We start from the raw sequence: 72,089 nt of genomic DNA, 5'->3' as shown, positions 1-72,089 counted from the left end.
CCCGTTCATGCTCTGTCTCTCTCTGTCCCAAAAATAAATAAACGTTGAAAAAAAAATTAAAAAAAAAAATAAAATTAAATTACCGATTCCTTTTTTGCCTACATCTCATGGCATGTAAAACGTAAAGCACATTCCTATAGATAAAAGTGAGTCAATAAGGCAGTGATTCTCATCCTACCAGGGGGCCACATAGGAATTCGGGGATGGATAATCCTGTGTAGCTACTAAGAGGCCACCAAGTGATTCTGCCCCCATAGCCTCGATCAGACGGGCACCGAGGCTTGCAGCCTTTCCTCTCACTGTTAAGTTTGAGTTTCATGGTCTGGAGGCTGACTGTTTAAAAATGCATGAGGGTAACTTTCCCAAGTTTTCTGCACGACATTTGGAACCAGTAAGTTATCCGTCTCTGTGATGTATGCTTTATGAATAGAACTGCTAAGATCATCATTTATTTATTCAGAAGCTGCTAAGTTTTGACCCATACTAAATCCTGGAAGGAGATTCAAGGATCGCTGGGACCCAGTCTAGGACTGTTCTCCCGACACCAGGACTGAGTCCTTGCCCTGTCACTCCCTGTTGGAGTTGATACTGTGGTAACTTTTAGGTGGCCTCCTCTGACTGAGAAACATCACATGGAAGGGAGTTTTACGCCAGGGCAGGAGATTAAGTTTTTACAGATTCACAAAGGCCTTTGGACATTTTATTCCCTTCTCTGACAGATGCAAGGAAGAAATAAAAGTATTTCCTACATAGAAAACAACCTGCCAAACTCCATCCAAGTTCCTTGTGCAAAGCTCCATGTTTTAAGTTCCTTAGAGATATGATGTTAAAGTTAGATTCTGGGTAGAAGTTTGGTTTGCAAAGAAAGTCCATTCATTCAGAAAAACTCCAGACATCTAGTGATAGAACTAAATTTTCTAACGTGATCTGAATTACTCCCCACCCTGTGTACTGTGACAATGTTTACCTCAAAACTTCTCCTTTCTATCTCAATTCATTTTGTTGGATGTAAAGTGACAACATCTGTTACTTGAGGTAAACTCCGTATATGTGATGAATATAGAATAAAAGAAGTACAGATTTCTGATTAGGCGATATTATTTCTCTTATTGCCCAAATATCAGTCATGGTACAGAATATGTAAAGAATTCCAGAATATGTAAACAGAGGTATTTGCCCTTACAGTAGAGTTGTATTTTACACATTTTAGTGTTTGTTTCGTAACACAGAAAGTCTTCTGTATCCTACTTAATATTTGACAATGTACAGTTCAAAAGTTTCTGCAGATTAAAAAAAAAAAAGCAAACTCGGGGCACCTGGACGGCTCAGTCGGTTGACAATCTGACTTTGGCTCAGGTCATGATCTCAGGTTTCGTGGGTTCGAGCCCCATGTTAGGCTATGCGCTGTCAGTGCAGAGCCTGCTTCGGATTCTCTGTTTCCCTCTCTCTCTGCCCCTCCCCTGCTCACTCCCTCTCTCTCTCTTTAAATAAACACAAAGAAATAAAAAATAAATTAAAAAAAAAAACTTAAAACATGTGTCTCCTAAAATGTGCCTGAAACTAGAAACACATTTTGACGGATAGATAAACAAAATGTGGTACATTTGTATAATGGAATACTACTCAGTAATAAAAAGCTAGAAACCACTGACACTTGAAACAACATGATGAATCTCAAAAACATTATGCTAAGTGAAAGAAGCCAGGCATAAAAGATCACATACTGTATGATACCATTTACATGAAATATTTAAAAAGACAAATTTGGTGTGATTGCATTAAACTGCCCACAAATGTATTGATACTCTTTTCCCCCCCAAGAAACAGAGCCCAATTCCTCTTACCTTGAGTGTGGGTTAGACTTAGGGACTCTCTTTTAACACATAGAATAAAGAAGAGAGACAGTGTGCAGATATGTAATTAGAGAAGAAGAGAGAGAGCAGGAGGAGGAGGAGGAGGGGGGGGAGGAGGAAAGGAAGGACAATCAGAAGAATTAGAAAGAACATAGTATGGGAGACCCTGACTTTGGTTCAGGACTGGATATACAATTCCCTGCTCTTCTGGCCATTTCCCAGACCTCTTTCTGACCACCCCCACCTCCCAGCTCTGCCACAAATTTTGGCCTGCTTTGAGGCTCTGTAAGTAATCTGATCCAGATTCCAGGCAGAGTTATGAAATTTTCTTGACATTCTATGCCCCCTCTTTCTTTCACACAGACAGTGCAGTTGGCTGGGTAGCACCAGGAAAAGGAGTGCATGGGGCAGTCATCATCCCACCAGTGAGAATTTCTAAATGGCCAATAATTATAAAGCCTTATGATTGCATTTAACTAGCCTCAGTGTTTTCTGTCAAGATGTTAAATGTACAATCAGGAGAGGTAAAAACCAATAAAGATTTGCTTTGGAAAGGTACCAGAACCTATTTCTAAAAATTAAACACCTTGAGGCTGAATTCCAGAATACTTTATTTATTGGACATTATATATATATATATATATATATATATATATATATATATATACACATATCTATCTATCTATCTATCTATCTATCTATCTATCTATCTATCATCTACATATCTTGTTCCTTTGACTTTAAATTGCAGGAATAGAAATTTATCCACTGATATACATTAATATCTTATTAGTAGAGGAACCTATCACCAATCCCAATCAGAGTGGGAACAAATGTAGGGCTGGTTTTTCAGGCTGTAAGGGGATAAATACATGCAGTGACACTGATTTTGGTTCTCAATGCACGTGCTCTCTGTTTTCCAGAATGACACTGACTGTTGTATCTTGGCCTTCATTCTTTTGCATAAGCCATTCCTTCTCCTTGGAGTGAGTGCCCTTTCCATCATCATCTCTCTATATGGAGCTCTTATTCATCCTTCACGACCCAAATCAAAGTCATTTTTGTCCTTGAAGTCTTAGCTTTAGGTCATTATCTTTACAACCAGATGTCTGCTCTCTTCTATCTGGCCCACAGAACTTTACTTTCATTTTTCTGGAAGTCTTTATAAAGTCTCCCATGGGGTACAGTTATTTACTAACATGCCTTCTCTTTTCCATCAGGATTAAGTTCCTTGAGAGTAGATTTTATGTCTTATATATCCATGTAACTCTTACTGAACCTATAGAAAGTTTACTAGTATTTGTAACCTGGTATTCATAATGGGTTTTGTTTCTTCACAGGATATGTTATTGTACAGGTACAACCTTTGGAAGATGTAGCTGATATCTGAAACATGGAGTATAAAGAAAAGAGGATGTTTATAGTTTGCAACATTATAAACTAATCAAAAAGAGTAGTGGGCTGATTTCAGGAAAGTAGTAATACTCAATGCTTATATAACCCTTGCCATGTGGTAGGCTCTGTTCTAAGTGCTTTACTGGTATTTTCAACCCTCACAGTTTAAAAAGAAATTGAGACATGGGAAAGATACAGAACTGGTTGGAGATCACAAAGCTGGTAGGTTGCAGAGATGTGCTCTGGGTCCATGTGGCTCTGGAATTCTTGCCTTTTTTTTTTTTTTTTAATTTACTTTTTTTAATTTGAGAGAGAGAGAGAGAGAGAGAGAGAGAGAGAGAGAGAGAGAGAGAGAGAATCTTAAGCAGGCTCCAAGCTCAGAGCAGAGCCTGACATGGGGCTCGAACCCATGACCTTGGGATCATGACCTGAACTGAAATCAAGAATTGGACGCTCAACCAACTAAGCCACCCAGGCAACCCTGGAATCCTTGCTCTTAAACCTCACATTGTATACCAAAATGAGGATAGCCCTGTCATTTGCAAATGTCTTCCCCCATTCTGTCAGTTGCCTTTTAGTTTTGCTGATTGTTTCCTTCGCTGTGCAGAAGCTTTTTATTTTGATGAGGTCCCAGTAGTTCATTTTTGCTTTTGTTTCCCTTGGCTCCGGATATGTGTTGAGTAAGAAGTTGCTGTGGCCAAGATCAAAGAGGTTTTTGCCTGCTTTCTCTTAGAGGATTTTGATGGCTTCCTGTCTTACATTGAGGTCTTTCATCCATTTTGAGTTTAATTTTGTGTATGGTGTAAGAAAGTGGTCCAGGTTCATTCTTCTGCATGTCGCTGTCCAGTTTTCCCAGCACCACTTGCTGAAGAGACTGTCTTTATTCCATTGGATGTTCTTTCCTGCCTTGTCAAAGATTAGTTGGCCATACGTTTGTAGGTCCATTTCTGGGTTCTCTATTCTATTCCATTGATCTGAGTGTCTGTTCTTGTGCCAATACCATACTGTCTTGATGATTACAGCTTTGTAGTATAGCTTGAAGTCTGGAATTGTGATGCCTCTGCTTTGGTTTTCTTTTTCAAGATCGTTTTGGCAATCCAGGGTCTTTTCTGGTTCCATCTAAATTGTAGGATTATTTGTTCTAGCTCTGTGAAGAATGCTGGTGTTATTTTGATAGGGATTGCACTGAATATGCAGATTGCTTTGGGTAGCACTGACATTTTAACTTTGTTCTTCCTATCCAGGTGCATGGAATACTGTTTCCATTTATTTGTGTGTCTTCTTCAATTTTCTTCATAAGCTTTCCATAGGTTTCAGTGTATAGATTTTTCACCTCTTTGGATAGATTTATTCCTAGGTTTTGGTGCATTTGTAAAGGGATCGATTCCTTGATTTCTCTTTCTGTTGCTACATTGTTGGTGTATAGGAATGCAACCGAGTTCTGTGCGTTGATTTTATATCTGCAAGTTTGCTGAATTCATGAATCAATTCTGGAATTGATTCCAATTCTGGAATCTTTTGGGTTTTTCTTATAGAGTATCATGTCATCTGCGAAGAGTGAAAGTTTGACCTCCTCCTGGCCGATTTGGAGGCCTTTTATTTCTTTGTGATGTCTGATTGCAGAGGCTAAGACTTCCAATACTGTGTTGAATAACAGTGGTGAGACTGGACATCCCTCTCTTGTTCCTGACCTTAGGGGGAAAAGTCTCAGTTTGTTTCCATTGAGGATGATATTAACATTGGGTCATTCATATATGGCTTTTATGATCTCGAGGTATGCTCCTTCTATCCCTTCTTTTTTTGAGGGTTTTTTTTAATCAAGAAAGGATGCTCTATTTTGTCAAATGCTTTCTCTGCATCTATTGAGAGGATCATATGGTTCTTGTCCTTTCTTTTATTGATGTGATGAATCATGTTAATTGTTTTGCGGATATTGAACCAGCCCTGCATCCCAGGTATAAATCCCACTTGGTCGTGGTGAGTAATTTTTTTAATGTATTGTTGGAGCCAGTTGGCTAATATCTTGTGGAGGTTTTTGGCATCCATGTTCATCAGGGAAATTGGTCTATAGTTCTCCTTTTTAGTGGGGTCTCTGTCTGGTTTTGGAATCAAGGTAATGCTGTCTTCATAGAAAGAGTTTGGAAGTTTTCCTTCCATTTCTATTTTTTGGAACAGCTTCAAGAGAATAGGTGTTAACTCTTCCTTAAATGTTTGGTAGAATTGCCCTGGAAAGCCATCTGGCCCTGGACTATTGTTTTTGGCAGATTTTTGATTACTAATTCGATTTCTTTACTGGTTATGGGTCTGTTCAAATTTTCTATTTCTTCCTGTTTCAGTTTTGGTAGTGTATATGTTTCTAGGAATTTGTCCATTTCTTCCAGATTGCTCATAATATTCTCTTATTATTGTTTTTCTTTCTGCTCTGGTGGTTGTGATCTCTCCTCTTTCATTCTTGATTTTATTTACTCGGGTCCTTTCCTTTTTCTTTTTGATCAAACTGGCTAGTGGTTTATCAATTTTGTTAATTCTTTCAAAGAACTAGCTTCGGGTTTCATTGATCTGTTCTACTGTTTTTTTGGTTTTGATAGCATTAATTTCTGCTCTAATCTTTATTATTTCCTGTCTTCTGCTTGTTTTGGGTTTTATTTGCTGTTCTTTTTCCAGCTCCTTAAGGCATACGGGTAGGTTGTGTATCTGACATCTTTCTTCTTTCTTTAGGAAGGCCTGGATTGCTATATACTTTACCCTTATGACTACCTGTGCTTATCCCAGAGTTTTGGGTTGTGGTGTTATCATTTTCATTGACTTGCATCTACTTTTTAATTTCCTCTTTAACTTCTTGGTTAGCCCATTCATTCTTTAGTAGGATGTTCTTCAGTCTCCAAGTATTTGTTACCTTTCCAAATTTTTTCTTGTGGTTGATTTCAAGTTTTATAGCATTGTGGTCTGAAAATATGCATGGTATGATCTCGATCTTTTTGTACTTACTTAGGGCTGAATTGTGTCCCAGTATATGGTCTATTCTGGAGAATGTTCCATGTGCACTGGAGAAGAATGTATATTCTGCTGCTTTAGGATGAAATGTTCTGAATATATCTGTTAAGTCCATCTGGTCCAGTGTGTCATTCAAAGCCATTGTTTCCTTGTGGATTTTTTGATTAGATGATCTGTCCATTGCTGAGTGGGGTGTTGAGTCTCCTATTATTATGGTATTACTATCGACAAGTTTCTTTATGTTTGTGATTGATTTATATATTTGGGTACCCCCACATTTGGTGCATAAATGTTTATAATTGTTAGGTCTTCTTGGTGGATAGACCCCTTGATTATGATATAATGCCCTTCTGCATCTCTTGATACAGTCTTTATTTTAAAGTCTAATTGTCTGATATAAGTATGGCCATTCCGGCTTTCTTTTGTTGACCATTAGCATGATAGATGGTTCTCCATCCCCTTATTTTCAGTCTGAAGGTGTCTCTGGGTCTAAAGTAGGTCTCTTGTAAACAGCATATAGATGGATCTGGTTTTCTTATCCATTCTGTTACCCTCTGTCCTTTGATTGGAGCATTGAGTGCATTGACATTTAGAGTGAGTACTGAACGATATGAATTTATTGCCATTATGATGCTTGTCCAGTTAGAGTTTCTGGTGGTGTTCTCTCATCCTTTCTAATCTTTGTTGCTTTTGGTATTTCTCTCTCTCTCTCTCTCTCTCTCTCTCTCTCTCTCTCTCTCTCTGGATAGGTCTGCTGCAAAACTGATCTGTTTTCCCATGTAGGTTAGGGACTTTTTCCCCCTTGCAGCTTTTATGATTCTCTCCTTGCCTGAGTATTTTGTGAATTTGACTATGATGTGCCTTCTTGATTGTTGATTTTTGTTGAATCTAATGGGGGTCCTCTGTGCTTCCTGGATTTTGATGTCTGTGTCTTTCCCCAGGTTAGGAAGGTTTTCTGCTATGATTTGCTCACATAACCCTTCTGCCCCTATTTCTGTCTCTTCCTCTTCTGGGGCCCTTATGATTCTGATGTTCCTTTTTAATGAGTCACTGATTTCTCTAATTCTTAAATCGTTCTCTTTTGCCTTAATCTCCCTCTTTTTTTTCTGCTTCATTATTCTCCATAAGTTTGTCCTCTATATCTCCGATTCTATGTTCTGCCTCATCCATCCTTGCCGCCGCTGCATCCATCCATGATTGCAGCTTAGTTTTGGCATTTTTAATTTCATTCTGGCTATTTTTTACTTCTTTTATCTCTGCAGACACGGATTCTAACCTTTTCTCGACTCTAGCTAGTATTATTATTATTATTTTGATTCTAAATTCTGGTTCAGACATCTTGCTTGTATCTGTGTTGGTTAAATCCCTGGCTGTCGTTTCTTCATGGGGTAAATTCCTTTGTTTTGGGGTAAATTCCTTCATTTTGTCATTTTGAAGGGAGAAAAGGAATTAATGAGGTAGAAAAATTAAAATTAAAAAAATATTAAAATTAAAAAATTAAAATCACATACACACACATCTATTAAATGATGCTAGATCCTAGGTGTGTTTTGGTCTGGATGTTGAAAGTGGTTTGACAGATTAGAGAAAAAAAAAGGGGGAAATGAAAAAAAGGAAGTCGTTTGGGAATTTGAAAAAATGAATACGCTAAAGTAGACTAAAATGGGATGATGGGAGTAAAATAGAATTTGAAAAAATTTACACAAAAGTAAAGAATATAGTAGAAAAAAATATTTTTTTTTTAAATTTTTTTTTCAACGTTTTTTATTTATTTTTGGGACAGAGAGAGACAGAGCATGAACGGGGGAGGGGCAGAGAGAGAGGGAGACACAGAATCGGAAACAGGCTCCAGGCTCTGAGCCATCAGCCCAGAGCCCAACGCGGGGCTCAAACTCATGGACCGCGAGATTGTGACCTGGCTGAAGTCGGATGCTTAACCGACTGTGCCACCCAGGCGCCCCCCAAAAAATATTTTTAATAAAATTAAAATAAAAATGATTTTTTTTCTCTCTCTGTATTCAAGAAAAAGAAAAGAAACATTAAAGAGAAAAAAGAGAAAAAAAGAAATTGTGTGAAAATTTGAAAAAGTGAATATACTGTAGTAGACTATAATAAAATGATGGAAGTAAAATAGAATTTGAAAAAATTTACTTAAAACCAAAAATATAGTAAAAAATTAAAGAAAAATATTTTTAATAGAAATTGAAAGTAAAAATGAAGTTTTTCTCTTTAAGCATTCAAGAAAAAGAAAATAAATGAAAAAGGGAAAAAAGTAAAAGAAATAAGATAAAAAGGAAATCACTTGAAAATTTGAAAAGGTGAATGCACTAAAGTAGACTAAAATAAAAGGATGGAAGTAAGAATTTGAAAACAATTTCACAAAAGTAAAAAATATAGTAAAAAATTAAATAAAAATATTTTTAATAAAAATTAAAAATAAAAATGAATTTTTTCTCTTTTTATATTCAGAAAAAGAAAAGAATTATAAAAGAGGAAAAGAAAAAAGAAAAAAAAGAAAGAAAATTGAATAGATGAACCTGCTAACGGATTGAAGTAGGACTGAAATTGCTTCATTTTCCCCTAGAAGTCAGACTATGAAGCACTTTATAGTCCATAAAGTAAGCAGGCGGTGAGAGGTGTCTTCTTGAAGAGCAAGGTTGGCCCAGTTGGGCGGGGCTCAGTGTAATGGCTCCACGCTCCACTAGATGGCGCTGTTAGCCTACTGGGGCGGAGTGTTGCGGCGCTAGTAGGTGCGTATGCACATGCGCGGGAACGGTTAAAATGGCGTCACCCAGCCACCCAGGCTGTTCTCCTGGGTCAGCAATCACGCACCTGTCCTCTGTCTTCAGCTTTCGTCCACTCCCCGCTCTTTCACTCTCCGTGACCAGGTCTCAGGCAGTACCTCTCTACTGAGTTTCGTCTCAGATGCGGCTGTTTTCCCAGGCCCCTTACTTCTGAAGGACTGTGGCTTCGACCCATTCCACCCTCTGCGGGAGGGTCTCACCCAGCAGTGGCCGAATGAGCAAGGGCCGAATGCCCGCTGCACCCGGGAACGCTTGCTGGACCCTGCTGCTGTCGGTGCCCTGAGACTGTGGCCAGGTGCCACCGGCCCCAGAAAAAGTTCAAGAGACAGTGTAGCAGCAGGGATTATGGAAAATCACAACACACCTCTGGTGCCAGGCTTCACCCTTAATGACCTTGTTCCAGCACCAGCGAATGTGGCCGCCTTCTGGGGTCTGCCGGGACCAGGTGGCTTCAACAGTCTCTACCAAATGTCCTTCCAGCAGTGGAACCGCTTTTCCCCACGTGGCCTGAGAACCTCCCGGACCCCACTCTGCTCCTGGGGATTCGCCCTTCCCACCAGAGCACCGCCAGGTATGGAGCTGCAGAGTTGCAGCCTTTTCGCTCCCCTGGTTTACAGTCTTAATAGAATTAAACCCTCTCCTTTCTCCCTTTTTAGTTTAGTCCCTGCGGCTCTTTCCAATTTTCCACTTTCTCTCCAGCTGCTTTGGGGGATGGGTGCTTTCCCCCGTATTCTTCCCCCCCACCTCCGGCTCCGTCCTTTCTCCGCCCTTAAAAGCACCTCCCTTCCCGCGGCGTCTCGCTCCCCAAGTTCACCTCTCCATGCCGCCTACCTGCTGGATTCTGTGGTTCAGGTTGTGCAGATTGTTGTGTTAATCCTCCAACCAGTTTTCTAGGTGTGCAGGATGGTTTAGTGTTGGTCTGGCTGTATTCCATGGACGCGAGACACACAAAGAACTTCCATGCTCTTCCGCCATCTTGGCTCCTCCCCCCTAGTCTTCTGTATTTAATGCACACTTAACTCTGACAACTACTGCTGTAGTCTACTGGTTCTTTTACTTGGCCACACTGGGATTGCCTGGGGTTTTCAAGACACTGGTGCCTGTGTTTCTCCTCCAGAAATTTGTATTTAATTCGTAGGGTGTGGTCTTGGCATTGACAATTTTAAAAGCTCCCTAGGTGACCCAAATGTTCCATCCCAATGAGAACCAAGACTCTGTCCTAATATTTAGGGTTTCTGGTTGATAGGAGGCACTCAGTACAAATTTTATTATTAAGGTGGGAGGCTCTTATTGGTGACCATAACCTTACAGGGTCTAGGAGAGTGCCTGGTATTTAGAAGGACCTCAATAAATATCTATGAATGAGTGAATGTTACATAGGTATGTCATGCTTCATAAAGTATATAAAATAAAACATTATAGTATTAAAGCATTTTACCTTCTCCAAAGAGTATTAAAAAACTGTGTTCCAGATGAACCCAGACTGTCCCAGATATGCTCTTCCTTTTTGAGCCTTTGCAAATCAATTGCTTCTGCCTATAATGACTTCTACTTCTTCCCTTCCAAACATTTCCTGGCTACCTTTTACTCTTTATTCAAGTCTCAACTTCTCAGCCTCCTCCTCTGGGAAATGAGTCTTGACTGAGAAAAGCCACTTAGGACATGTCCTCTCTGATCTCTCATTGTTCACCTCCAGTACGTTTTTTTTCATTACATGAATTGAAATTGCCCACTTAGTAGGCTGTTTATCCTCGTTTCTTCATGGAAAGCACCGCCTTGTCATCACCTGGTACCTCCAGCCACAGAGTCAGTGCTTGGTGCCTGAAAGTTGCCCAATAAATGTTGTTCAAAGGTATCAATCATTTCTTCCTGTCGGATTATCCCACATTAGACAGGCTCCTGGCTACCAAATCAGGCCTCCTTTGATTGCATAAATAAAATAATCTCTGTCACATCAATGGTGCATTGGAGAGAGGTGTTGTACGATTTTTAGCTGTTGGTCATTCTCATGACCAATATCTAAGCCCCAGAAAATGGGTTGGCTGGTGTTTTGGTTCTCTCTGATTCTGCTCTTGTACAGATGAGCTATTTGGAAGCTTCAATCTCAATACCAACTTGTTAAACCTGACCATCTGTTGGGGAGGATTTTATTTTAGATGAGAGCATCTGGGTCCCCATTTACATTTGCTGAGGTTAATAGACCTGACAACCTTCCTCTGTTCTCAGCAGGGAGCACCGCCTGGAACTGCTGGGGAGGAGGCAACTGAGCTCTTCACTGGCTGTTCTCAAATACACTCTCCCCACCCGCAGGCATTTCTATATTCCAACTTAAGACTCTGATCTCTTAGAGTCATAGCTTTCTAGTCCATAGATGGCACACAGCTGAAAAGCTATCTTCACTGGTATCAGGTCGTCATGGGTGGCTAGGTGGCAGGATGATGGGAAGTCACAGAGACCTCAGGCTCAATCCCATCACCGCCACTTAGCTGGGTGAACTGAGACACAATTGTGACCTCTCTGGGTTTCAGTCTTCTCACCTGAAAATCAAGGAGAAAATATCTATCTTGTAACTTTTGTGAAAATTAGATAATATTTATTAAAGTGCACAACACGGTGCTCAGTGGCCATCATCATGTTTACCTTTCAGTAGGCCGCCACGTCAAAGATTCTACAGGAATTTCGCATCCACTTCATGTGGATTCTCATCACAATCCTACTGCAGGTTGTATTTCTTGGGAAGCAGACTTGGAGATGGTTTAGTGGGTAGGATATTATGAAATATTCTTGGGATCAACACTGAGGGGAGGGTGGGGAGGATGCAGGATGGGGCAGAGGAAGAAGGTGAGCTATGATGCTGGCCCAGGGATAGCCTTGGTTGATTCCATGGGAGCTCTGGAGCTGGAAAATATACTGAAGAATTTTCCTGAGTTGGGCCAAGAGGCCCAGATCTTTATACTCCCACATCTGCCAGTCACTGAGTAAGGGTACCCGGTATCTGCTGGACAAGGGCTCTCTCTGCAGTGAGGCATCACTGAAGGAGATGCAGCTGAGGCCTTCCAACAACAGCACCTAAATAGTCTCCCTCAACTTCCCAGGGAGATGAGTAAGTCAACTGAGGGTCTTCTTTCTCCTTGTTAAAAAACCATTAGGGAATCAGATGAACCCAAGGAAGAGCAGGAAGGTGTCTAAGTAAGGATTTGTTGGAAAAAGTTAAACAGGAGACTTTATGCAAGACTATTGCACTAGGGGAGAGACCATAACTTCTACAGGAGAGGGGAGCATTGCAGGTGTCAAAAATGAGTTCATAGACATTTCTCACTGGAAGGTTTTTTGAGAACTGGGATGGGGAAAATTGTTGCCACCTCTGTTTGCTAATTGGTTTTACCCAAAGGGAAAGTAAATTTCCTCCTGTCTTCATGACAATGGTTTTACAACTGGAAGCAAGGTATCCTGTGAGGGTAGGCTCCTTCCCACCCACTAAGACTGGAAGATAGTGAGCTATCTCCTGCTATCCACTATCTCCATTTTGAGGAGAGATGATTTCTATGTCCTTGAGAAAGATACTGTTTGGGTCCTAACACGGGTGAGAGACTTCTTAGGAAACTTATACATATGTTTCAAAGGGAGCAGAGAAAGAATTTGCAAACACTAATTCTCTAAGTTGTCTAAGAAAAAGGAAGTAAGGGGCAAATAATCAGCAACAATCTTCCCTAAAGTTTAGTCACGCTGAGAAGAATGTTAGAGCCATCTTGGTCGGAGAGTTTCAAAAGAGCTCAAGAATCAGGGCATGACTAACTGGTTTTGACGAGGCAGACCAATTCAATCGGCTCACAGAAAGAGGTACTCTGGAACATGGGTCCTTGCTGCACTGCTTGGAGATGGATAATCAGATACTGGCTATTCAGAAAAGGTCTTTGTGAGTCAGAGTCCAACCAGGAAAACAGAAAACAGCAAGTAAGCTGAATAGAATGGATTATAGTACCTTATTTTTAAAAACCTTCTTAAATAATACAAGTAACGTATACTCATTGCAGAAATTTCAGAAAGTATGATATGATAATCACTGCTGACACGCTAATGCATATGTTTTTAGTTGTCTTATATACGTGAGTAATCTGAATTTTCTGAAGTATCATCAGTCTAGAAGAAATGCAAGGTCCTATTTATGGTAATAACTGAAGTTTCACTGACTTCACCTCCTTGCGTACTGGGGCACTTTTGGCACCCCCTTTTCCCGACTCCTGCCTAATCTCATCCAGAGATTTCTGGAATCTCCCCTAGGAGGGAGGTGTTGCAGGTGTCGAAGAGGAGTTCACAAACAATTCTCACATATATTGCCACTTCGGGCCTATAACTGCTTCTCATCCTGGAGTGGGATTCCCCCGGGCTTGTGAGGTAGTGTGACACTGAAATTTGCATTTGTGAAGCTCAAGTCTGGTAGGTGAGGTGTGAGGTACATTATGATGAAACAGTTCTCCTTTTAAGGCCTTTTGCTGATTTGGACTTGTTTGCCCTTAACTCCATCACTTGCCCTTCTTATGTTCAAACCCTACCATGTTTCCCAGAGACTGAAGGATGGGAAGGGGGGGGGAAAGTCAGGGCAATTCTCTAACTTTCTTTCTGCTTTAGGTTTAGCTCCTCCATGGCTCCAGCTCAGGCTGGAGAGGCTTGTCTCGGCCCCAGTTTTCCTTGGATGACCTAGTCCTTGTGTTGGTGGTGTTCCTACCATCTCCAGGAAGCATGTGGCTTCCTGATTTTCTTAATCTCTGGTTTCCTCATCATCTCCTATTTTCACCCAGCTGTTCCATCACCAATTCCATGAATTAAGTTCTCTCTATGTAAAACATCTAGCCATTTCTATTTTTCCTTATTGGACCCTCACTGGCACAGACCTTTCTGGATAGACAAAATGAAATGTAATACAACCTTTATCCTTCAGGCTAGCTCTTATTTTTTCTGGAGACTCCCACAGGGGAAAAATTCTTTAGTTTCAGGATCCCTTAGCTGGGAATAATAAAGGAAATAACGCTGTGTTAGCTAAATTCATATTCTCCCCTGGTTATGTTTGCAGTGGAGACTAGAAGAAAAATCATGAAGTTGTCTGTAAGACCTCAGAGCTTTCCTTTTCTTTGCCGAGTGGAAAAAGGAAGACAGAAATTTGGTGGGTTATAGTAAGGTCTTTAAGAATCACAGCCAGCACCACACTGCTTAAAGGAATATAGGAAGAAACACTTCTCATTACTTATAATATCAAAACATTCATTGTTTCATCTGTCACAAATACTTAAGGCACCTGGAAGATATGTTAAGTGAATAAATAGCTTAAATTTTGTGTTTGTGAGCATACTCTTTTTAGTTGCTTCTTTTTGATTAATTCTTCAAGGCAATCCCATGTTCACTTTACCTCCATAACATAATGAATACCTTAAATAGAGTTTAGTTATTAGAAACTATAAGTAATTATTAATGCAAAAGGGTTCTCATTATTTATGGTGAACTGAGAGAAAATTGTATCACAAAGTTTATAGAAAGTGTTTAGCGTAATAGGCTCTTGGTAAACACCAATTTCCTCACCACTTCAACTAAAAATACATTTTCCTTATTTTTGTCTTGCTGAAACCAATTTTAACATCATGCATGTGTCTTCCCAACACCCATCTCTTTTTTGCATATCCCCTTAGCCTTTCTCAAGCCATCATCTTGGTGAAGAGCATAGATGACATGATCAGTGACTACCTCTCTGACTCTCGTTTTCCTAAGCTTTCCTAGAGCATTCTGACCTGCTCTCCAGGGTTCTGTTTTTCATATTCATCACTTGGCAATATGCTTTTCTCCATTTGGTTATGAGAAAAACCTACAGCCCTTAAGTATAAAACAGGCTAATGCAAATTAGTTACAATGCAATAGCTAAGGTTTAGACAAATGATATTTGAAATATAAGGGTGTGACTCTTTTAGGAAGGCATTTTAGAATTAATGCATGCTCTATACCTGGATACTTGAGTCCTGTAATACCTGACCATTCACCATAAGAGAGAGGAGTAGTAAGTTGAATGTCTAATGACCATCTCTCTGGGGATTTCTGATGTTACTGGGACCAGGAAGAGACTTTCAGGCAGAATTACTCCTCATTTTTGATAAGTTTCTTAAGAACACATGACACATTTTACAGTTACTTTGTGTCAGATCCCTTAGAGATGGGTCTTGTGCTGTTTGTACAGTGGAAATTTAATGAATGGGTATTGCCTTTGTGAGCTTGTTGACATGGGCACTGGAGTTTGTTCCAGGTAAAGACAAGAGACATCATCTCTGGCACAAACCACGTTTGCTAGTGCTCTCCTGGACATATCATCAAACTAGCAAAACCTCAAATTGTTTCCTAGATTCAGAGTTTTACCGACTGTAATCTTGGACAGATCATTTCACCTTTTTGAGTTTTAGTGCCATTATTAATAAAATGGGAATAATAATATAATTAATATTTTACTAAATGTTTTAAGGATCAAATTCAGTAATTATATTTGAAAGAGTCATGTAAATTCTAGAGTACAAAATAAGTATAGCTGGTATAATTAATTTGCAGAGAAGTATTTCTGAGACAAAGAGTTGGAGAAAGAATATCTTGGCCAATATGTCCTTAAATATTTACAAATTCTTCAGATTCACTGCCTTGTATTTTAAAGTAGTCTGTATCTTGTTTTTACCCTGAGTTGAATTCATTGTCATTAAGCACCTCAATATGTATCTATTTCCACTCTGTTTTATGGCCCCAAACTACAATTTACATATAAACATGAGGGAGTCCAAAGAAAGGAGAAAGTAAAACACAAAGTTCCATCTCTATTCATGGAAAATGTTAATGTCAATGACCATCTATTCAAAGTCTATAGACCTAATTATTTCTCTCTTGAGCTCCAAAGATAAGTACACTTTAAACTAAGATGAAAAATGATCATGAAGAAAATGTTTTAAAAACCACAAAGAAAGGAAAAAATTAATACAAATAAAATAATAACACATCGTGAAGAAAAAGTAAATGAAAAAAATCTCATTTTGTTACATAAAAGCATCTAACATATTCATATTTTCCTTCTATAATTGACAAGCTTTGAACTACCTTGGGGTTCATATATTGGAGAAAATGGCCTAAATTTTTATGGTAAAAAAATGTGCACACAACCTAGGAATCATGACTATTGTATACGTGGGAGAACTTCTTATGATTTATCACACAAATCCAGACATGTAGATGTGTTTGTAGATGTATTATCTATTTGTTATTCATAATAATTACATATTCTCTGATGTATATCAGGCATTACTCGTGTATATAATACCACAATAACAGATTGCATAAAGAAACAATCTGTCAGTTATTGCATGCCTCTACACCTTGCCAATTCACTGGACAAATTGTTTGGGAAATATTACATGAATAGAATGAATTTTGACTGAATTTTTCTTAGAGCACAGCCATAACTGGACAAGTTCGTGAAAATATTGAAGTATAACCTCATACGAATCACTCACCCTTTTAGAATTTTCATTTTACCTGATAAATGAGAGTTAATAATAGTCAATTTGCATATTGATACATTTAGTTCATTGGATACTCAGGCATTCATGGTACAGGATCATGATGAGAGTTGTCAAGAATTAAGTGAGATTCTATTTCAAATGTATTAGCACCATGGCACCATATAATGGCTGTATGTTATACGTTAATTCTATTTTCTGCCATGAAACTCACCCAGCTGACTATTCCTTTCCCTTCAAAATAACCATTAACAGTCACTGGGCTTCAATTAGGTGGAACCATGTTGCTTTGATGAGAAATGGGCCAGGCCTCTAACAATATAGATAAACTATATTCTGGGTAAATACACAGCTAGCGCTCTGACTTCGAATGCTGGACCAGGACCTATGGAGGTAACCACTACCTCCAATTAGGGAGCACATGCAAAAAAGAATACTCTAGGAATGCCTGGGTGACTCACTTGGTTGAGCGTCTGACTTCAGCTCAGGTCATGATCTTACGGTTCGTAGGTTCAAGCCCCACATGGAGCTCTGTGCTGACCAGCTCAGAGACTGGAGTCTGCTTCAGATTCTGTTTCCCTCTGTCTCTGCCTCTCCCCACGGCTCCTGCGCGCGCTCTCTCTCTCTATCAAAAATAAATATTTTAAAAATTAAAAAAAATACTCTAGGAAAATTTTATTTATAGCTTCAGCCCTAAATCTTCATCTAATCATATCTGAGCTTGACTATGGTAAAACTCAAAAGTGTCTGTTTGGTACTAGAAGTTCTGTGTTCCTTTTTTGAAACGTTCTTGTTCTTAAGTTAAGTTTTGGCCTATGGGGATCAGGAGGTGTGCAGGCACATCTACCACTGGTGGCTTCCCTCCAACCAGCTTCATAGGAGAGGTGGAAAGAGGTAGAAATCAAAAAGTTCCATGAAAGGGGATTGTGGTTCCATCCTGTTCTATTTAGAGTCTCTTTCTTGCATACATACGAAACAAATGACACCAACATTTTCCAACAGCATATTCTTCTTTATGATGATCCCATTTGTGACCTTGAGCCTACATTTTGCCCTTATCTCAGAATTCCCTCTCCTTGGGGTAAAGTATGTCCATGCTAGGGAAGAGATAAAGAGTAGAGGGCTTTAATGCCTAATGGAGGACACAGGCTTTTTATTCGGAAAATGGAGCCCCAAATATGTGGCAATATGATTGAAATGAACAAAATAGAACTGAAATTTCGTTTTGGTTTTGACATCGTTTATGCAGATTTTGTGGTTACCAATGTTCTAGGGAATGAGTGGGAAAGTATACAAATAATTATGCTTACAAAAATGAGAGTCCAAGCTGTGGGCAGGTGGGTAAATGAAATTCTCTGTGCCTGGAAGCATATGACACATTGTGTATGGCAGGAGGGAAGGGGGCTGGTGGGAGGGGGCTCGCTCGCAGGCCAAGCTGCGTGGGCAGACACATTTTGAGGAAACTCCCATAACATTTACCAGCTGCAGAACATTCTGTGTATTCATGAAGGGCCAAATGTACACTCTGTTAAAATAAACTTAACAGAATCAACATGAGATGGTTTTCCCATGAAGCCCCCTCCCATATCTACAATTCATAAATCAAAACCAATCTAAGCGCAGAGAAAGGGGGAAAATGTGGTAGTTGGTAATGACCAGATAAATCAGGCCTGGAAATCATAGTAGCCAGTGCATTAAACGAGAAAGATTTATAAGTGACCAGAAAACACACTTAGTTTTGGTTCCCACTCTTCTTTTAAATTTTTTTCAGTGGGAAAGATCCTTCTCTTGCTCGTGTATGGAAGTGTAAGCTAAACTTAGGAAAAAAAAAGTCTAGGATTTTTTCAGTCACTCATAGATGATAAAAGTCTCATGGTTTCTGTAAATTGCAATTGTCATCTCATGTTAGCAATTGAAAATGGTCTTGTTCGAATAATAATGACAGCACAGAACTTGTTGTTAGGTGATCTCCCTTCCTCCTAGTGATTTCTCCTTTATCAGTTACCTTGGTTCCTTGTTTCCTCTTGTTCACCACCTGAGTTTGGGATGGTGGCCATTGGGGTTTATACAGCTCTTGTTGGAAGGCTTTGGATGAGACCTAGGCTTTTAAAAAATTATCTTGAGAATTAAGAGGTAAATGCTAAGTAGGAAGATAGGAAAGTAGACACCAGAAGGAAACACAGAGTTCCCAAGATCAGGATCCTTTTTACTACAGCTACAACTGTATGCTCTTTTTCTTTTTTTTTTTTTTTTTAAACCATTTTGTTTTAATGTTTATTCACTTTCTGAGAGAGAGAGAGACAGAGCATGAACAGAGGAGGGGCAGAGAGAGACAAGAGACACAGAATATGAAGCAGGCTTCAGGCTCTGAGCTGTCAACACAGACCCCAACACGGGGTTTGAACCCATGAGCTGTGAGATCATGACCTGAGCCGAAGTCAGACGTTCAACTGACTGAGCCACCCAGGTGCCCCATAACAACTGTATATTCTTTCATGGAGTACCATATCTGATCTCCGGGTATCAGAAACACTTCATCTGTGGACAGATGGATCTATGGTTAGTTGTCAGATACAGTCCTCAAATCAGCTGATATCCTCACCTCCTCAGGTTTAGTTCCCTCTGTTCCCCAACTGCAAGGACACGTACTAAACTCTCCCAGTATCACACTAATGCCCTCTCACTAGGCATAGGGTTTAGAGACTCCATACCTTCTTTTATTAGGATGTGGGTATAAGATTCAGACCAACTCTGTCTTTAAATAACAATAAATACTCCTTATAAATCTCTCTCCTTGTATATCTTCCTTGAGGGTCAGTTACCTAGCTGGTCTTCACTCAAGGCAAGTATCACCCATTAATTGCCCTCATGCCTTCCCTGATCTGAGTTACATTATCTAAGTGCTAATATAATATTTCCCAGTCCCTATATGTGCCTTGGCTGTGATAAACCTCCTTAGTGTGAGTGGAGGGCAAGTTGGATTTAATTCAGTCTGCCTCACCCCCCTGAAATACACAGCAAAGCAAAACTTTCTCAGATCCAATAATTCTTTATAGTCTATGTCTGGTTGAAATGACTTATGTTTCCTTTTCTTAATGGCAGAGTGAATCAATGACCCTCCTCTTCCAAGACAAATGCTGCCACTGACTAGGTGATTTGGGCTTCAGATCTGTTTCTAGATACCAAACAGCCTAATTTTGTTGGTTTTTCTAGTTTTCCTCACAGAGAAATATACTCAGTACTCATTATAACAGAGGCAGCAATGGAGGCCCCAGAAATTGCTCAGAACCTTTACCTCCCTGCCAGCACTGAATTTACCTTTGGAAGGACTTTTTAGCAATTGTATGACTGTTGAGGGAGTTCTTTGTTGACAGATTTTCTGAAAGATCTCATCTGAGGCCCTCTAGACATTTTCCAGTACTTATTACTGCTTTGCCAGGTAAGAGTGTCTGAATTTTCTCTAACTAGATTAGTATCAGACTTTTGAAGCTACTATCTGTGATGTTGCTAAAGGAAGGGAAGGGACCAGAAGGAAATGGGGTATTGATGTCATGTGATTGGACACCTGCCACTCTGCTGAAATATTCTCAGATGTGTTCATTCATTGCACACCTGTGTGTTATGACAGACTATGAAAACGCAACTCATAGCCTCTATGTGGGTCCATTTGGTCTATGCTTAATATCTGTTTCTTATTATTTCAGCACTCTCTTGAGGAATTACTCTTTAAGTTTTTAGTTTTCTTTTTTGAGAGGTGTCTCATGGAACAGAGGAAACCTTCGCTTAAAATAAACCATCATTGGCTTCCTCTTCCTCTGGCAATGTCAATGTGACTTTAATACCTCCGAGCCCCAATTTCCTCATCTGTGAAATGTAAATAATTGTAACTGCCCCACGTGATTGGAAGTGTTAAATCACAAAAATATCTGAAGTCCCTGGCTGGAAGGGTACTCAGTAGATATTTATTCCGTGTATGGTAGGTAAACTTACGGGCCATTCTGGAAAGCATCTGCCAGGTTAGGCAGTCTGGGACCCGGGGACTGTTCATCACTACTGTCTCCAGGCTTGTGGAAATGCTCACGGAACTGGCTGGGCTTCCAGGTCACACAGCGAGATCGGGAGAGATGAAAACTCTAACCCATTCCTTGCTCTTGCTCAGGCACTCACTATTCCTTCCATCGCATCTTGATATCATTTGCTAAACATCATAGTTTTAAACCTAAGTACTTTTCACTTCATCCTACTAATTAATAGGGGATCCTATGGGAGATGTTCCAAATAATTTAATACCCTTAAAACCCATTGTGAAATAAATGTCATGCATAAATTGCTAAAGGGAAAAAAATCCTATCCTTTCAAAGTTCCATAATTGCCACTAATGCAAATAGTACTCGCATATACCTATATTCATTTTGGGGGCTAATCAATTAGATGAGTTTTTAGAAAGCTAACCTATTTTTCTCCTTAATAAGGCACCAAAGCTTCCAATTAGAAATGGTGTCATTCTTTTTACCATGAACGCCTGATCGTCCCAAGTGATTATTAGACAATATGTTTCTCAGAGAAGTCATGCTGGAGATCTGAGCATTCTCCTGACATAAAATAATTATCTCCCACCCTTTGGGAGCCCTCACAGGCAGAGTCTGAAAGAGGAATGAAATGCTTGTAAGATGATTAGTAAAATGATAATGTTGTTTTTAATACTTCTCAGGCCAAGAGACTTGTATCAGACATCATGGAAAAGGGGGAAAATGATATAAACTTAAAACAATAATGTCAAAATGGAATATTTCTTTGGGAATTTGTTTTGAAATATTCTACCTGGAATTTTTTCCTGGGTTATGGTAAACATATTCTGTCTTAATGTAGTAAGAGTAACATTTGTGTATCACTTGACTAACATGGCCAGAAATGTTTTCTATACATGACTTCATTTTTTTTTTTTTTAATGCTTAACTAGGTTAAGCTAAGCTAAGTTTACTTATACTCTTTTTAAAGATAATGCAGGTGAAGCTTAAGGCAATAAAGTAACTTTTACATGGGTGGGGTACCTGGGTGGCTCAGTTGGTTAAGCGTCTGACTTCAGCTCAGGTCATGATCTCACGGTTGGTGAGTTCGAGCCCCATATTGGGCTCCTCACTGACAGTGCAGAGCCTGCTTGGGATTCACTCTTTCTCTCTCTTTCTCTCTCTCTCTCTGTCTGTCTCTCTCAAAATGAATAAATAAACTTTAAAAAATTAAAAAATAAAGTAAGTTTGGGATTCATTGAAGAGTTGAATAGAAAGGGCTTGGGAAAGAAAGAGGTCACATGTTCCTTAGAGATTGGGGAGAAAGGGTTTCTCGATGGTCACTATGTGAGTTGGATCCGGAAGCCAATGACGTTTGCATCTGATGTAATCTGTGACATGAGACGCAAAGCCATCTTTGGAGAAAGAAGGGAACAAAATAGGTTGTGACCTGAGGAGAATAGTGAATGGTGTGGCACAGGGCAGAGTCACCACAAGCTAATTCAGAGCATTCGAGATAAGGACAGGGCTGCAGTCTCAGACAGGAATAAAATAATCTCTGTCCATGGTACTTCTAAAGTCAATTATTGCTTCAAAATAGCATTCTCAGTTTCTCCTTCTCTTCCCTGAAATCTTAGACCTAGAATTTCAGTGTGGTTAATGTTATACTTTTCAATACAACATTTTGGACCATAGGAATTATGACTGAACACAGACAATGCAGGAGGATTGAAAGAAGTATCTACCTCCTCACCAAATGGAGTATAAACTCTTGACAACCTCACCAGTAACTTCTGTGCTGTTACCCTTGGGCCAGCAGCCATGGTGGTATGGCATGTCTCGTTATTCCCCACCTTGCAAAGAATCCACTGAACATCTCAGTCTTGATACTCAAAATGGCCTGTCCTTGCCTTCAAAGTCTGGATGCCCATTTCTCTGTATCTTAATTCAACTGGTTCAAAGGTCATAGAGGGAGGAAATTCAAAATTTCTAGAGTTGTGGGTGAAACAAGGTGAAGAGATAAGGTAAAGTAGAATGAGAAGAATTGTTCAAGGTGCTATAGAGTCAGAACATTGCACCCGAAAGTCTGTAAAGGGTAAAATGTACTCCACATACACATGTTTTGTGGAGTCCAATGGAATGAATAGTAGTATAAGATGGACACTTCCTTCTACTTACAATAGTCCTCAAGGCAGGATTTTATTGTAAGAGTTACATGGGCATTGGAACAAGACAGCTGTGGCTGTCTCTTACAAGATCCAAAAGGGATTGTTGTACCAGTTAGTACTGACAGAAGAGTCAACTTTAGACTGTTAAATACAGTAAAGGAGATTGAGTATTTTAGATGGAAGTCCAGGACCTGGTCGTGTTTTATGGTTGCTGGGGCTTGATTCAGTAGCTCAACAATGATATGAGGACCCAATTTCCATCCCACCTCTCAACCAAAGACACCAGATGACTGGCTATCATCCCCACATTACATGCTTCATTAGCCCTGTCCAGGTGGTGGACTTGAGCCACTCAGCGCATTCCATTGGTCTGGACACCATCATTGTTTCAGGAAAATATAAATTCTGTGCTGGTTAACTAGGGTAAGTTTTATTTTTATTTTTATTTATTTTACTTTATTTTATTTTATTTTATTTTATTTTATTATTTTATTTTATTTTAGAGAGAGAGAGAGAGCGTGAGCAGGGGAGAGTAGCAAAGGGAGAGAGAGAATCACAAGCAGACCCCATGCTCAGTGCAGGGGCTCGATCCCATAACCCTGTGATAATGACCTGAGATGAAATTAAGAGTCAAATGTTCAGCCACTGGAGCCACCCAGGTGCCCCAACTAGGGTAAGTCTTAGATTTAGATTCTGGGACTGGATCCTTCTACTGAATGAACCACTTAATTGGACTGCCTCTGTGAAGTCACCTTAGAAGAATTCATTGAGGATGGCAAGCATTGCAAGGCTTGGTAGATAGGTTACATGGAAGTCTGCAAGCTTTGAGTTCTTCATCTGCATTATGGAAAATGCCAGGGCTGATACAAATGTTGGATTTCATAAACGTCAGAAAATTTACCAGTGTAGTGCCTGGCATGCAATATGTTAGTTTCTTTTTCTCCCTCTTATAATGCAACAACGTCCTGAATAATGAAGCACAGATACAGAGTTGGGTGAAACAGTTTGCAAAGTACTTTCCAGCTCTCATATTTTATACTTCCATGAAAATTTGTGTCACTTTATTTGCATTTTATTAACTTAAAAACTCCGAGGACTTTAGAGCAATTTTCTTTTTTTTTTTTAATTTTTTTTTCAACGTTTATTTATTTTTTGGGACAGAGAGAGACAGAGCATGAACGGGGGAGGGGCAGAGAGAGAGGGAGACACAGAATCGGAAACAGGCTCCAGGCTCTGAGCCGTCAGCCCAGAGCCTGACGCGGGGCTCGAACTCCCGGACCGCGAGATCGTGACCTGGCTGAAGTCGGACGCTTAACCGACTGCGCCACCCAGGCACCCCAAGAGCAATTTTCAACCACTGATAGAGCTTCTTTTTTCTCCCGCCCCTTTTTCTTTTACTTTATACATTTTTATTATAAGAGATAGCATGTGTTATGCAATCTTTGCCCCATTTTTAAATGTTAAGCCTTAACATTTATCTGTGGGGGTAGTAGAAACAATTTCTCTTAAAGTCAAATTTTCTACTTGTGAGTAAAGTGAATTCGATGCAATGTTTGTACCCGTTTACTTTGTTGGTTATGAGAGCCATTTGTCATTTGTCACAAAGCTGGATACAACTGTGTGAAACAGAAAAAAAGAGGCAATGAAGCTAAACGGCATCCCATGAGAACCTTGGAGGAATTCGTAATCTCCTAGTTCCTCTACTTTCTGGTCTGCAAATTGAAGGAAGGAAGGAAGGAAGGAAGGAAGGAAGGAAGGAAGGAAGGAAGGAAGGAAGGAAGGAAGGAAGGAAGGAAAGAAAGAAGACAAACATGAATTATGAAGATTAAATAAGGAACATGAATGGCTAAATCAATTTCTGCCAAGATGGTATGAAAATAAATGATCCTTATAATCATTACCTCTAAAATTAACAAATTTTCTGTTTTTTTCCTAACTTTTAAAAAATATTTATTTATATTTTAGAGAGAGAGTCCAAGCGGGGAAGGGGCAGAGAAAGAGGGAGACAGAGGATCCTAAGTGGACTTCGTGCTGACAGCCTGATGAGGGGCTAGAACTCATTAACTGCAAGATCATGGCCTGAGCCAAGTCAGATGCTTAACTGACTGAGCAACCCAGGTGCCCCAACAAATTTGCTTTTAAAGCTGCTTTTAATTGTGTGTTGATGAATAAAATAAAATGAATTGATGCTGTTAGAAGTAAGAAAAGAGATTACTTTTAGAAAAGCAGTGACTGTATATCAGTTAAGCTCTCCAGAGATACAGAACTAGTAGGATATCTATATGTATGTGTATGTCTGTCTACATATATGTGTATGTGTATATATGTATGTGTATATGTGTATTTATATGCAGATGAATGTGTATATGTATATATATGTATGTGTATATGTAGGTGTATATTTATATGTATGTGTATGTGTATATATAGGTGTATGTGTATGTGTATATATATGTATGTATGTAGTATATGTATGTTTACACACACACACACACACACACACACACACACACACAAAGAGATTTAGTTTCAAGGGATTGGCTTACACATTTGTGGGAGCTGGTAAATCTAACATCTGTTGGATAGGCTAGCAGGCTAGAAATTCCTGGGCAGGACTCAATGCTATAGTCTTGAGGCAGATGAAATCTTAATTTTGTTTTCAAGGACTTTTACCTGCTTGCATGGGGCCTACCTATATTATTGAGAATGACTTCCTTTGTGTAAACTGAAGTGAGCGTAGGTGTTGACCATGTCTGTGAACCACCTTTACAACATCTAAATCATCGTTTGATTGAAGAGCTTAGCCAAACGGACACATAAAACTAACCATCACAGACTGGGAAGAAACATGAAGGGAACTTCTTCCAGCAATAAATTTATGATATGTATGTTTTTCTACAAAAATATTATACTTTAATAAAAGCTTTTAAATTTTATTTCTATTTTCTCTACAACCCAAATAAGGGAGAGCAAGGGATTTCTTCTCATGCAGATTTGTCTGGTGGCTGCTTCTGGGTTGAACAAAGAAGAATTCTGTGATTGCTTCCAATCTTGCTGGGTGCAGTTGTTGAGATCAGTCAGTGATAGCTTCAATAAACAGGGACAACATGTCACTAGTGTGTTGACCATCTCACTGGTTAGTACAGTTTAAAAGTACACATGGACTCTATGAAGTCCTAAGATACTTAGGAACTCTATGAATTTGTTATGTATTTTTAAAATGATGTTATTGCGGGGGTGCCTGGGTGGCCCAGTCAGTCAAGCATCAGACTTGATTTTGGCTCTGGTCATGATCTCATGGTTCATAGAGACACTATGCATTGTGTGCACTGACAGTGTGGAGCCTGGTTGGGATTCTCTCTCTCCCTTTCTCTGGCCCTCCCTCCCCCACTCACGCTTGCTCTCTTTCTATCTCAAAATAAGTAAATAAACATTTAAAATAATGTTATTGTTAATGATCTTTGTATAAGTGTTTAATTTAACAACACTTATTAAGTCATAAGAATCATTAACATGACATTCATGTCTAAGTACATTTATCATCACATCTGCTTTTTCTCTCGTTCTCTTCATTAGTTACAAATGATGAATAAAGTCTGGGGTGCCTGGGTAGCTCAGTGGGTTGGGTGTCTGACTTCAGCTCAGGTCACGATCTCACGGTTTGTGAGTTTGAGCCCTGCGTCGGGCTCTGTGCTGACAGCTCAGAGCCTGGAGCCTGCTTTGCATTCTGTGTCTCCCTCTTTCTCTGCCCCTCCCTTGCTTGCACTCTCTCTCTCTCTCTCACCCTCTCTCTCTCCCTCTCTCCCTCTCAAAAATAAATAAACTGACTGAGCCACCCAGGTGCCCCTGGAGTTTACACTTTTTCTTGAATATGTAGTTTGTCTTACTTAGGTATTTCCATTTTAAATGTGTCCATGCTTAGAATTGCCCCGGGGGAACAGCAGGCAAGGTTTTAAAGTGAACAGTGGTAATTTGAGAGATAAAATGAACCAAATGGGCTAAAGAAAATACAGAGGGAATATGGAGGGAGAAACTATGTAGAGATGTTTTCTGATTAAGTGATGTGTGTTCAATTTTTATTATGAAATTTAAGATTTATAAATCTCAGAAAATTTCATTGAAAGACTATTACTTTCCAAACCATCTTTACAGCCAATGAATATGTTGATGAATATCTTTACATTTTCTTCATCTCTGTTTCTCATTTCCCTCTCCCCCTCGCTGTACATCTATCTGTCTATCTATCTACCTATCTATCACCTACCATCTATCTATCATCTATGTGTGTGATATATACAGTCAAAAATTATACCTATTTCTATTTATATACCATTTTATATATTATTTTCCATTTAAAATTTTATAAGCATTATTCTATGTCAACTCAAATTCACATTTATAAATATTTGTGTTTCAAGGCACCCTATTGATATACTAAATTTCAGTTAAATATTTACCTCTTGCTATATATTTAATTCTATTCTAAAATTTTTGGCTATTGTGAATATTTATAAACAAAAGCCTTTCATCATTGCCTAAAGAGACATTCCTAGAAGTTAAGTCATAAAGTCAAATGCTATAGGCCTTTAGGGAATTAATGATGCAGATTGCCAAATTGTTTCCCAAAAAGTCTTCTTGTTACAGAGTTATTAACAACATTGTGTCTTTGTCCATCATTTTTAAGTCTCAGAAAGTCCTTTCCAAATCTAAGATGTATTATTCAGATATGTTTCCTTTAAAACATTTCCTTCTCTCTCTTTCAAATAAAAACAAAGTTTAAAAAATATTAATCATAAAATGTCTAGATATGGACTTCATTTCAATTAATTTTAGTATTAATTGATTTTAAGGGTTCTTATGACCGCCTTTGGGGCATCCACAATAGCAATGTCCACTCTCACCGCTGTTATTCCACATAGCACTGGAAGATCTAGCCTCAGCAATAAGACAAGAAGTAGAAATAAAAGGCATCCAAATGAGCAAGGAAGAAGTCAAACTTTAACTCTGCAGATGACATGATATTCTATGTGGAAAACCCAAAAGACTCCACCAAAATATTGCTAGAACTGATATTTGAATTCAGCAAAGTCTTAGGATATAAAATCATGTACAGAAATTGGTTGCATTTCTAAACACCAAAAATGAAGCAGCAGAAAGAGAAATCAAGGAGTTGATCCCATTTACAATTGCACCAAAAATTGTAAGATACCTAGGAATAAACATAATCAAAGAGATAAAAGATTGGTATTCTGAAAACAATAGAACACATATGAAAGAAATTGAAGAAGACACAAAGAAATGGAAAAACATTCCATCTCATGGATTGGAAGAACATTGTTAAAATGTCCATACTACCCAAAGGAATCTATACATTCAATGCAATCCTGATCAAAATAACACCAGCATTTTTAACAGAGTTAGAACAAACAATTCTAAAATTTGTATGAAACTATAAAAAAAACCCTGAAGAGCCAAAGTCATGTTGAAAAAGAAAAGTAAAGCAGGAAGCATCACAATTCCAGACTTCAAGCTGTATTACAAAGCTGTAATCATCAAGACAGTATGGTGCTGACACAAAAACAGACATATAGATCAATGTAATGGAATAGAGAACCCAGAAATGGACCCACAGATATATATCCAGCTAATCTTTGACAAAGCAGGAAAGAATATCTGATTTGGAAAAAAAAAAAAAAAACCCAGTCTCTTCAACAAATGGTGCTGGGAAAACTGGACAGTGACATGCAGAAGAATGAACCTGGACCACTTCCTTACACCATACACAAAAATAAATTCAAAATGGATCAAAGACCTAAATGTAAGACAGGAAACCATCAAAATTCTAGAGGGGAAAACAGGTAACAACTTCTTTGACCTTGGCTGCAGCAACTTCTTAGTAGACATGTCTCTGGAGAAATGAACTATTGGGACCTCATCAGGAAAAAATAAAAGGCAACCGATGGAATGGGAGAAGATATTTGCAAACAGCCTATCAGTTAAAGGGTTAGTATCCAAAATCTATAAAAAAACTTATCAAGCTTAACACCCAAAAACCATAATCTACTGAAGAAATATGCAAAAGACATAAACAGACACTTTTCAAAAGACATACAGGTGGCTAACAGACACATGAAAAGATAACATCACTCATCATCAGGGAAATACAAATCAAAACTACAGTGAGATATCACCTCACACCTGTCAGAATGGCTAAACTTAAAAACTCAGGAAACAGCAGATGTTGGTGAGGATGTGGAGAAAGAGGAACCCTTTTGCACTGCTGGTGGGAATGCAAACTGGTGCAGCCACTCTGGAAAACAGTATGGACGTTCTTTAAAAAATTAAAAATAGAATTAGCTTACAACCCTGAAGTTGCACTACTAGGTATTTATCCAAAAGATACAATAATGTTGATTTGAAGGGGCACATGCACCCCAATTTTTATAGCAGCACTATATCAATAATAGCCAAATAACAGAAAGAGTTTAAATGTCCATTGACTGACAAATGGATAAAGAAGATGAGGTGTGTATATATATATGCATATATATATATACACCATAAGAGACTCTTAAATGCAGGGAACAAACTGAGGGTTGCTGGAGGGTGTTGAGTGGGGGGATGAGATAAATGGATGATTGGCATTAAAAAGGGCACTTGTTAGGATGAGTACTGGGTATTATATGTAAGTGATGAATCACTAAATTCTAAATAAAGATTCTGAAATCTTTATTACATTATATGTTAACTAAGTTGGATTTAAATAAACATAAATTTAAAAGTCAAGTAAAAGAATAAGCCTAAAAATAAATACAATAATAGGCCTAATTCATGTTAATATAAATGAAACATACTTTATGAAAAATCACCATAGTTTCTAAAACTAAAATATTGGAAGAAGGGCATTATTTTACATTTTTGTACATCTCTGAAATGTCTTAATATATAGCGGCAAAATGAGAGGTATTTTAATAACCTTTTCAGATAGTTGTGAATGTTATTCTCTGATAGTATACCCAAACTTGACAAGTGGTATAGTTTTTTAAAGGTTAGTTATGATGTGGAATTTGGAACCATCAGTGATTTTTTTGAACTTTGTTAAATTAAAAACCACTTGTCTATCTTGTATTTTGAGTGTACCTTCTATCCATGCATGATTCTTTAACATTATGTGTTGGTCATTTAGGAAATATTGGCTCTTTGAGTTATAGAGAACTTCTAAATGTTAACATATTTAACCAATACAAAAAAAGTGATTGTGGTATTATTACTGCCTAACTTAATAAAAAAAAACTTTATACTTAAAAAAAATAAAGCTGATAGTTTCAATGTTTAGTTTCCTATAGTACTTCAAAAAAAATTTTTTTAACATTTATTTATTTTTGAGAGACAGAGAGAGACAGAGCAGGAGTGGGGAAGGGGCTGATAGAGAGGGAGACACAGAATCTGAAGCAGGCTCCAGGCTCTGAGCTCTCAGCACAGACCCCAATGTGGGGCTTGAACTCCCTAACCGTGAGATGATGACCTGAGCTGAAGTCGGATGCTTAATGGATTGAGGTACCCAGGTGCCCTTAGTTTCCCATAGTATATTTAAAGTATGATTTTCTCATCTTGAATATGGATTTTTTCATTCATTGTTCAGGATATTTACATTCACAGTTCTTGTTGTTGATGCTTTTTAAATTTCATGTCAATATTGGCTATAAATTCTTTGAAATTAAAAAAATAAGAAAAAGCAATGGCACTGTCCTAAGGTCTGGACACGCATGGTTTGAATTCTTACACAATGTCTGGGAGGTAATTAATTGGCTCTTGAATGAATAAAATTCCTTCATGTCTAGTGTTTGCCAAAAAACCAGATTGGTCAGTTTGTTTCTGGCCTCCCATATTGTCTAGCTTGTTTTTATCAGATTTCTTTCCTAAGATCTTGAGTTGGAGAGGTGACTGTTATCAGTATCCTGGATGAATTTCCTGTGTTTGGCAGTCTATAGTGGCTGTACTAGGCTGGGAAAATTCCATCTTTATTTACTAATCTGTGAACCCTGGAACCTGAATTAATTTATAGATATTTTGAAGTTATTTGAACTGTATGAAATTACTATAGTCCCCATCTACATTTGCTTAGTAAGAATTGATCTTGACATCTGTCCAGTTATGGACCTATATTCAGGTCCTTCTTTTTTTCATGTGTATTTCAATAGGCAGGTACAAGAGGATGATTCATTTTCTGCTTTCGAGGTCCCCACAGCCTGAAACAACTTTTAAAGTATTTATCCTTTTTCCTTTCTTTTCCTGTTCTTTAAATGTCATGTTATTCATAGAATGACTGAAAACAACTCTAATTCTTTTTCAAGTGCTGCCACAGAGATGTTACTGTGGTCGCTGTTAAAAAAAAATGTATTTTTTTTTTTTTTTATATTCGTATGATTGGTTGGCATCCTCACTGTGCCAGCCCAGAGCTGGTAGATGGATATGTATTTTCTCTGAAATTCAAGTTGTAATAAAGACACAGGCTTCCAATTTTGTTGTCGAGTTTCATTATTATGACTTGTAGTCAGGATAGACACTACAGTCTTGTAAAGAGCTAACTACAAGTGTCTGGCTGGCTTCCAACTGTTATGTCACATACATGCTAAAAACAAGCCATCATCATCCTTAACACATCCTCCTAATTCTCCTTTCCAAGGAGATCAGGAAATATGTTCATGTTGAATGATCATTTCATCTAAAAGATTTTAAACCTCATAGTTTTCAATAACACTTCATAGCCATTCACAAGGCTTCCAGTTACTCTAACTCATTCATTCGGTACATATTTAGTGACTACCTATTATGTTCCAGGTAAAAATCTCATAAGGAGAAGATTCAGTGATGAAAAAGGCTAACAAGGCCACTGTTCTCACGGAACTCACATTTGATTGAGGAACATAGGCAATAAAATGTAAACAGATAAAGTCATTTCACAAACTTTAAGTGTTACAAAGAGAGGGTGATGGAATGCCTAGGGAGGGGAGGCACCATTAGATGAGGTGGACATCAAGTCCTCCTCAAGGAGATAGATTTTGGCTGAGGCCGAGATTATAGGAAAAAGCAATTCACACACAAATGGGAGATTTCCAGGCAGAGACATAGTAGTGAAAGAAGTCCTAAAGCAGGTACAATTTTTGTATGTTCAAGGAACAGAAAAAGCCCATAAGCTAGAAGCATTGTGGCAGAAAGAGACCCAAGTAGTGGATAAAATTGGAGGGGTCAGTAGAGGCCAGAGCATGCAGGATATTTAGCCTGATAAGGATCTAGGATTTTAGGTGTGATCATAAACTATTGGTGGGGCTGGGGGGGGGGGTGGTGCTTAAAGAGAAGGGTGTCATAATCTGACTTACAAAAATCACATTAGCTGATCTGTGAGAGAGGGACTAAAAGGGGGAGGGGAAAGTGAAATTGGGAAGTAGGAGATTAGGGACAGTTGCAGAGCTCTGTGATGTTGGCTTGTACAGCCCTGGAAAAGGGAAACAACAACAGATGGAGAATGTGTTTTCAAGGTAGGACTGACAGCATCTGGTATCCAGAGAACTGCTGTTAGCTGAGAATAATATTCACCTTTTATTTTTCAAATAATATTAAAAGAAACTTTCAAGGAAAATACTTGCCTATTTTCCCCACCAATTTTTTTTTCTGTATTACATATCTGTTTCAATCTATAGAATGTCTTTCTTTTTTTATTATCATTATTTTCTTAATACTTTCATATATATTATTATTTCATTTGGTCTTTATCCCAATCCTGGGAGACAAACAATGGAGGTTCTCTTATTCCAGTTCTTATAAAGAAACTGAGCTTAAGATAGAACAAAATGAGTCACCCAAGACTGCCTGCCTCGTAAAGCAATAAATTGGGATTCAAAGCCCGATTCATCAGGTTGGTTTTCCTACAGTATAGCCCAGTTGAGTATGAGAAAGAGATTAGATGAAATGGGTCTCCGTGTTACCCTGCCATTGGCAATTGCTTAGAAGTACATCATCATGCCAATTGGAATGGTTCTGTGGAGGCAGGGTCAAGAAATGTTTTCTCTTTTCTACTTGTCAGAGCTGCTAAGACACTGAAATGGAGCATTTTCCTCATTATCCATTCCATCGTGCTGTGGCTATGAATATTCTTTTTAACTCATTGCTTTGGGCAGAGGTCTTCAGAAAATAAGAATCCACAAGAGAATGAACCTTCGGGAAAAGCCTTCGGAGTATTGAGGGTACTCAACAAGGAGAAACAAGAGTAATCAGCGTTCACCCCAAAGCTGTAATCAGTTATTACGCTCAAGAGATCAGTTGTAGGGAGAAAATTAAAAACAATAAAAGTGATACTCACCTTAAAGTCACGGTTATCTCAAAAGAAGTTAAATTTCACGAGTAAAACTTGGTTATCTCTGAATAACCCACCTACTCTTAGATAATCTGGTTCATAAAACCCCAAATTTCCTAGAAATATGAATAAATTTGCGATTATCTCTTCATTTGGCAAGAGAGAGCAAATAAGTGTTTCTCACCAAAAAGTTTATTATTTTATTATTTATTATTTTACTATTTATTTTTAATATTAATTATTATTGCCAAATTTATTATTATTTTTATTGTTTTTAAACACTCAGTAAAGAGTTACTTGATACCTTCTATATGTGAGAGCCAGCACCAAAGTGAACAGATTCTATTCTTGCTCTCTCTTTCCACTCTACAGTTGCTGGCCATCTTGCTGTTCCAGGAGGCATGCATACTCTTCAGAGCTTAGCTTTAGCATATGCTGTTCCCTCTGCTTCAACCCTCTTTCCTCAGAATCCTATTTGACTCATTTTCTCACCTTCTTCAGATGTGCCTCAAATATCACCTTCCCAGTGAGGGCTTCTCTGGCCATCCCACCTAAAATTCCTAAAATTCCCTCCCCATCCCCAACTACCACAACACAAGAATTTCATATGCCCCTCTGTCTTCCCCAAAATATAAGCTTCATAGGGACAGGGAGTTTTGTTTTGACTGTATCTCCAAGACCTAGGACAGTATCAGACATGTGGAAGGCAGTAATGTATTCTGAGCAAATGAATGAATGAAATTAATCCCTGCATCAAAGAGCTTGTAGCTTTAACTGGAAATCTCTATTCAATGCGAATGGTGCCACTGAAAGGCCAACACAGGGTGTAATGGAGCATGGCGGAAGTTTCTAACTCACAATGGGAGTGTGGGTCAGGGAAGCCTGCTGGGAAGAGACACTGCTAAACTGATATCCAAATATTGACTAGGAATTAGGCAAAAGAAGGATACTGGATAAATTGCAAAAATTTGACTTAGATATGACCATAGCCATTAAGGAAGGCATGGCTGCTCATCTAGCTAGATGCATTAGCTTTGACAAGTACACATCCAAAAAATAAAAATAAATATCTAAAAACACCCTTGCATTATCATAAGACATCATCATATTTAAAATCACTTGAATTGTGATATTTACAGATGAGATACTGACATGAACTCATTTCTGGGATATCAGTTTATAAAATCGCCTTTGCTTGGTTTAGGGTCACCAGTCTATCACTTGAGAAGGTCTTAGTTCTCTTACAGACTAAAACTTGTGTTGTCTGGAACCTTAGGTATGTGATCTGAAGCATGTGTTACAAGTTGAGATTCAGATCAAAACCATAGAGTTCCTAACTCTTTTTGTCTTAAATCATTTATTAATTACTATTTTTATTACATAATGAATGCAACCCTGAAAGAACAAATACATTGTAAAGGTTGATGCACAATTAGAATAACATTGTGAAGCAACCAAAAGTTAGGTAGGAAAAAATACTGTTATTGATTCCTTTACTTTAGTTTGCACATAAGAGAGAAAACATTGGTTCTGCTTTCGTTTATTTCAGCATCTAACTGGGAATGGCATCTTCTATCAGCATTGAGAGCTGATCTGTTAGCTGAATCTCAGTTCCCTAGGGAACTGCCCAGTTGACATACAGTTCTTAAGTGAAAAAGAACTAGAATGCTTTGGGAAGTAAGAGACACCAAGGAGAAGTAAAAGACAATGACCTCTGCTTTCTGGCTCCTACCCATCTAGAGGGACTACACTTTTCTTTGTGGCAGAGGCAGAAAACAGAGGTCTTGTTTACATAAGTGGATCTTCCAGCAAAGAACGAATTGCTCTTTTTGCAGTGGTAAAGGAATAATGTTCCAGTTTCTGCTTAAAGAAACAGAGAGCATGCCCTTCTGCAGATAGCATTGTGGCTGTGGGCCACCCCACTCCATGTTGTTCCATGGCTCAGCTGGTTTCCTTGGTAAATTGGATTGCCCCCAGCAACCCCAACTTCTCAAACTGTTGTCTTTTGCAGAGTTTGCAGGTTTAAATCTTTCATGTTGAAAGAGGCCAGCATTTTAAATGGAAAACCTAAAAAAAAATCATGAGAATACCTTTAACGTTTCAAGTTTCAGGAATTATTTTTCTAATGTTTATTTATTTATTTTTAGAGAGAGAGAGAGAGTGTGTGTGTGTGCACAAGTGGGGGAGGGGCAGACAGAGAAAGAAGGGGAGAGAGAATTCAAAGCAAGTTCCACGATATCAGTGCAAAGCCTGACTCAGAGCTCAAACTCGGAAACAGAGATCGTGACCTGAGCCAAAATCAAGAGTAGGACATGGAACTAACTAAGGCACCCATGTGTCCCAAGAATTATTTTTTTGCCTCTGACACTCAAATGATGTTTTCTTAGAATAGTGGTTCTGAACAGTTTACATTTTTCTTGAGTTGTGCTTTTTAAAAAAAAAGTTTATTTGTTTGTTAATTTTATTTATTTATTTATTTATTTATTTATTTATTTATTTACATACAAGTTGGTTAGCATATAGTGCAATAATGATTTCCGGAATAGATTCCTGTGATTCATCCCCTATGTATAACACCCAGTGCTCATCCCAACAAGTGTCTTCCTTAATTCCCCTTACCCATTTAGCCCATCCCACCACCCACAACCCTTCCAGAAACCCTCAGTTTGTTCTCTGTATTTGAGTCTCTTATGTTTTGTCCCCTTGCCTGTTATTATATTATTTTTGCTTCCCTTTCCTTATATTCATCTGTTTTGTATCTTAAATTCCACATATGAGTGAATTCATATGATATCTGTCTTTCTCTGACTAATTTTGCTTACCATAACATCCTCTAGTTCCATCCACATAGTTGCAAATGGCAAGATTTCATTCTTTTTGATTGCCGATTAATACTCCATTGTATATATGTACCACATATTCTTTATCCATTCATTTGGGCTTTTTCCATACTTTGGCTCTTGTCGATAGTGCTGCTATAAACACTGGGGCATCTGTGCCCCTTCAAAACAGCACACCTGTTTCCCTTGGATAAATACCTAGTAGTGCAATTGCTGGATGGTAAGATAGTTCTATTTTTAATATTTTGAGGAACCTCCATACTGTTTTCCAGAGTGGCTGCACCAGTTTGCATTCCCACCAATAGTGCAAAAGCATTCCCCTTTCTCCACATCTTCACCAGCATCTGTTGTTGCCCAAGTTGTTAATTTTAGCCATTCTCAACAGTTTACATTTTTAAGTTACCTGGGGCACTTAAAAAAAAATAACCGCGCCTGCGTCCTTTCCCCAGAGATTGTTATTAGCTGATCTTGGAGTGATCTGCTTCCATCTTTATATCTCGGACATGATCAACCACCGACAATATCGTATAATGGAGTTGAGGGAGTGGTATGTCTAAAACAGAACTCAGAGTACTTGGCTTTAGTTGCAGACTACCACCTTCTACCCACGTGGCCATCTTAGCATCCTCGAGCCTCACTTTTCCCATCTTAAAAATGAGAATACCAATATCTCCTTGTTCTTGGAGTCCACATTTGTGTGTCAAAGTAAAAAATATATATAGTTTTTAAAATACTTTGAAAGTGTGCTTTAAACTGTAATGGATGTGATACTTAAGAATATGGGTGAAAATTCAGGTATTTTAAAAAGTGTACTATTTGTTATTTTTAACTGCCATGTATTCATCTGTTTGATCTTGGGACCATGGGCAGGAGGCCCAGACTCATTTCCATACATGATCTGATCCAGGCCAATCAGAGGATCCTTCACTAAAAGGATGGAGAATTTCTGTGGTCAGGTTTCCGTTCAGGTGCAGAGGCAGAACCCAGACCTGTCTGCCCTGAGATCTTGTCCTGGCCTTGACCCCAGTCTGTAGAGGTGCCCAAATTTCCAAGCTTCATTCTCACTTCATCATCTTCTTCTTCTTCTTTTTTTTTTTCTGTTACACAGTTGCAACTACTCTCCTTTACAGGAAACTGAAGTGATTCAGCCTTGACCTTTAGCAAAGGGCTCATTTCCTTGACACATCCTCAAAGACCCATGTTCCCTGTAGGCTCAGGCTGTCTGAGAAGGACAGGGAGGGCTGCTACTCCCCCACCCATCACACTGCTGGCTGACCTGACTTGGCTTCATTTCTTTCTTCTTCATGGGCTCCTCTGAATGTAATCCTTCATAGTGTGCCTTCATTTAAACAGTCCAGGAAGAGAGATAATGATGTCTTGGAGGCAGAGAGCAGGAGAAATCAGGAGTTTTCCTGGTGTGTTAAGCATTCCATTAGGGAAAAAAGGCTATGGATATGATAGAGCAACCAGTGTTCTCCTGGTTCCAGCCTTGGATCCATCATTGTGTGACCTTGGATGAGTAATTTAACCTCTTTGGGTCACAACATCAACATCCGTGGATGGGGCTCCTAAGTGTATTGTGTCAAACAATTAAAAGTGTTATAAGTTAAGTACTTTGTAGATACTAGAAATTTTTTTATACCAGAAACTTTAAAATGTTGAATAATGATGATGATGAAGAGGAGGATAAGGAAGAAACTGGGCTGTGCACTTAGACTGAAGAATTTTTGTGTGTTTGTTTTAATTCCAGTAGCTACTTCAGATGGCCTAGAGGCAAATGCTTTTTTGAATCAATATTCAGTGTCCATATTCACTCAGGAGATAATAGAGCACAGAGCTGTGGGTTGCTAGGAACTTTCCTATTAGTGAATCTTTTGTTCTTCTAAGAAAAGGAATTTATTTTGCATCAAAGAGAATTTATAATTAGTAGGCTGTGGTCCTCTTGCTTGCGGAAAGTGTTTCTCTTCCTCATCATTCTGTTGCATGTGTATGCACACGAGTATACACACATACACGGGTTAATTAATGCTAAATCTATCATCAGTAAAAAAAAAAAAAAGGCAAACAGCTTCAGCACCTTCTATGCAAAAACTGCTTATTGTTACCCAGCACAACACATTATTATGAACTTTTTCTCACACAAAACCTTTGTTTTATCTGTTATGAAGCTCTGTTTGGAGAATTAACAAAAGGACATGTCCTCAATTTTCAGCTTCTATAAGTTAAAGCATAGTTTTTGTCGATTCTGATGCCAACCTGGAAAGAATATATCATATATTTTCCACTGGGCAAGACACACACTGCAAAAATCTATCAGAATTTGATAACAAGAATGTGTGGTGAGGTTATTAGTGATGAACTACTCCACCTCCCCTCATATTCGCCTGGGTCAAACCTGTATGGATTCTGGTTGTTGTTCGAGAAGACGGTGTTATAGTTACAGAGCAGACATTGTTCAAAGCGTGGGTACTTCAAGAAAGTGCCCGCAGGGTTCTTTTGTCTGAACTTAAACAGAGGGTGAGGTAGGGTATTAGGAATTAGGATGTGTGGAGTTTTCTTAGGGCAAGGTTAGTATCTGGATGGTCCTGGGGAGGGAAAAGAGGCTTAGAGATAGAATATGAGAGATCATGGGGGCTAAGCTGGCCCAACATTATGCAAGAAGCTGAGAGTTCATGAAGGCATAAAACAGAAGTACTTGAAGTCTTAGATTGCTTTTCCAGGTGTGTCTGTGTCCTTATCTAGGCATAATAGCTAATGTTCCTGACAGATGAATTTGACTTCTATTGTCTTGGAGGCCTTGGGCAAGTCACTTAAAGTTGCAGTTTCAAAGGTGAGAATATAGTACCTACAGGGCCGGCATATATGATGTGACAGGAGAGTTCCTGAAGGTTATAATCTAATTCAAAATGCACAGAATTCAAGACTAATCCTGAAAAGTGAGGCAAGGCATTGATTAAGCCTGGAGCCAGGCGACCTGAATTAAAATTCTGCTTCTGCTACTAACCTTTACTTTATCTGCAAAATGGGGACAATAATAGTTCTACCACATAGGATTTTATTGGAAAAATGAAGGGGATGTTGCCGATGAAGTGCTTAGTTAGTATTAGCTTTCATAAATATTCATACATATTCATAAGTATTTCATACTTGCTTTCAATAAGTATTAGCTTTCATTCTAACAATTATGATTTTCTAGCAAAATTGGTACATGTGACCAAAGTATAAATACTATTTAAAACTATCTAGGCTTGTCATTTAAATTAGGCAATTCTTCATACTTTTAAAACTTGAGAGCCATTTACTATATTTGAAATTTTGTAAATAAAGTGAGGCTGTGTTGATATTTTTATATTAAGTGATTTCAAATTTGCATAATTGAAATTTGCATGACTCTAATTTTCATAAAATGTGACTAGCCCTGGATCTCACTGGGCTGTTGTGAGCATTAAATATGCTAATGTACACCAGTCTGACTTAGCTCAAGGCCTGGAATTATTAATAATGATGATCTCCAGGCAGTGAGAACCAAGATTGGGCACTTGGGATAGAAAAAAGGGACTGTTTCTCCATTATAACTTGCAATAATTCACCTAATAATTGACTCTCCTTCTCTTCCAGCACAGAACTGATTTGTTAGGAGCATGAGGGAGGGACTTGATAATTATTGCCTACAGATCTCCATGCCAGGGGGTGTTTCAGAAAACTAGGGCAAATTTATGAACTCCATCAGATTCTCTTCAAATTCCACATCAAGGGATTGAGGACATATAGGATGTTGTCTCTTCTCTAATACTTAAACAAAAAAGCATGCAAAATTGTAGATCTTAAGAGGAAAGTGTCTTAGTATGTAGTGAAAAATCCTCAGGACTCCTGCTTTGTATCCCATACTGCCCCTGATCAATTACGATATCAGCTTTTAGTGTAGACTCCAAAATCAATTTACTGTGGACAAAAGTCTGCTTTAGGTTTATGACAGACTCCAAAGAGAATCTGTCTGTCTCCCCATAATTAAATTTTATCTATCTATCTATCTATCTATCTATCTATCTATCTATCTATCTATTCTTTATTTGTTTATCCATTTATCTGTCTATCTATCATCTATTCTTTATTTGTTTATCCATTTATCTACCAAACATATATTAAGATTTTACTATATGTTAAGCACTGTGTTAAGTTTTGGAGAAAAAGAAAAACAAGTGACTGGGTTGCAGACTTTAAGCACACACACAGTCCAGAGTGGGAAGAATTGATTGTCACTTACAATAGAAGGTAATAGTAAGTTCAGTGATACGGGATGCTAACTCAGCCTTGGGGATGAAGGAAAGTTCATTGCAAGGAGTTATGTCACAGCTACTGGGAAAACAATGACTTCTGAAAGATCCCAGAAAAATAAGACTTGTAGTGAACTCTCATAGTCAAGTTGGTCTCTAACACTTGCCATTGGTAAAGATTAAAGCTAAAAATGTATCAGGTCTGCAAAGAACCAAACATTAGTCCATGTTCAAGTTCAGATTGTATTTTAAAAACAAGCAGGCAACAATTTGTGAGGAAAACTGCAACCACAAGATAGCAAAACCAAAAGTGACAAGGACAGTGAAAATCATATTAATTCAAAGCCCAGCAGTACCTAGAAAATGTCATGGAAATTAATTCTGGTTCTTTCCCTAATTTTGAGTCTAGAAACTGAACTTGGTTTGCACAATTTTGGAAGAAAAACAACTACCCTACAGTTATTTGTTCATCTATTTGCTCAGTAAATATCTTTTTTATCACTACTATGTGCTAGATTTTTGCTGGGGATACAGCCATAGTCAAGATAGTCAAGAAGGGTGTGGTTAATGCCAACCAAAGTGGTCTAGGATACCAAACCACTTGTCATATTGTATTAATATAATGATACAAGGGTGCAAGTTGTTTACCTTGGGTGTGGAAGTAAGACACTAGGAGAGAACTCAGGGACCTGTGTAGGTGATCATTGAGTGCAGATGGAATAGAAAACTGGCTGACCCAGGTTAGGTTAGTGTGATTAGTAAATCATGGCTTATTGGCAAGGATAGGAACACAAGATGTTGGAAGAGTCTTGGGTGAGTTGTGTTCAAATCAGGACATCTGAACAGACTGCTCCTTAAATATGGTTGATTTTATTTTCTCAGAGTAGGGAGAACAAAGGAGGCAGCTAACAGGGAAGTACCCCCAAACACTTGATCATGATATTAATCATCTTACGTCCTCAATTATACCTTGAGCAATGAGTTTCATTATCTAGATAACTTCCCTTTCTAAAGGATCTTGGGCTTTCTGCTAATTTCTGACTTATTGAAACATAGGGACATTCTATTTAAAAACAACCTAAGGCAATGGTAAAATGTAAACATCTATGTAGTTTTTATCTGAGAACAGCTTTTTTTTTATAATTGTTAAGATCTCTCTGAAAATGACTTCTCAATTTGGAGGCCTAACGATATGTTTGATTTCCTGGCCACACTGGGAGTATCCCCCCTCTACCACCACCACCCCCCACACAAACTCTTGGCCAAGGGATCTAAAGAGGGATTTTCAGACCAAAGGATATAATAGAAGACAACCTTGCAAACAAATTTCTGATGCCATGTTTCATTAATACCTTTCAATGGCAGCAGAAAGGAGTGGTGTCAGAGTGTAATTTCACTTACAAAGTCAAGCAGAAAATGAATTTCTCATCGTGGGAGTCTGTACGGGTGAGCATGACTGTTTGGAAGCCAGCTTCTGAAATCACAGGAGCCAGTTCAGGGGAGCATTAAATTACCACAAAAAGGAAAACAATTTGCATCATTGAACTGTAATAGGAGTGGGGGAGGATTTTACATGACATGCAACCTTTTTAAAAGTTGTTTTGTAAAAGACAACTTTAGAGTTGTTATCATATTACACGAATTCTAATTTCCTGGATCACCATTGATGTCCAATGAATGATCAGTCAGGTCTTAAAAAATATGTGAGAATATTTCTGTTAGTGATGATTAAAATAACTGAAAATTGGTACACACTCTGGGTCTCACAAGATGTACCCAAGACCAGGCTGAACTCTACCTGAGGTTCTTGATGGTAGAAAGACTTCTTTATGGAATACCCCACGAAGAAGATTTTGGATTTGGGATCTTACTCTTCCAGGTTAAAATCTCAACTCTGCCATTTACAGGCTGTATGCCCCAGGAGAGCTTGCCAAACACTTTGAGCCTCAATTTTCTTACCCGGAAAATGGAAAAAAGAATATCTATCTTATAATTTTGAAGTTAAGATAAATGAGGTGGCATTTATAAAATATTAACACAGTGCCTTACTGACAAATGATGCCTATTTACCTCCTGTGGTGTCTTTTCACATATATTATAAGGGTCGGGTCTACCACTTATTAAATTAGGTGCTTCAACAGGTGAGTCCCTGGAAATCAAGGCAAATGGCTTAGGAAGCATCTTCATTACTTCAAGGACAGGGCATGAAAAAAGTAGAATGATCAAAGTCAAGAGCAAAGAATGTGAAAATAAGATAGATTGAGAATGTAACACATTAACGTTCCATTGAGATTCATTACTGTGACTTTTGCAAAGCTGATCTTGACCACATAATTTGAATCATGAGACTTAATGACCATCTTCACAAAGTTCCTAGATTCTTAAACTGTATTGAATATCACTGGATGGTAAGTTCCTCCCTTTGTCTAATGACAAAGATATATGGGTTTCCAGATTTCAGATGTCCTTTTCTTGGACTTGCTTTCCCCAACTGGTCTGACAAAATAATGTTCCAATAACTCCAGTTATTTTCTGCCTTGTCTTATCTGATTAGGTTGTTTTACTCTCTATTGCAAGTCACAAAATATAGGCCAAAAAATAATGGCCTCCCTGTAATTTTTTTCTCCACATATGCAGTCATGGTGATCTGAAGCAACAAAAATAATCGGAGAATGATGATTCTGTGTGTAAAACCTTCAAATGGATATACTAAGAATAAGATTCAAGCTTCTTTTAATGGACTTAGTAAGGCTCCTATCTATGACCTCATCATCTCCCATTCTCTCCTTCAGTCACCATGCTCTAGCAATGTTGGCTTTTCTGCCCCCAGATTATAGTCACCAGCCTTGTTCTGGCCTTAGACTCTTTGCTTCACAATCTGTGCTCTTCCCAGAGGCTGGCATGACTGGCTGTTTGTAGTTATTCATTTCCTAGTACAAGGATTTATGCCTCAGAAAGACCTTCTTTAATCTGAAGTAGTCAGCCTTTCTTTCATTCCATTATGTCTTCTTCTTAGGATGTATCAGTATATGAACATGTTTATTTATTTATTTGAGAGTGAGAGAGAGTGTGTGCATGTGTGCAAGTGGGGAAAGGGCAGAGGGAGAGAGAGAGAATCTTAAGCAGACTCCATGCCTGATGCTGGGCTTGATCCCATGACCCTGGGATCATAATCTGAGCCGAAATCAAGAATCAGAGGCTCAACTGACTGAGTCACCCAGGCACCCCTATATAAACTTATTTGCACTATTGATTTGTTTTCTTTGGATCATCCGTCTCCATCCCTTTCCCTCCACACTAAACACAAGTTCCATAAAGGGAGGACATCCGTCTCCACTGCTTAGAGCAGCCCATATCACTTAATGAATGAATGAAATGGATGAATTTTTCTCTATTGTAAACTACTGCTGGCGGTTCTGTCTTCAGAACTGGTTCATAAACACATAAATCAAAAATAGTTTAGTGGAAGAATAGAAAACCAACTAGCTACCCCAAAGTTGTCCTCTTCTCCCCAGCAGGGATAAATGGGCTCTGGAGTAAGAATCAGAAGATCTGGCTTCCAGCCAGGGAATTACCTGTTTACCCCTTAGGCAAGCTATTTCACTCCTCCATGCTTCTGCTTCTTCATGTATTAATGAGGAAGTAGATAATTTCTTTTTTTTTTAATGTTTATTTTTTTTTGACAGACAGAGCATGAGCGGGGTGGGGGAGGGGTGGCCGCAGAGAGAGAGAGGGAGACACAGAATCCGAAGCAGGCTCCACGCTCTGAGCTGTCAGCACAGAGCCCGACGAGCCTGGGGCTCGAACACCCAGACGCGAGATCATGACCTAAGCCGAAGTCGGGCACTCAACCAGCTGAGCCACCCAGGCGCCCGGAAGTAGATAATTTCTAAGGTGTTTTCTATTCTCGACATCTTATGATTTTTAATGAAAATGCTGGAATTTGGCAGTTGATGTCATGGCAGATATTTATAAATTTTGTATGACAACATGGATGGACTTTGAGGGAATTATAGTAAGTGAAATAAGTGAGAGAAAGGCAAATACTGTATAATTTCACTTGTATGTAGAATCTAAAACAAAAATAAAAAATAAAAACACAAAAACAAAGAACCAAGACTCATAGAACACATTGGTGATTGCCAGAGGTGGAGGATGGAGACTGGACAAAATGAGTGAAGGTGATCAAAAAGTACAAACTTCCAGCTGTAAAATAAATGAGCCATAGGGATATAATACACAGCATGGTGACTATAGTTAATATTACATATTAATAATAGTATTGCATATTTGAAAGTTGCCAAGAGAGTAGATCTCAAAAGTTCTCATCACAAGAAAAAAAATGTAACTATGAAAAGTGATGGATGTTAGTTAGATTTATTGTGGTGATCATTTCACAATAAATATAAATATCAAATCATTGTGTCTTATACCTGAAACCAGCATAATGTTATATGTCAATTATACTTCAGTAAAAATATTACCTGTGAATGTTGTATATGCTGGTCCTATATTAACATATCTCACAATTTCTAAGAAAAAAAATTTAATGCTTGCATGAGATTGAAGTTAATGGATAGATTAGCTATTGTTGAAATCTCTGGAGGTGCCTGGGTAGCTCAGTTGGTTAAGCGTCCAACTCTTAGTTCTGGTTCGGGTCATGATCTCATGGCTTTGTGGGTTCAAGCCCTGCATTAGTGCAGAGCCTGTTTGAGATTCTCTCTTTCCTCTCTCTCTCTGCCCTCCCCTATTCGTCTCTGTCTCTCTCAAAATAAATCAATAAACTTGAAAAAAAAGAAATCTCTGAACTTTGCCATGGTTTTATGTCATGAGTTTCTTACAAATCTCTAAGTACCAGAATGAGAGATAGGCAGCATCTTCTGCCCAGAGGAGACAACCAGACCTCACAGGTAGTGTCTAGAATTTTCATTACATCTATCCAAATAGCACTGTAACTTACAGCCATATTGCTTATAGAAGGTGGAGACAAAAGTGCTAGTTAATAAAAAGCAGTCTTTCCACTTTTCAACAGACTCCTCTAACACTATGTAGGTAAACCTATAAAAAGATATGAACGATTCTAATACAGTCTACACGGCAGGGTTCTAATTGCACTTCTACTGATAAGTAGTTGTATGTCCTTTGACACTTTGGGCTGTGGTGAACTCATTTTTGAAATAATCTCACAGACCGTACAAATTCCCTGAAATTGTAATTCCAACTTCTAATTTCTCTGAGTAAGTATCTACAATAAGCAAAAATCATGGAAATATATGCATAGAAATCTATTAAAGAGAAGAAACTGGTCAAAGAGAAAAGAAATTACATCTAAATGTATCTGTTAAGTATACCAGCCTTCTGCAGGTGGAGGAGAGGCTGAGAGACTATAGCAGGTGTTTTTCCTGCCTCTCATGAGAGGAAATTTAGTGCAGGGCAGCCAGAATGCAAAATCATTATTATGGGCCAATTGTTCAGTGACTTGTATAAAATGAGTTGGTTATTTGTCCTAAGGAGTGATCTCTACAGTAAAGGATACAAAGGGGTGCCTGGGTGGCTCAGTTGGTTAAGCGTCCAACACTTGACTTTTGATTTCGGCTCAGGTCATGATCTCAGGGTCGTGAGATCTCTGGGTCATGAGATCGAGCCCCGTGTTGGGGTCTGTGCTCAGTGTGGAGCCTACTTAAGATTCTATCTCCCTCTGCCCCTCCCCTGCTTGAGCTCTCTCTCTCTCTCTCTCTCCCTTTCTCCTCTCTCTCAGAAAAAAATACAAATACAAATGAATAAAGGAAATAAGGAAGGAAGAAAGGAAGAAAGAGATATAATGAACAATACTGTCCAAATTGGGAAGCCTATACCTTTGAAAGATAAATATACCTCTAGCTTTATGAGGAACTCAGCAGGGATCCACTGACGATTATAGAAAAAGTAATGTGATTAGATTAAAATCTTAACTCTTTCCAGACAGGAAAAAAAAATTTAATTGAGTTTTTCCTCTCGTAGTCATTTATTTTTAACATAATGAACTATTGCACATCTTCATTTTTGTTACCTTCTTTTCTGTTTGCTTTTCCCTTTCTTCTTTCCTATCTCCTGCTTGCATAAAGATGTTGATCTTCTACCCCTTCTATTCCATTTCTTATGTTAAAGATGGTCTTTGTAATTCAAATCTTCTGTTGGTTACTTTTAAATTTTTATCCCTACACTCATGAAAAATAGATTTAGAGCCATGTGTATATGGGTATACGTATCCATGTCAGGTTTGTAATAGTCAAGAAAACTCAGTGAACTTGAAGGTAGAAGGTCAATGCTTTTCTCAATGTTGTGCTTAAGAATAACTTATGGAGGATGGGCTCCTGGGTGGCTCAGTCAGATGAGCTACCGACTTCGCCTCAGGTCATGATTTCTAAGTTCATGAGTTCGAGCCCCATATTGGGCTCTGTGCTGACAGCTCAGAGCCTGGAGGCTGCTTTAGATTCTGTATCTCCCTCTCTCTGCCCCTCCCTCGCTCGTGCTCTCTCTCTCTCTCTCAAAAATAAACATTAAAAAAAAAGAATAACTTATGGAGGAGATGTAGCCTATGGTTATCTTTCAACAGGTTGCTAATAATTTTGAAAGATAAGTTTCTGCTCTTAAGTTCTTATTGTACACACCACTGCATATTAAACTAATTGATTGCCTTGGATGCATAATAAGTAGCTGTGTTGAATATCTATCACTACATAACCAATCACTGCTAAATCTAGTGGCTTAAAAGAGCTATTTTCCTATTATTATTTAAGCTCATGAATCTGCTACATTTCCTAAATTTGACTGGCTATATTTGTTCTCTGCCATGGGTTTTAGCTGGTCTTTGCGGCATGGGTACATTACACGTGCCAGATAAACTTTGAGATCTTCCATAGGGAAAGACTTCTTTTGAAACTCTACACAACACACATACATCTGCTACATGACTGCTGATATTGCCATGTGGCCTTATTAAAGCAGAAATACCTGCTAACAGGTCACAGTGATGGTGAATGTCTTCCCTTGGCATATGTTCTTTCCATTAGCTTAAGTATCAGATGGCCATAGTTGGCAACTCTATATCTTTTTTCAAAAAGAGCTCATCGAAGAATTCAAGGGTATATATCACTTATATCAAACTTTTTACTTAATAAAGCTCTATCATTTAAAGTTCCTGAATCCTAGGCAGAATTTAGTTTATTTTTAAATAATCAAGCAAATTGGGCACAACAGGAGCTTTTTCTTCACTGCACTTTTCCTAAATAAGTTCTCTGTTTAAATTCTGAGAGTTATTAAGAGCATTTATTTATAAACTGCAAGAAGCATTCACTCACTCTCTCTCTTGCTCCCTCTCTCATTCTCTCATCCTCACTCCCTGTATTATTTCTTATGAACCTGCCCCTCCTTTTCACAAATATTAAGTGCCCCGTTTTACTCCATGACGGAGCATTGCAGTGAAATAATTGGTATTTGTTCTTATTCTAAGACTCTTTTTATATAAAATGTAAATCACAGCATCTTCCTTTTGCTTCCCTAATTTTGCAGTTCAAGCATGAGCAATTAAAGAGAGAAGCTAGAGAAAGCAATCCTAATATTTTCTTGCACATTTTAGCTGTGTTGCTGATGAAACATAAAGAATATACTATTTGGAACCTTTATATATACAATAGTCACCTTGTACTATTTCTCTTACCATACTCTACAAGTAGTTCAAATGAGCAAAAGAAATTGGAATTTAAGGGAAAATAAGCACACCAAGATTAATCACCCTCCCCTGGCATATACGAGCCACTTGGCTACTGTTAACGTAGCCTTAATCCATCCATGCCACGGTGAGAGACCATATGCCTGCTAAAAACCATAACAGTGAATGATTTGTCTTAGTTGCAACATTTTTGATGAAAAATAAATTTTCTATATTTCGTGACTTAGGTAATCTTTATAAAGCATAACTAAAATTTCCATATTAATATGTTTTCATATTTATAACTCTTGCAAATCCACTGTTTCCCTCAGATGAAACAATTTCTTTATTCTTTTGGTGGGCCAAATCTGAATCAAATTGAAAACAGGCAACTTCCTCCTTTGCTTGATATAGAATAAAATCACATTCTTCTGTTGAGATTCTTGGTTAAAAACATGGTAAGCTTTTGATTGTGGTGGTAAAGGAGCACTTCAAAGCATTGCTACTGACCTGGGTCTCGGTTGTCATTGTTTGCAATCTCTACTGAACACATAGGTATATGTGTACATATGGTCACACTACTTTTATATTCTAGGCCCACGCTTCATGAGGTACACCTTCATTTTGGTGAACTAAGAACAGTTTTTGTAAATCTCTGGGTCCCTCTTCTTGGCCCTTAGTGTTTCTTAAATCTTTGACTTTTCAGATGGTAGAGTTGCTCTGGTCCACTATTCTGTGTGACTGTTTCTAGGACCCACTGCTGAAGTAGATGTTGAAATTATTAATGTTTTTAGGTGAAAAAAAAAGCACTTTGTCACCAAATATGCCAGGTTCGTGCAGATTAAATGAAACTATGTGTTGCTGATTCAATTAAAAAAAAAAAAGCCTGCTTCTACAGAAATGTGAAGTGCTTTTATGTCTTGAACATGATTTTGCAGGAGAAATCAGACTCTTTCCTTTGGGTCTTTATTCTTTCTTCATATAAAAATGAAATTTCTTTGCAGAGAAGCCACATATCCCTGACAGTACAACCTGAGATCACGCTCTTAGAGAAACTAGAAGGACTGCGAGGCTCAGGATCGCGTTGACCATGTTAGCCAGTACTTTATTTGTTGTTTAATGTTTTTTAATGTTTATTTATTTTTGAGAGAGAGAGAGAGAGAGAGAGAGAGAGAGAGAGAGAGAGAGAGAGAGAATGTGAGCAGGGGAGGGGCAGAGAGAGAGGGAGACACAGAATCCAAAGCAGGCCTCAGGCTCTGAGCTGTCAGCACAGAGCCCAATGCAGGGCTTGAACTCACAAACAGTGAGATCATGACCTGAGCTGAAGTGGGTCATGCAATCCCACTAAAATTACATAAAAGGAATAAACAAGAAAGGAATAAGAGTACAGGGGCAAAGAGAATTGGAGAGGAGAACAGCAGTAGACGGAATCTGGCTTCAGCTGGAAGAGTGATAACTAACATGGCAGAGGAAGCTGCAACCTAAAAGCACACGGGATGGATACTAAGGAGAGTTAATGTCCCGTGCTCCACCCTGGAAAGTCCCAGTGCACCATGAATGAGGGCATGGGCCAAAAGGGGGATATTAGTTAAATTAACATATAAGGTGCTTACCATTTTCACCGCCCACAAGCATCTCTTCCCATCCATCCCTGAGAAAAAATGGAAGTTTATTGGCAGGAAAAATGGAAACAGAGAGTCCTGGGGGCATTGAGACACCCAGCATGGGTAAAGTCAGAGGTGAAATACCAAAATCAAAACAAGGAGATTGTGGGGCGCCTGGGTGGCTCAGCCGGTTAAGTGACCGATTCTTTTTTTTTTTTTTAATTTTTTAATGTTTGTTTATTTATTTATGTATTTATTTTAGAGAGAGAGGAGAGACAGAGTGTGAGCAGGGAAGAGGCAGAGAGAGAGGAAGACACAGAATCTGAAGCAGGTTCCAGGCTCTGAGCAGTTAGTACAGAGCCTGACACGGGACTCGAACTCACGGACCACGAGATTATGACCTGAGCCAAAGTCGGATGTTTAACCGACTGAGCCACCCAGGTGCCCCAAGTTCCTGATTCTTGATTTTGGCTCAGGTCATGATCTCATGATTTGTGAGATGGAGCCCTCCTGTGAGGGCTCTGGGCTGACAGCGTGGGGCCTCCTTGGATTCTTTCTCTCCTTCTCTCTCTCTGCCCCTCCCCTGATTATGCTCTCTTTCTCTCAAAATAAACAAACCTTTAAAAAAAGGATATTGTATTATATTATGAGACTGTCAATAAGCCTTCCTTTCTGTCCTCAGGATACCAGTACCAAGGCTTATAATTGCCAGGAAACTCATGGGTCTCCCAGTAAAGATCTACAGGTAATGGCATTTGGAATGCCATAATGAAAAGGCTGCCTGTGCATGGTGGACTGACACTGGTATGAAATCAGCTCTGTAGGAGACCTTTGGCAATATACTTTCACTGGTTAGGGCTTTTTGGCACAGCCACTAAAAGTGTCAATTTTATCACTGAAGTCAAGGAGTGCTGATTCATTCCCTTTGGGAAAATTAAATCTCTGAACAATTGCAGAGTGGATGAGCAACGTTTCCATAATGTCTTTGTTTGAGTCCCCCAGAAACAAACCGTGAGACAGGGATTAAGGAATAAAAAGCCTACTTGCAAGGTGATCCCAAAGAATACGAGAAGGGGAATGAACTCAGAGGAGGAAGGCAGCCAATAAAGTGCTCAATAACAGTCCAGTTACCACTGTCTATACGTGGAGCTTAATCCTTTTGTGGACCACAGGAGTCAGGGTACAATACACCTCACAGTCATCCCTCCGAGGGGTGAGTGAGCTGGGATATTCATGCAATGATTCCAACTTTGCATTGTTGAAGGGCAGCTCTGGGGAGTATTAACTCCTTGGCACTTGCAAACTGCCACATAGGCAACAAAGAGAGTTCCAAGAACCAGGGAGAGTCTTCAAGTAAAGCAGCGATGCTGATGGAAGTCTAGTAGGTATGCAATGGGTGGAAAGTGCTAGAGAATTTGGGTGGGGCACCAACAGCATCTGCTACACTTAAAGAATTACTAATCTTCTTAAATTTGCTACCTGGATTATAATGTATTTGGGACCCACATAATTAAAGACCATAGTAATACATAAAATCCTTCTTTATATTATTTGTTTATTTTTCTAAATAAGTAGATAATTTTTGTACATGAATCTTGAGTCTACTCAAGTTTCATGGAAAAGACTGATTTTAATTATTTTTTAAGAGACTGTCCCCAAGAACATTTGAAAGCATATTTTAATCAACCTGGTAGTAAACTTTCTTTTCTCTTAAGTGGATCCCATTTTTATTTCCAGAAAAAATGATATTTAAGGTCAAAGATGGTGAAACTTTTATAAACTGAGGCATATTCTAAGGGTCAAATACAACTAGAGGAGAAAAGGAACATACTTCACTAATAATGGGCCAAGAAAAGTACACAGAGGAAGAACCAGTTAAAAACCTTTAGCTGCTTGGGGTGCCTGGGTGGCTCAGTTGATTGAGCTACCGACTTTGGCTCAGGTCATGATCTCGTGGGTCCTGAGTTCTGGCCTGCATCAGGCTCTGTGCTGAAGGTGCAGGGCTTGCTTGGGATTCTTTCTCTCTCCCCCTTTCTCTGTCGCTCTTCCCTTTGTGCTTTTTCTTTCTCTCAAAATAAAATTAAAAAAATATATTAAAAACCTTTGCTACTGGGGTGCCTGGGTGGCTCAGTCGGTTAAGCGGCCGACTTCGGCTCAGGTCATGATCTCGCGGTCCATGAGTTCGAGGCCCGCGTCAGGCTCTGTGCTGACAGCTCAGAGCCTGGAGCCTGTTTCAGATTCTGTGTCTCCCTCTCTCTGACCCTCCCCTGTTCATGCTCTGTCTCTCCCTGTCTCAAAAATAAATAAAACGTTAAAAAAAATTAAAAACCTTTGCTACTTATGGAAACTAAAGCATATTCCTATCTACAGCTCCCTCTAATCTTCAAAGGTGAAGCAAAATCTCCAAAGTCCCCAGACACTGCTGGACAGAGAGAGAGCCATGAAAAGAATGGCGGGGAAGCCCGTGTATTGTGTATGTGTCTCCTTATTCACGAAAGAAAACCCAACCAGTCCACTGGCAAAAGCATTTGGCCACTCCGAGTTCCCTTTGCTCATGAAAAAAAAAATCTTTTTTTTGTTGTTTTTAAGGCCAAGACGCAAACAATGTAACTGGGAAAGATACTGATTTCTTATGGCCCACACATATGTGCGGTACATCAAATTTTTAGCTGACAGTAATACTGTTTTCAGCACATATGCCTCTATTTATTTCTTACCATTAATTACATCCTAGGTATACAGATGGCTTTTATTTTTGTTGGATACCAGCAGAACAAACGTTTCTTGGGGAAAGCATGAAAGGTCAGAAGCCAAGTCCCTTTTTTGTATTTTCAGTCTTATAGTATGTGGCCTGAATATCTTAGATACAATACCAGAAAAAGAGGCTATTTTCTTCTTGAAATTGAGATCTATTTTAGGAGTAAGGAGCAGCCTGGATGTGTCTTCAGATTAATTTTTCTTCCAAAACATTCTTCCCATAGAATTCTTTCTCTGAATTGTTTCAATGCAATATCTGATTAAGTCATTGTTTTTCATTATGGCCATGCAGTTTTTCCATATTTCTCAAAATGAAATTTATTATTTGGTTTAGTTGTTGCTTGGCTTGTTTTGTTCCTATATTTTGGAGAGGCAAGAAGTTAAAATATTATTTCATGAAGTACTTCGAAATGCTACACATGTTTGGAATTATTCACATTTAATAACTTACAGGCAGTTACATAAACTTTTCCATTTGCTACTTGAATTGTTTGTTTTGCATTGGGAGCGTTACTTCAAAAACTAAATAACTTCTCTCAGTACATTCCAGGTACTTTTCCAGGTACAGAATTACACTTTTCTCCCCCATTTGTTTCATCTAATTTCATATTCCATGGGAAGGTGTATCTAAAATAAACAAAAAAATACAATAAACCAATAAAAGCAACAATTCTCCAATAAGCTCGTCGTCGTCGTCGTCGTCGTCTTCTTCTTCTTCTTCTTCTTCTTCTTCTTCTTCTTCTTCTTCTTCTTTTTTTAAGAAAACATTTATTATTACCTGTTATGGATTGAATGTTCTCTCCCCACTCCACCTTCATTCAGATGTTGAAGCCCTAACCCCAATGTGACTACCTTTGGAGATAGGACCTTTACGGAAGTCAGTAAGGTTAAATAAGGGTGGGGCTCTGATCAAATAGGATTTGTGTCCTTATAAGAAGAGACTGCAGAGAACCCACTCTTTCTGTCTCCACCATGTGATGACACAGTGAGAAGACAGCCATCTGCAAGCCAGGAAGAGCTCTCACCAGAAATAAAATCAGCTGGCCTCTTTGGAAGGCATAACAATGATCATGAATTGCTTCACTCCTAAGAATAAATTGTCATATTGTGGAAATTAGTTAATTTAGGTTTGTTTGCATTCTCAGATCTCTGATATATTTTAAAAAAACACTTTGATTTTATAGCTTACCTGGCTTGTTTTCGTTAAGGTGGAAGAAGTGATAACGTGATTTTCCTCATCTTTTTTGAACGTGGAAATCCCTAATGCTTTAAAAATGCAATTTGAAGGCATTTCTGACTTTATGTTGGTCTCATTTTAGAGATCTACAGTGGAATTTACTAAAAATGATTTGCTAGCTGCACAGTACATTGTTTTATCTTTGATTAACATCCATCAACTGGCTAATGAATTTCAATGATTGACAAATTTGTATATAATATTCTACTTTCAATAATGTTTCATTTACTGGAACATAGACATTTGGTTAGGCCAGGCCAGCCCAGCATTTACTTAAAATTACTGCCACTGTATGTAATTAGCTTTTTATTGGTCCTTGACCTGCTATGATTTTTTTCACTAAAGCTCTTCCATTATCCTTGGATGAAATGTCATCATCTTATTGTTTTAGCTATTTTCTTTACAATTTCATCTGTACATATTTATATTTATCTCTATCGTTCATGTTTATACTATGTTTTTTAAAAAAATGTGGGATGTTTCCTTTTAAATTTCATTTAAGAAAAATAATCTGCATTTATTGGAATTTATTAAAGAAAAGTCATGCTTAATTTTATTTTAGAGTTGAAATATGTATTTCTTGTCCTTCTTGTCCTATAAACATGTCCTTCTCCAGTTACCCCCTTTCAGTAATCTGAGCTGTACAAGTCTCATTGCCTGCGTGTCATAAAATTGTGAACGTGCCAACTGACATCATAATCATGTTCTTAATTCACTCATTAATTCATTTGTCTTTTAACAAATGGTCATTGAGAACTCACCAGGCACTCTGCACGTGCTTGATACTTGATACAATAGTAAGCAAGAGTCGTTGACCTGGATCGATTATATTACACTGCCTCACATTCTTTCATGTTCATATCTTTTTAGTCAATGATTTTATGTGATGCTTTTCAGAGATGCTAATGTCAGTAACATAACTCACTTTTCAGTAGTCTTTTGAAGTGCTGAGTCAAGTTAAAGATGAAAAGCCCTTATTTGGCTTGTAGAATCTTAGATTTATTGATTTACTGTTGCCTTAATAGACATTCCAGGTGGCAGGTCCAGGCTAGCACCTGGCAGATAGTCCCACTAAGAATCATATAAGAAATTGAAAATATACTTAACTAACAAGCTTTCACACTTACCCCCATTTTTAACCTCCCTTTAAACATACTAAGAACCCAAATTTTTATGGATGGAGATACATTGAAAGAACATACAAGAGGAGGCACCGCAGGTTTTGTTCTTCTTCTTTTTTTAAAAAATTTATGTATTTATCTTGAGAGAGAGTGTGAGCAGGGGAGGGGCAGAGAGAGAAAGAGAGAGAGAGGATCCCAAGCAGGCACCGTGCTGTCAGCACGGAGCCTGATGCAGAGCTTGAACTCACAAACTGTGAGATCATGACCTGAGCCAAAACCAAGAGTCGGTTGCTTCAACTGACTGAGCCACACAGGCACCCCTGCAGCTTCTATTCTAATTCTTAGATATTAGGTGTCATGGGAGATATCTGCCTATCTTTTTGTGATCCCATGGCATCTTCTTTTACCAGGACCTGACATTCTAAAGGGTGATTGGTATAAAAATTCTCAAGATTGCCAAATGTCCTTGAAATTTCATGAGTAAAGAATAGATTATTCTGTTTTGCTCAACTAATGAGTTTGCAATACATTAACATTTCTTGATGAAACAAGGTTGTCAGTTAGTTAAGCCATTTTTTAGGATGAGAAGAGTTGTATTAATATGACCCTGAGCTATTTTTTATCAATCAGTGTTCGATTATTTTAAATTTTCAGGATTGCCTACCTTTATCAATCCTTCCTCCTTCCCTAACAGTTTTATCTGTTACCAGTAACAGCCAGCTAGTATAACTTTTCATCATTCTGTGTATTCATGGTCGGTACTTAGATTCAAGTGTGATTGACAGAGTTCTCAGTATATTGGTTGCTTCGAATATGGCCCATCTGGATGGACCAAACGTTGAAAACTGTTCTCTTTTGGAAACAGAATTTAACTGCTGCTATATATCAACACTTGGATACCCTTGGGGAAGCTTTATCTAAATATATCTTGTACTAAATGTAATGTGAAGGCCCTTGTAGCACTGGTTATAAACATGTGACTCCAGGAGAGGTTCCTGAGAATGAGGTGGGTGGGGCAGAACCACCCACGTGACTTGCGACTTCCAACAGAGCCATTTGCACCACCACAAGTCACTGATAGCCCTGCCTTGCTGGCCTTCCTGGTCACCACCGATAAACTCCTCCCTTTCTATTCTATCTCCAGAGAGCAATTAAGAGCAAGGTGGAGAATATGTTCCTTGGAGAAGTAAATACTTAGACTGCACATAAATGTATTGGATGTCAACTGAGGTTTTCCATAGATAACTTGCAATCCTTAAGTGGGGGAGATGGACAATCGAATTATTGATTTCAACTTCAAAATCAGATAGGTTGGCCCATAATTCTTTTGGAGAAAAGCAGAGAACCATTTAGTTATAGCACTGAAAGTGGAGGCTAAAGCAAAAGAGAACACATTTTTGTACCCTAAAACTCACATGATGCAAAGCTTTTTTATTGAAAGAAAAAAAAAAAAGACCCAAGAGTTTAGAGAATCGTGTTCCATGGCCCTGTCTCTGGAGTAGCCCAAAGAATGAGTTACAAATACACATTTTACCATGTTTATATGCCTGACTTAATGGTTGATTATATTCTACCATGTTTGAAATTAGCTAGACATATACATATTGAAGCTAATGGAAAGAGAGGGCAGAAGATGCCATGAGAAAATGTCTGGTGGAAAGTTAGGTATGCAAGTTGAATTTCCTTTCTACACCTTCTACTCCTTGGAAGATTCCTTAAATCTTAATATAAATCTCATCTTCATCGTCCTTCTCCCTGATTCTCTTCCCTTTCTCAGAGCTTGATGGGTGTACTGCCTGGGTCTTGGATTTCTTAGTCAGTCTGTCAGAAGCCTGCGTCATGCTTACCATGGAGATCTAACAGCATTTTCTTGCCCCACACCACCCCCGAAACCCACTGATCACTTTAAGGGAGGTTGGAATGCTCTCTCATACTCCGTTTCCACGCAATGATTCAATTTAACACACATACACATTGACACATCGTGCTAACTAATGTGGCAAGAACCGGACATATAAATGGGCAGATGTAGTCTAAACATCTGCTGTGGTCTCCTGCACATGTTAATCTTGATTAGTCACTACTGTAATTTAAGTCCAGAATCCTTCCAATAACTTCTATTACTTCTTTCCTCATTTTTTTCTGACTTTGCATTCATGCGTCAGTGTGCATATTGATTCAGACCTACGCCAACCAGTAGACAAGTATAAGTCCTGTGGCCATTACCCCTGAGCAACTGAATTGTACTAGAATTTTTTCTAACTTTAAAAACTTTAATGAAAAGTTGAAGGATGATGTGGAAGGATCCCATTACACACTTTCTGGTTTTCTTCCTTCCTTTTGGCCTATTTCTCTCATTCTTCATCATGTCAAACGACTTGGCCTTGACCACTTGACCTTCTCTACCACATGCCCCTTAAAAATGTAAAAATACACTTTTTTATGTGCTTCTCTTATATGGTGCACCTCCAGAAATCAAGGCTACTTCCATAGAGGGAACTCTACCCCTCCCTTCAAGTGTAGACAAATGAGTTATTCAACAATTAATGGTGTAGCAAAATAAATGTGACCACCAATGTAGACAAGTCTCTAGGGAAATTTGGATCTCCAAATAACTTTAAATAATGTAAAAAAATCTGCATAGATTAGAAATGGGATATCTGAATAGAAGAAAACTAGAGGTAGTCAAATATCTACCCCTAAATCTGCATCAAGTCAAAATAATATCTTCTGTTTTCCAGATTTTCAAGAACCTCTTATTTCTATTTTATAGAAAATGCTCCAGTGTAGAGAAGTTATGGTAATTATAAAGATCTTCCCAAATTGTTCTGCAAACATAATATGACCCCGATATCATGAATGAAAAAAGAATGCATAAAAAGCTTCATTTTCTTTAACAGTTTACAGGTACTAGTCTAAATTTTTTCCTGAGTCAATGTTAAAAAGTTAAGTTTTTAAAAATTTGCTCATTTTATGTTTCCCAACTTGTTAGCATATTAGCATTAATTCCATTCTTTTATTATGTTTTTAAATTTAATTTTATCAAAGTATCACATACATGAAAAATGTGCATAAAACTCTTATAAGGTAGATTAATATTCAAAAAAATAAATACAAATAAAAGCAGTACTCAGAAAATTAATACAATATATAAAGTATCAGAAGTCCTCTCCATTTTCCCTGAGGGAAACTATGTTAATAAACATTATTCTGCCTTGTACAACCATAGACTGGTTTTGTGTTTTTGAACTTTATCTAGCTGAATCATATGGTATATACTCTTGTGTCTGGTGTTTTCTCTTAAGGTAAGGGTTTATTCATGTTTTAGAATGTAGTTACAATTTGTTAGCTTTTATTAGTGTGTGGTATCCCTTTGTGTAAATATGCCACAATGTATTTATTCCTTCTATTATTTTATTTTATTTCAAAGTTGATTTATTTATTTTGAGAGAGAAAGAGAGCGAGCGAGCTGGGAGGGGCAGAGAGAGGGAGAGACAGAACCCCAAGCAGGCTTTGGGCTGTCAGTGCAGAGCTCGACAGGGCTTGAACTCATGAACCATGAAATCATGACCTGAGCTGAAATTAATTTTAGAATAGAATTGCTGGATCACAGGGTGTGAACATGTTTAAGCATCTTTCTAAATGGGTGCCCCAATTTAAATTCTTAACAGCATAGCTGTAATATATGCCCCCCCACCCCGCCCCACAGCACACACAATTGGTGTTCTCAGTGTTTTTCATTCATTACAGGTGTGTAATAGTACCTCGTTTTGGTCTTAATTTTCATTTATTTATGATTAATGAGACTGAGCCCTTTATGTTTACTGCTCATTTGCATGCCTTTCATGTTGTGTGGAAGTCTCTGAGCCCATCTGCTTTCTCTTACTAAGTTAAAAAAAATATATAGTCTAGAAGCAAATCTTTCATCATATACATACGTGGAAATTATCTTTGACCCCCGAAGTCTTTCCCTTTCTCTCTCTTAAATGGTGTCTTTTGAGAAAGAGAGTTTTTTCTTCATTTTAACTTAGACTAATTTATCTGTTTTTCTCCTTTTTGGGTTTTTGCTGTTCTTGCAGCTTGCTTAAAATATCCTTGCCTAACATAGGGTGTTAAAGACATCCTTCGATGTTTTCTTCTAGAAACTTTATTGTTTTACTTTTCTTATTTTAATCTGTGTAATCCATTTGGAATTGGTGTGTGTGTGTGTGTGTGTGTGTGTGTGTGTGTGTGAGAGAGAGAGAGAGAGAGAGAGAGAGAGAGAGAGTCAAAATTTCATTTTCGCATGGGCTCTTCTATTGTTCCAGCACCATGTATTGAAAAGACCATCCTTTCCCACCTCTGCTGGGGCACCTGGGTCAGAACTCTAGTGACTGTTTAAGTGTGGGTCTGTTGCTGAGCCCCACATCCTGTGACTTCTGTTTTGATGCCTATACCATCATAATTCCTATTCCTTTGCAATGAATTCGGTGTTTGACTGTAGGGATTCTCCAGCTTTGGCCCTCTTTAGCATAAATTTGGCTTTTCTTGGCCCTCTGTATTTGTATATAAACTTTAAAATTATCTTGTCAGTTTACAGACAGACACACATACACACACAGACCTGGTGAAATTATATTGATTCTGTAGATCCATTTATGGAGAATTCTGTTTGTTTACAAAACGGAATCTTCCGGGAACATGATTAATCACTCTGCTTACTTGGGTATTCTTAAATTAAATTTCTCACAATTATGTTTTATAGTTTCTAGTGTGCGTGTTATATTTATTCTTAGCTACTTTTTCATGCTCTTATATATTTTAATATTTTCTGATTATTTGTTGCTGGTATATAGAAATCTAAATTGATTTTTTATTCCACTACTTAGCTATATCATTTTGTTATTTAAGTTTCTATTAAGTTTAAGCTTATACTTAAATTTCTATTTTATCTGCAATTAGCTAACATTTATATGCTTCTGTTTTCTGATGTGTAAAAAAAGACATACTCTTGATAGTTCTAACTACACAGAGATAGTGTGATAATTAATTGAAATAATACATATCAAACACTTAGAACAGTTTTTAGCACATAATAATTGCTATACACATCTTGGGTATTATTATATATACTAACATAAAATGATTTCCAAGACATTGTTAACACACATAAATCAAAGCATCATAACTCCATCCATGTCTAAACAGCAATGATTATGTGTGCAAGTGTGCATATTTACATGAATGTGTAGAAAAGGCCAGAGAGAACACAAATTAGTGTGTTAATAGTGGATACTTCTGTGATGAGCATGAGATGGGAAAGTGTAAAGGACTTTATTATGTGTACTTCTATATTTGTTTTGTTTGTTGTTTTTTTTTTTTTTGTAATGAGACTGTATTTGATTTTTACTTACATCCCATAAAATTCTACTTTTAGTTTTTTGTTTTGTTTTGTTTTGTTGAAGGAGAGAAAGAGAGAGAGAATGAGCTGGGGAACGGCAGAGAGTGAGGGAGAGAGAGAGAGAGAATCCAAGCAGGCCCTGAGCTATCAGTGTAGAGCCTCACACAGGGCTCAGTTTCACAACCATGAGATCACGACCTGAGCCAAAATCAAGAGTTGGACGCCTGAGCGTCCCAGTCGCCCCTAATTATTCTACTTTTAAAAAGGCCCTATGGAGCATAGAGAAGAGCCAGAGAGCCCATAGGTCAGTATAATCTTTCAATGCTAGGGAGCTAGTTCCAAAGAGAAATTTCCAGGGCTCACCATTAGCCGCAGCCTCACACCTAGAAAGTTTGGATTTTAGATATACCTCATATGAAGAATGAACAGATCTCAGTGGTGATCAGAAATGAAAGGGGAGGGAGAGAGAGAGGAGGTCTCTTCGACGTCTAGGTTTCTGGTTTTGGTGACTGTGTGGATGGTAGCGTTAGTCAACAAAACGACAAACACTGGAGGCAGGTAGGTTTGTAGAGAAAAACAAAAGCCAATTCCATTCTGGTCCTCCAATATCTGAGAGATGTGTGTCCCATTCAAAGATCATTATTCTACACACACCATAGAATATTAAACTCCTTTTTCTTATGATGGTCTGCTTTCTCACAAAGCTGAACGGCTCTTTAAAATAACAACAAAATGAACTTTAGATGCTCTTCTGTTTCTACACAAACTAATAGGATCCCCAGTGACTGAGAAAAAATATTCCTCCTCCCCCTTTTCTCTGTTATAACCTCATGAGGGCCCCTAACTCACCAACCATCCATTCAGAAATGGGTGTGAGGTCCTGAGGCCTTTGGGCATCTGCAGGCAGGGTCCCTTTTTTTTATGTTTTGGTTGACCCGAGGTACACTGTCTCTACCAACACAGCATAACTCCTGAGTGAGAAGTAAGAATAAAATACCGTTAGTTTGTTGTTTTAGCTAGTTGACACAAATTGGTTGGCGTATTGTTTTTTTCTCTCAATGAATTCATTGTAGCACCGATTCATTATTCACAAAATTTTCATTAAATTTCCTGCAAGTTCAGGAAACTGGACCAGGCCTAGTATCTTGGATTTAAATATTAAGTGGTCATTGTCACTTTTATGACTCTCAGAAGGACCCTAAATCTATTTTCTGTATAAAGGAGTTACAGTACTTTACAATAGAATAGTGAATAGCACTTGAGAATATAGAGTGTGGAATTTTCAGTAATCCTTTATGGATCGCCTTGTATTTTTATCAATGTATCCAAACAATAAAAGTTTAATGAATTATCAGCATAAACACATAGTAATATCTCAGGCCTGAAGAAGCAATAGGGGTTTTCTCTTAGTTACCAAGAGAAGTCTCTATTGGATTTTATCTTCTCAGCAAAAATCAACAACACTGACATTTCTTGGAAGGTCCTTTGTGTTGAGACATGGTCTAGGTATGAGGATTTATGGTCGTTATTCAAGCAAAAAATAATTGAAGCTATCATTCAGTATGTGTGATTAGAAAACAATAGGCTAAGGAGAAATGTGGCTAAATGATAAAAAAACAAACAAAAGATGAGTGGGTAGTGTGTCATGAAATCTTGGCAATGGTTTTCCAGGGACTGTATCTTAACCCAATGGAAAGAAACCAATATATGGATTTCCTGACACTTTTACATACAGTTAGAATTTTAAAAAAACCTTATTTCTGAGACAGACACACACACACACACACACACACATCTACACAGTAAAGAACATAATTCTATGAATACTTTAGTCTAAAGCCAACATTCGATTTAGAAGATAATTAAGGGAAAGGGAATTTCTTCCTGAATTATCCACACTGACTTTCAAATAGTTCCCACTGGAAGTAGCGAAAAGCAAACCAACAAGAAAATACAGTCTTTCTGGAAATGTTTTAATAACTCAGTGTATTAGTTGCCTATTGCAGCTGTAACAATGATTGATGTCTTTCTCACACACAATATGAATCCAACCCATCCTTAGGTCCCCAAAAGTTCGAACCCTTAGAGCATAAAGTCAGGTTCAAAATCTGATCTAAATCTCATTAATTCTAAAGTCTCAAATCTCATCATTAAATCATCTAAAATGAGTGTGAATGAAGCTCTAGATATATTTCATCCTGGCACAAAATTCCTCTCCATCTGTGCACCTGTAACACTGAAGACTCAAGTTATCTGCTCCAAAAATAAAATTATGGGACAGGCACTGGATACGTTATACGTATCCCCATCCACTAAAGGAGAAAATGAAAGGAAAAAAGGAGGTCCCAAGCAATTTTGAAATTCAACTGAGCAAACTCCATTAGTTTTTTTTTATAATGTGTATTTATTTTTGAGAGAGTGCAAACAAGGGAGGAGCAGAGAGAGAGGGGGACAGAGGATCTGAGCAGTTTCTGTGCTAACAGCAGTGAGCCCTATGTGGGGCTTGAACTCATGAACTGTGAGATCATGACCCGAGTTGGACACTCAACTGACTGAGCCACCCGAGAGCCCCTCCATTAAGTTTTAAGGCCCAGAAATAGTTGGTTCCTCGGTGGTCAATGGATGCACCTTCTGGGCTCAAAGTTCTGTCCTACTGTCCCAAAGAATCATCCTTCCTTTTTCATTAAAGGTACTATGAGTTGAAAGCTGAGTAGTTTATTAGTCTGTTTCCTGCCTACAAGTTTTTGGGAGTTCAACAACTTGTGGTTCTCCTGGTATATCTCAGGAATTCATTCCATTAGATAAAATGTTTCTGCATGGGTCTCTTCTAAATGATCTCATCTCTACTTTTGTCTTCTGCTGAGATAGCATGAGGAGACCCATGATTCACATGACTCATCACTTCAAAAGGCCTTCTGTGTGAATGAATATTGTGACTTTTGTCTCCTCCAAGAACCTAGGAAAGGCTCTAGAGAATCAGCCTTGGATTTGTCTCCAGAACATACCTTCCTGACAGTAAATCTCTTAATTTTGGTATCATTTACAATCGGGATAAGGCTAAGCATTTACACCAAATCCTTGATTCTTTTTACATCATGGTTCTTCTCTCAGATTATCTCTTTTTTTTTTTCTCACATTTTACCATAGGCAACAAAGAGGACCAGGCTACATCTTTAACACTTTGCTTGGAAATCTCTTTAGCTGAATATCCAAGTCCATTGTCAGTTCTACTCTCCACTCAACTATGTGACCCACTTCAGCCATGCTTCCTGCTGCTGAATAACAAGGATGCCTTTTCTTTTAGCTTTCAATAACATGTTACCATTTATTTCTGAGTCTTTAGCAGCAACCCCTGTAATGTCCACATTTCAATCAACAGTCTTTTTATGATAATTTTTTATTTATTATCTGAAAGACAGAGAGCGTGCACGAGTGGGAGAGAGGGGCAGAGGGAGAGAGAGAGAGAGAGCGAGAGAGAGAGAATCTTAAGCAGGCTTCACACTCAGTGCAGAACCCAATGTGGGGCTTGATCCCATGACCCTGGGATCATAACCCGAGCGGAAATCAAGAGTTGGACACTCAACTGACTGAGCCACCCAGGCACCTCTATGATAATTTAAATATTCTCTAAGATGATAGGAGCTTAATTCCTTCTGAGCCCTCGTAGGCAGCACGTCAGTACCCATATTTGTACCAATAGTCTGTCCACAGGAATCTAGGCTTCTTCTTTCATGCACCTCAGAATTCCTCAGTCCTCTAACATTGTCAAATTCCAAAGCCACATCTACATTTTTTAGGTATTTGTTATAGCAGCATTTCCAGATACCAAAAAGTACATTCATTTCTTATTGTTGCTGCAACAAATTATCACAAATTTAGTGCCTTAAAATAACACAAAAATGTTCTCTTATAGTTTGGAGGGGCTGAAGAAGTCTGCTATGAGTGTTGTGGGACTAAAACCAAGGTGTTAGCTGGTTTGGTTCCTTCTGGAGTCTTTGAGGGAAGAATCATCTTCTTTGTCCTTTTCAGCTTCTAGAGGCTTCCTGTATTCCCTAGCTCCTGACCCCTTTCTTATATCACCCCAACCTCTTACTTCCATTGTCATAGCTCTTACTACTTTTATGATCTCTTGCCTCTCTCTTACAAAGACCCTTGTGACTATATCAAGCCCCCAGATAATCCAGGATAATCTCCCCACCTAAAAACCCCTAAATTAGTCAAATCTACAAAGTACCCTTGCCATGTTAAGATAACATACTCACTGGTTCTGGGATTAAGATATTGGATTGATTTGGTGGACATCTTTGGGGGAATCATTCAAAGAAAATAGATTTTTTTTGCTTAAATTATCCAATTTGGATATTTTTTTTAGCCCTCTATTTTTGGCATTTACTTATTCACTTGTCTTTTATTTAATTCATTAGCACTTGATAATCATTTCACCTGGACCAGACTCTGTATCATGTGTCAGGGCTAATAGAGATGATTACTAGGTTTTCTATACTCAGAGCCCAGAATGTCAGATCAATGGGGATCAATATCCTAGTGACTGTTTGTCATTAAGTAAAAGGACATAATCATGTATGTCAAGAATGTTTCAAAATATTGACCAACTGAACAGCCATCCTTTGGGAGTCCCGGGTAAAGACAGATGACCTGACAATACTCACACATTTATTCACAATTTTGAGCAATGTAAGAGGCTTTAAACCTGAATTTTTCTTTAGTATAAAGCATTTTGTGCATTTATCATAGAAATCCCAATCCTTAGACAATCCTGGTCCCTACCAATGGCTGACAAAGTTCTAGAAGCATTGAAAATGTTTACTAAATTCTTCTCAAACTGAATTTAATTGAATTTGGATTTGAGTTGCAAAGAAAGACCGCTTGGGAAAAACTCATCCTTTCTGTTGTAAGTGGGATTTGGGAAGAGTGTAATAAGGTTCTTTTTGTTTACTTCCACTTCATCTGGTGGTCAGAGAAAAGAAGCTTCTATCAGGTGTGACATAGAGAAATGAGATCAGAAGAGAAGACAGTGCCTGCCGGTTGGAATTGGAGATGTGATCAGGAGAGGTTTTTATTTTTCCCTCGGTAGTCTCTACAGAGCCTTGACAGCTGTATCCTCCCTAAAAAACCTTAATAACCCAACTACTGTGTTTGGCATTGGTGCTAGAGCTGCTGATCATCAATTTTATACTTGCTAATGATTTACGAGTAGCCAACCCAGTCCCAGAGTCTGCAGTCCATTAGCACTGGCAGCCATAGAGGAAATAGTGGCCTTGAGATGCTACACAGCTATAAAGAGCCAGGATTGTCTAGTCTCGACACTTTTTAATGCTGCCAATAACAGTGCGGTCTTGGACATAAACTCTGTTCCTGGCTCAAAAAATGACACTATCATTGATACCAAAGATTTATCCTATAAAAGACAGACTGTGCTGGTGTGGAGTCTTCTCATCTATAATCCAGAGGGCTGGGCTAAAATGGATCCTTTCACTGTGGACCAAATCCAGGCACCAAAGGGTTTGCTGAACAAATGGGTAGAATAAACATGGGAGTGTTTATCTGCCCTAAGGGTAAAGGCAAACAAATTAATTTCTATCTCCTTAACAGGTGCCTTGGCATTCCGCAAATGAGTGTGATAGCTACCAATGTCTCTTAGGTATCAGTTAAAGCATTCTAGAGGTTCTGTAAAATCCAGAGCCTTTGTCTCCTATCGCCTCTCTCCATTGGCCAGGTAGCAACGCTTTTTCTGTTTTTCTTTCCCTTATCATCATTATCAACTTATCATTTATTAAGCACCCACCATATACCAGGTACTTTAATGTGCAGCTTATTCAAATGACTCAATTTCATCGCTCCATTCAAGTGCCAATTTTAGGAGAAACTGCCTCCACACCCATAATCTTCCCAATTGGGCCCTTTGGGTCCCTTTTGTGCTTTCAGATACCTTGACGTGGGTCAGGGAAGAAACTCACATAGAGCAGCCAAAAATTACGGCCTTCAATGATGCAAAGCATGGGCAAGATGTTGTCTTACTTACATTATGACTAAAGAACTGGCTTGTGGGGGCTCTGGGTATGGAATGGGTTCATTGTGACATATTCAAAGACAGCAAGCCAGTGTTGGCAAATTTTACCTGAGTTGGAACCTCGGGACTGGTGAACTCTCTCCTACTCTGAGGCAGGAAAATAGCATTCATTGTAACACTTCTTGCTCTGGTCTACATACCCTGGCACTTTCCACACAGCCAATCCTCCTCTAGAAAATGGGCCTTAGGTTTCCACACCCTTAGTTTGGCACTTCTCTTCCTTGGACTTTCACCAATGTCCCCTTTCTACCTTTTACACTGAAGCCTTCACCAGGCTCTTATCCCCCCGAAAAGAATATGCAAGGTATCTAGAAATGCTTAGTTTTCCTAGATCTGGGCCCCTAACCGTTATTCACAGCAAATGTGTTTATTCTACCTCAAGGGTAAGAAGGTTCGGGGCAAAAATGTGGGTCCCAGGACGTCCAGAAAAAAAGAAATAAAGTTGAGTTTTATATTAAAAATTAGAACAAGTTGCATGTTCCTGGGAGAAAGTAGAGCATGGTGGCTGGGCTGTGTGTATTCTCAGGTCAGTCTGCGTGGGTGTGCAACCAGAGTCTATCGCTGACTAACTGAATCACTTAATGGAGTTGGCAGGTTTTTTTCCATCAAGGGTTAATAGTAAATAGTTTGACTCTGTGGCCATGCAGTCTTTATTACATCTACTCATTCTACCCCTGTAGCATGACAGCAACCACAAGCATTGCATAAACAAATGAGCACGACAGTGTTTTAGTAAAACTTTACTGAAAAACAAAAACAAACAAACAAAAAGAGATATTGGGCTGGACTCAGTTCATGGGCTACAGTTTACCACACACTCTGACCTATGCCAATTTACTTAATGATATGGACGGATTGTGTGTGTCTCCAAAATTCATCCCGGGAGGGTGGTACCTGGAGGTGGAGTGTTTGGGGGGTTTTGGGTCCTGAGGATGGAGTTCTCCATGAGGAGAGAGTCTTCATGAATGGCTTAGCGCCCATATAAAAGGGGTCCCAGAGAGCTCCCTCACCTCTTCTGCCATGTGAAGACACAGGGAGGTAGATTACCATCTATGAACCAGGAAGCAAGCTTTCACCACACACGGAATCTGCTGTCCCCTTTATTTGGGACTTCTCAAGCTCCAGAACTGTGAAAAATAATTGTTTGATGTTTAAGCCACCCAGTGTATGGTATGTTTGTGATAGTAGCCCCAAGAGGCTAAGGCACTTGGCTTCTATGACTTCATTTATAAAGTAGAGATAATAAGATACTACTAATGCATGTAAATTACTTAGAAGCATACCTGGCATTCGAGAAATTCTATTACTATCTTTGCTGTTGTTCCTATATAATTTTATATCCAGCTGCCAACTCAACATTTGCACTTGGTTATCTGATTGACATTTCAAATTTAATAAGTCCAAAACTGACCTCTTGATCATTCTTATCAAATCTGCCTCTCTCTCAGACTTCCCCATTTCAGCTGATGGCAATTCCATCATTCCAGTTGCTCAAACCAAAACCTTGGACTCAATGCCAACTCTATTCTCTCCCCCATATCCTATATTTAATCCAATAGGACGTTTTATTGGCTGTATATTTAAATATCACCAAAACCTGATCACCTGTCCCTATTTCTACCGCTACCACCTGGTGTAAGCCCCCATCATCTCTTGGCTGTAATTGGACCTTTTCATGGAAATTTGAGGAAAATCCTCCTCCTATCATTACTCTCTGGCTAACCCCACCGTCCCTCGTGTGGCTTACTAAAGTTGGTTTTACTCTATTTGTAACTATTTTAAAATCTTAACTAAAGTAAACGGGCACTATTTTCCTGACCACCATATGATCATTGGAGAATCTTAAGCATTATACGTAGGGAATAAAAGCGTTTCCAATCAGGCAGGACATTTGCCAAGGAAAATAAGAGGAGGGTGACTTAAATTTTCTGTGGTTCGCTCAGTTCCTGTACCTTACCAGATGCCAGGTAGAAGATTGCTCGATGGGAGCTAATTTAGTTACTTCCTCCTAACCAAGATGTGTTAAGTCTGGATGGGGCTGGGACTAGGGTGAAGACAAAGAGATGTTTGCCTGTGGTGCAAAATTTGAGAGGGTGCCCAAAACTCTGTAGTCAAGAGAAATACTACTTTAATGCAATATTCTAAAAGAATCAAATCAGCAAACTATGGCTCTTGGCAAAACCTCCTGTTTTTTGTCAGTGAAATTTAATTAGAAGAGACCTATCCATTTCTGAGGGAGTGGGTCACAACCCTGGAGGAAGAGCAGTAGGAAGCTGACCATCAAGCCTTCGTGCCTGGAACTGCCTCTCGCTAATAAGAATCACCTTCCAAATGACCCTGGTGCAATGGGAAGGAAATTGGCCAGGGAAGCTTGTTGACCAGCATTCTAGTTCAGGCACTGCCACTGGCCCCGGGCAAGCCTTGTAATCTCTCCTCATCCATGAAGTTAAAAGTTTGGACTTTGTCATCCTCAAAGGCCTTGTACTTCTAAAATTCTACAAAATCCGTTTGCCAAATGTTCTCTAGGTATCCAGTCATGTATGCCATTTGTCTTGTTCCTGAATCCTCTGCAATGCAATCACACTTTGCTTTTTTCCAACCAAGTTCCTTTCATTCTTAGCTTTGTGATGGTTGATTCCAGTGTAGTTAAAGTGCATCCTGGAGCTGCCTCCAAATCCCATTTAGTCCTGACTTATCAGCATCTCCCCGCAGAACACTGTGCTCTCCTTTTTGTGCAGGTGATCATGGTACATGCTAGAATTCTTCTCATCCTGTTGGTTTCATTCTGCAAGTGCTTTTATATCCTGTTCATACATCTGAATAATAATAACTGTAAGTTGGAGGCTGCTGGCTAGCAGCTTTATTCTTTTCTGAAGGTGAGACCAAAGTGAATAGGCATATAGCAGACACATTTACAGGAAATGAAAAGAAGAATGTGGGAAGAATTCACTCATGTAAGTGAGCCACCCCTTCTCTAAAGAGCTCCAAGCCTGGCTTTGGTGAGTAAAGGGAAGGCAGAGAGTGACCATAAGGATTTGGGAAATATGGTTCAACACCCTTGAGCAGTTGTGGCTAATACCGAAACTTCATCCAGTCGCTGTTGTAGTGCTTTTCTACAAATAAGTGTTTATTTACCACTGCTTTACTCATGTTTTCAAAAATACATTTAACTAGCACAGAAGCCACAATAAATTGAGATCCCCTTCCTCAAGCGTATCGATTTTTCCTATATCAATAGGTTTATTTCCTTTGTAAATATCTAATGAATTTGTGTAGGCACTAATATGAACCATCCCTCTATCTCTTACCTGTTTCATTTCCGAGAAAAAAAGAGAAAGGTAGCCATTTAACTCACATTAGCTTTTGATCTAACCAATAACCATCACAATTTTTCACATTTTTTCCTGTCAAAAATTTCCTGAAGAAATTTTCCATTTCCCACTCAGGAAACATCATGCCAGCCTGGGACTGGCTACCACAAAGACATACATCTTGTGGAAGACCCAGTGGCAAATAAGTGAATAGCCACTCCATCCGGCACCGTGCATCATTAGGGTTGGCGTAGGAAACATCTCTTCCTTTCTCCTCAAAATGATACCTACCGGGTCATCAGTCTTCAGGCACCATTTGTACCTCTGCTCTCCCTGCTCTGTCCCAAGCTAACTCCTTCTTAATGGATGTGGAGCCTGGCATCTTTTCTTTCCATGTGTACCCACTCATCTTCTGCCTACGCCCTTGCTGTCATCTCTATACAGTTCTGCCAGGAAATTAATTTTCTTCAAGAAGCCAGAAACACAAAGGACCAAAGAAATTGTCCTGGAGAGCCTGAACCATCAGTAGATGTGATGGACATAACATGGCACAGGTTCCCTGAGACCCGTTTGCTCTTATTGTTATTGGAGAATCCACATTTCCTTTCAGTAAACGTCGATCATCATTTTAAGGGCCGTTTCCTCACCAAAATGATGCTTTACAAAGCAGGAGTGTCTTTTATTGTTTACAACAATGGCTTTTGCTATTTTGTAAGTATATGCAAGCATTTTAAAGCCCTTTGTGTTTGTACAAACAACATTACAAGACTAGAATAATTTGTTTTTAAAAGACATAATCATCTATAATCCCACTATCTGAGTATGGGAATATTTTTATTCTTAAGTATCTCTTTCCAATCTTGGTCTCTACGCTTAAGTCTATTTTTATTTTTATTTATGTAGTTTTTAAAAATGTGTAATGTTTATCATTTATTTTTGAGAGAGAGAGAGAGAGAGAAACAGACACAGCATGAGCAGGGGAGGGGCAGAGAGAGAGGATGAAACAGAATCCAAAGCAGGCTCCAGGTTCTGAGCTGTTAGCAGAGCCTCATGCAGGGCTCGAACCCACGAACCGTGAAATCACGACCTGAGCTGAAGTCAGACGCTTAACCAACTGAGCACCCAGATGCCCCCTAAGTCTATTTTTAAAGTTGCAATATTTATGTATATATGCAAACTTACTTACCTTCTGTCACAGGACTTTCCCACTACGCAGCCTCCACTGATAACATTTTTATTGTCAACTTAAGAATCTACTAAGTGACCGGATAGTCATTTGTGATAGTAAAGCTGTCTGTTGCTCCAGTGTTGGTTAAGTAACTTTGGGGGATGTGGTCTCAACTTCCATTTCCACCTACTGTCTTTCTTACCTGTGCTTATTACAGAGATTCTACTTTTTTGATCCCTTGATTCCATGGTGAGCATGTGACTTCGTGAAAAGTGAGTGGAAGTCTTATGGTGCCGTTTCTTTCTCTTTCTATTCTTTCCATTTGTTTTCTCTCTGAGACACAACGATGAAGCTAGAGCAGCCACTCTGCAACCAGGAAGCTACAGGCATTGAGGACTACCCTAAGGATGGCAAAACCGAGTGACAGAAGAGCTTGGATTGTTGAGCCATTGCACTGGCCCTGAACCACCTAATTTTAGAATTGATATCACGGAGACAAATAATCTTTTATATTTTAAAATACTGTGGTTGTACTTTCTGTTATTTGCAGCTGTACTTATTTGTTAATGATACAATTGACAAGCCATATGATTCTTTTTGATATAACTGCCCCTATACCACCGAAGACTCCCCAGCTGTGACCATGCCAATACCACAAACCATGACCCGGATGATGACACAGTAGCAGCTGCCATGAAGTTTCCATGTTGGTTTTCCCCGTGAAATTCAGGAAGCAGATACTGGTGTTGGAAATGCTTGAATGAATTCTTCACCTCCGACGGCTCTCAATCAGTTAAGGCAATCCTTTCTTCTACTACCCAAGGCTTGTTAGGATCAAAGTAGAAATCTCCAGATAAGGACAGTGGTGAGAAGCTGTTGGGAGCATGTGATGATGTTATTTTTATTATTATTATTATTTATTTAGGAAATAAATGCTGAGAGCCTATTATAAGCCAGACATTGGGTTAAGGCACTGGGGTGCCCAGATGGCTGATTGAGGAAATTTCTTATCTGCAACATGGGTTGAAGTACCACCAGACAGTATAACAAAGGCACTTGAGAGGAGAATCCAAAAATGGAAGGTACCAAATACGTAACTGCAAGGAAAATAGAGAAAGGTGGTTGCAGGTCCAAAGTCAAAGGCAGACAGACTAACAGAAAGAGCAAAGGATGAAAAATTCTTCCCTGTCTTGCAAGGTCTTCCAGGTGGACCAAGAATTAAACTTACATGGACAAATTAACAAGGGGAAAAAAAATCGAAGTATTATTACATGCACATGTAGGCCCAATAATGAAATGGAGACCTAAAGAAATAGCCAAGGCAGATGGTTTTTGTATTTAAGACTATTAATATGTGAAGGATTGCCAAGACAAACAAAACAACTTTGAGAGCTTCGGTTAGTATGAAATTCTAACCGGTACTTGGCCTGGGGGCAGTAAGCTAGTGAAAAGTCACAAGGTTTGTTTATATAGCCCTTTTGGCTCTAAATTTGCTATCCCTGATGA

General features: G+C 38.6%; 1 long non-coding RNA gene across 1 annotated transcript; it reads right to left on the bottom strand.

Moving 5' to 3' along the window:
* Positions 1-34,638: 34,638 nt before the first annotated feature.
* Positions 34,639-66,058, bottom strand: LOC109491730. The gene is made up of 3 exons (XR_006585582.1): positions 65,964-66,058; positions 60,863-60,984; positions 34,639-35,177 (listed from the first exon to the last, which is right to left on the bottom strand). It is a non-coding gene; the product is annotated as an uncharacterized LOC109491730 (long non-coding RNA).
* Between the last annotated feature and the right edge of the window lie 6,031 nt (positions 66,059-72,089).

This window comes from Felis catus, chromosome C2 (genome assembly GCF_018350175.1).
Source record: "Felis catus isolate Fca126 chromosome C2, F.catus_Fca126_mat1.0, whole genome shotgun sequence".
Taxonomy (NCBI): domain Eukaryota; kingdom Metazoa; phylum Chordata; class Mammalia; order Carnivora; family Felidae; genus Felis; species Felis catus.
The sequence above is the reverse complement of the archived record's forward strand: the minus strand, read 5'-3'. Positions and strand labels throughout refer to the sequence as shown.